Genomic DNA, 72,089 nt, shown 5'->3' with positions numbered 1-72,089 from the left:
TGTGTACAGCTAGTACTGTGAGCTGAGTTCAATTACTAATAAAACTCTGCACAAACTTTTATTTCTTGCCCTTCTATTGCAACGTTGGATTTCATCCTCAGATGCTTTTTCTATATCTGCCTTCTTCAGGAGTTCAGCCATCCATGGATGGAACTTGCGATCCACCACAAATTGTCGTAAATTAGGTTATTAGTAATCTCTTCCATGTTAAAGAAAGCTTTAACAGGAGTGCAGATTAGTTATTTTTCAATAGATTATATCTTGGTATTCTTTGCCACCCTAACTGAAATGGCTATTTGTAAATCCAGACATGATTTTTGGGTTGTTTTCTAGTTTTTATTGAACATGCTTTGGAAATATAGCATTTTTGTGAATCAGAATGTTTGTCATTCAGATTTAACAACAGTAATGAAACAAAACCTGCAAATGTATGGAGAATTGAATACACAAAGTCTGTTGAAGATTAAAGTGGGTCAGGGTTAATGTCAGGCACATGAAATAGCCATAATGAAGAATGATAGGCTAGAGCAGTTAGGTAAAAAATCAATTGACTAAAACATACATTAAGGAAAACATCCCCTGTTGAGTGGAAAACCGAATACGAACTGAGGGATGCATGGTAGGCGTCTCTTTGAGTGTAGAATGCAGAGACTTACAGATAACTCTCTCATTGCCATGGAAAAAAGAAAAAAAAGAATCAAACTCTGAGGAGGAAGTTCTGTCTTTTAAATTGTAGCTTTAAAACAGAACCAAACTGTCTCATTCTAATGCAGGCAGAACTACTGGCAATAGACAGCAAGTATGCAGCACTATAATGGAAAACAAATGACATGAAAAACAAAGACATAGGATTGTGAAGACTACATATTCTTATACTTCTGTTTTTCTTCTTATTGGTTACATGGGGAGCGCTGACATTTGGTCTTCAGTAATCCTCAGTAAACCCGCCACTCCGCAAAAGGAGCAATTTCAATGCTGGGCTCTGAACACCAGGTGAAGAGCTACCTGGGCAGTAGACTTCATAGCTAGGTAAGATTAAGTAAGGGCTGCAATAGCTGAGCAAGCTTCACCAACAGTCACGGACAAACACTGAACTGTGGAGTCATACAATGTGTTAATGCACAAGATATGTTTTCCTGTATACCTGGCTGCTTTTGCCTGCTACCACTTTTTTAGTCCCTTCAAAGTTGAAAACAAGATTAAACCAGCAGCTATCAAGTTTTTCCAGCCAGCAATGTTGATGATGCATGCTCCATTTCATGATAGTTGTGTGATTTTCAAGTAATCTGCTTCCTGCAGAGATAGAAGTGTATCACACACTTGACATCCATTGCATTCTGAGCTGCAGGTTTGTGGCAGGTTAAACTAAATGATAGGCTGGTGTTGGTATGGACTTGGCGAAGGTGCCTGGGATCAAGCTGCCCAATTCCACTTATTGAGAATTTGAACACCATTCACAGTCGCTATTTTTAAATTAAGTACTCTGCTATGGGGAGTCCTGGAAGAAGATGCACTACAAGAGGGTGTTTTTTCAGGGTTTCTAGTGTCCTACATGTGCCTTTTTACACCTGATTAATTCTGCAGTCTGCAACAAGAAGTTTCAAACCTGAACATACTGATCCAGGCAGGAGAAAGGCACCGAGAGCTTATAGCTAAAACCTGTAGATAGTTATTTTGTTGTTTCTTTGGTTGTATAGCATTTTAATAATGTTACTACATATATTCTAACCTCTTATTCTAAAGAGAATAACAGTTGGAGTAGGTATACTGTGCAGCACACAATAACTTTTGTTGATCCTTTGAAGTATTACCTGCTTTCTGAGAATAAACTCTTAATTGTTGTTCATACATCGAGTTCATCAACCCAGAATGGTGATGAGCAGAGTAAAGATCAACAGAACATTTCAGGTCTATTAATCTACTTCAGAACTATAAACCATGGTTTGATGACTTCTGTCCATTCCAAGTAGATGTCATTGATCACAGAATCCACTCTGCGTAGTCCAAGTAGATGACATTCGTCAGGGAATCCACTCAGCAAGCATATGGTAGAAATTTCACCAAATTCGTATTCATTATTCAACATTTCACAGTGAGAAGCCTGGAATGTGCTGGAAAGATGTCGGGAACACAGAGTGTTCGACTGCAACAGACACAATTTTGGAAACTGTGTTGCCAAATTATGCCCCCTCAATATCAAAGCCAGGATATAAAGGTAAATAAATATTGACAGCAAAATATCAAATATAAAATATTGAAAGGTATGTAACTACAGATTTTTGTTAGGCCTGACAGCCTTAGGGTGGTCTTTCCCCCCTGGCTTTTTGCCTTCCGCTTCCACTTTTCTGACCTTGTTTTTGCTGGCTTTAGGACTCTGTGTACTTTACCACTGCTAACCAGTGCTAAAGTGTGGGTGCTCTCTCCCATAACCATGTATACTAGTATAGTGCACTACATGTTCCCGGTGCCTGTTGATTAAATGCTACTTGTAGGCCTGCAGCATTGATCTTGGAAACCACTTTAGTAGTCCCCTAACCATGACTCAGGCCTGGCATGGCAGAACCTGTATGTACAGCTTTACACTGCCATATCAACCTGGCAAAATAACCCTGTCTCCAGGCCCAAACCTTCCCACAAATTCACCCCTGGGTAGGCCCTGGACAACCCAGAGGGCAGGGTGCAATGTAATTATAAGGCAGGGCATATACTTTTAATTTTTACATGTCCTAGTAGTGAAAAACTCCTAAAATCATATTTCACTACAGCAAGGCAATCTCTGTCATGGGATAACATTGGGATTACCTTATTACATCTTATAAGTGTAGACACATTTTTTGAGTTTGATGTCTTTGGAATAACAATTTAAAATCACAACTTATGGTGAAGCCAGATCTTAACTGGTAATTCTGAAAATGCCACTTTTAGAAAGTTGACATTTTCCTACATTAGGCATTTGGTGCCTGCTGCCTGTCTCTAATCACTTGTCTGATGGGTGACAGCTGCGGTTTGTGTGTTGCCCCTAGCCAGCCAAACACAATGGGTTCTAAGTGTGACTCGATGGGCCATCCAGATCCTGATGGGTAACCCTGGACAGGATGGGAGGGAGGAGCTGGGCACAACCTCACACTTACTCCTGAATAGGCTGTGTCCTTTCCCCACACAAAGGGCTGCATAACCCTCTGTAGCAAATCTGGAACAGGGCAGGAAGGCAGGACTTCTGTGCGCTTCAAAGGCTTGTCTTTGAAGTCTACCCCACTTCAAAGGCCAACCTGGATATAAGTACTGGGCCTCTGACACCACCAAGACAGTACACTTCTGGACCTGCAGATACTCTGCCAGGAAGGACAGCTGTGCTGCTACAAGTTTTACTCCTCTTCTGGACTGCTGCTCCTTCTTTGCTGTGGTGACCTGCTGCCTGCTGCCTGCTACTTCTTACCTGGGAGTGAGAAGCATCTCTCCAACGCCAGAACCAGAGTGACTCCAAGGGCCAGCTGACTCATCCTCTAATTGAAGTCTCAAGGACAAAAAATACTTCCAACCCACCTGCAGCTACACCTGAATTCTTCCCTTTGTGCATCTACTCTTTCCTGCCAACTGGTGCCACCCCAGTCCTGGACCCATGGAAGTGGGCTTAAGGTGTTTACTGCAGCTGACACCAGACAGATTTGAACTGGCACTTAGCACAGCCCCTTTGCCTGGGTTGAAATCAATGCATCACTTCTGCTGTGTGCACTGACCTTGCTCTATCGTCTTTGGAACCACTACATCTCGGACCCAACGTTTGCCACTGCTGTGTCAAGAAAATCGAAGCATCTTCACTTATGAGTGGCCTCAAGTATGGCCACTCCAACGGCAACTCCAAAATGTCCAAATGTCCCAAGATGGGTTGGCCCCCCACACATGGGCAGACACCTCTGTTTGCAAGTGTCTAGCATTTGGGGAGGAGATAGTCTCAGTTAGCTTTGGGTCTGTATGATGACATGGTCCATGGTTGCCCAGAAAGGGAGTCAAGGGCATCTGGAACCGGGAACAATGGCCCAGACAGCTGCCAAGGGGAAAGGTAAGGGACATGGGAAACCAGCCCCCTAAAAGTTCCCATGATGGAGGTTGACGGGATTTCTGAGCAGGAGGCTGCTGAGCCAACCAGGGAGGACTTTGCCACCATAGGTGACCTGCCTGAGCTTGCTGGCTGGCAAGTTGAGGATGAGCCCACCAGGGAGGAATTCTGCTAGTGCCCCACTATTTAGTGCCTGAGGCGGCAGGCTTCATCCCAGGCAGCTGGCGATGCCTCTGATGATCACTTAATATACTGGGAGAAAGATCTCCTATATAGAGGGCCTAAGGCTCCTGGTACTAAGCCAGCCCATGTGCTGGTGGTCCCCCAGAGTTACAGGGCCTTCCTACTGGGTTTGATATATCCCTGGTAAGATACTTGGGGCAAGACAAGACATTCGCCAGGCTTGCCACCCACTTCTATTGGCCACAAATTAAGACAGTCTCAGATGCATTTTGCAGGTCCTGTCCCACCTACCAGGCAAGTGGGAAATCAGTGAAAAACCAGAAAACTCCCATGGGTCCCCTACCAGTCACTGGCACCCCTTTGAAAGAGTGAGCATCAACATCATTGGAACCCTAAATCCTAAGACAGGCTTAGGCAACAGGTTTGTCCTGGTCTTGGTGGACTATGCCACCTGCTACCGAGAGGCAATCCTTCTGACCCAGTGACTGCACCTGTGGTATCCATAGCTCTGATGGGGATCTTCACCCATGTAGGGTTCCCACAGGAGGTAATGTCCGACGGAGGCACTAACTTCATGTCCACATACTTGAAGTCCATGTAGGATGAGGTTGGTGTAACCTACAATTTCAACACACACTATTGCCCCCCAAGCCAATGGTCTTGTGGAGAGATGTTAAAGAGCAAGATTATGGGGGTGATTCTAACCCTGGCGGTCGGTGATAAATTTTATATAAAAAATAGACTCTGATATGTATCGGTCAACTATGCAAAATATCCATAACAAAATGATACTATATACACTGCCATGGAGAACCGAGGCAATTAGTCCTCTACATCAAAGTTAAATAGAACAGTCCGTGGGCTACAGTGTAGCGACACAAGGGCAAAGCCCACACAGGAGACCTGAGTCCTTTGGAGAGAACACTGCAGGGGCATCTGATGAAAAAACTACAGGCACCTCAGGGGGAAGGGAAGCGGGAGGCACCACAGCCACATGAGTCCACGACGCCAGATCCACGAAGGGGCCACCATGCCCATTGATGTATCCTGGGGAGTGCAAAGCCACAGTCTCTCAAGTCTCTATAGTGGGTGGGTTGCCCACTTTACCATCCTGGGGAGTGCAAAGCCACAGTCTCTCAAGTCTCTACAGTGGGTGGGTTGCCCACTTTACCATCCTGGGGAGTGCAAAGCCACAGTCTCTCAAGTCTCTACAGTGGGTGGGTTGCCCACTGTGCCATCCTGGGGAGTGCAAAGCCACAGTCTCTCAAGTCTCTACAGTGGGTGGGTTGCCCACTTTACCATCCTGGGGAGTGCAAAGCCACAGTCTCTCAAGTCTCTACAGTGGGTGGGTTGCCCACTTTACCATCTTGGGGAGTGCAAAGCCACAGTCTCTCAAGTCTCTACAGTGGGTGGGTTGCCCACTTTACCATCCTGGGGAGTGCAAAGCCACAGTCCATCAGGTGGATGACAGTCTCCACTGGTCAAGGAGGAGGCATAGTGGGCACAGTGAACCATAAACAGTGCTTGACAGGAAGGGCCCAGCGGAGCGGTGCTTGAGACGGCGGTGCCCAGCGGAGCGGTGCTTGAGACGGCGGTGCCCAGCGGAGCGGTGCTTGAGATGAAGGGCCCACCGGAGCGGTGCTTGAGATGAAGGGCCCAGCGGAGCGGTGCTTGAGACGGCGGGGCCCAGCGGAGCGGTGCTTGAGACGGCGGGGCCCAGCGGAGCGGTGCTTGAGATGAAGGGCCCAGCGGAGCGGTGCTTGAGACGGCGGGGCCCAGCGGAGCGGTGCTTGAGATGAAGGGCCCAGCGGAGCGGTGCTTGAGATGAAGGGCCCAGCGGAGCGGTGCTTGAGATGAAGGGCCCAGCGGAGCGGTGCTTGAGATGAAGGGCCCAGCGGAGCGGTGCTTGAGACGGCAGTGCCCAGCGGAGCGGTCCTCTTCTGCACGGCGGGCCCTGTTCAGCGGTGCCTATCTTCACGGCGGGGCCCTGTCCAGCGGTGCTCTTCTGCACGGCGGGCCCTGTTCAGCGGTGCCTATCTTCACGGCAGGGCCCTGTTCAACGGTGCTCTTCTGCACGGCGGGGCCCTGTTCAGCGGTGCTCTTCTGCACGGCGGGCCCTGTTCAGCGGTGCCTATCTTCACGGCGGGGCCCTGTTCAGCGGTGCTCTTCTGCACGGCGGGCCCTGTTCAGCGGTGCCTATCTTCACGGCGGGGCCCTGTTCAGCGGTGCCTATCTTCACGGCGGGGCCCTGTTCAGCGGTGCTCTTCTGCACGGTGGGCCCTGTTCAGCGGTGCCTATCTTCACGGCGGGGCCCTGTTCAGCGGTGCTCTTCTGCACGGCGGGGCCCTGTTCAGCGGTGCTCTTCTGCACGGCGGGGCCCTGTTCAGCGGTACTCTTCCGCACGGCGGGCCCTGTTCAGTGGTGCTCTTCTGCACGGCGGGCCCTGTTCAGCGGTGCACATCCAGTAGGTCAAGGGAGCCAGACCTGGCCTGGACTCCCTGCTCAGTCGCCCTCCGACCGTGATGTTTCTGGACCCTTCGGGGGCGGAGTCCTGGGCCCTTTGGTGTCCTCCTTTACAGCTGGGATGTGGCATGTGGGGCCCACCTGCTCCGCGATCCTGCTGCCTGACTTCTCCGCCCTGCTGCCCTTACGCTCCTTAGATGGGGCTCTCGGGCCCTTGCCTCCCCTAGATGTTGTGGCTGGTGAAGTGGGCGAACTTTGCTCCTTGGGGGCAGCCGTGTCAGTCCTCGCACGGCGGCCCTTGTGTTTCCTGGTCCTCTTGCCGGGGGGGGGGCTGGATGTGTCCTTGCTGCTGATTGAGGTGTCATTGCTGGACTCCAGAACCCATGCACAACAGTGACACCCAAAGCTGGGCTGGTGGTGGCTGTGGTGCTCTTGGGACTCTTTGCAGATGGAGGGGGTAGGTCATCGGAGGGAAAGAGGTCAAGATTAGCCAGGAAAAGTTTTTTAGGGCCAAGGTAAAGGGTAGGAGAAGTGGTGATGGGAGGGGAGGAAGAGGATGTGGTTGTAGGAGAGTCAGGTGTGCTGTCATTGGGTGAAGGTGCTGGTGCTGTAGGCTGTCGTGAGGTGGATGTCTGTTGGGTGGGTGGCTGCCTGCGTTTGTGTGTCTTGGAAGAGGGGGTGACAGACACAGTGGGAGAGGACACAGGGGACGTGTAAATGGCAGTGGGGGTGGTGACTGCACGTGTGCGGACTGTACAGGAGGGTGTGGTGGTGATGGAAGCACTGGCTGATGTTGGTGTACATGCAGGTGAGGTGAAATATTTAAAAATTAATGGAGTTCGTTTTTTGAAGATACTACATCTACCATGATGCAATGGGGCAGATTAATTGCTGGGATGTCAGGCAGGTGCGCTCCTAACTGTTTGTGACTTTAAAGGCTCCCTTGAGCTACTGGGCTGACGAGCTCTGGAGCAGGCACCAGCATGCCAGGAAAGAGGTACTGAAACCGGGTGATTTATGGCAGCATTCCCAGCACCCCACAAATATGTTCTCTGCTGAAGAAGGGACTAACCCAGAAACACATGTGTCCAGAGATGCACAGTAAAGGCTGTACCTACTTAAAGGTGAAATATTTAAAAATTAATGGAGTTCGTTTTTTGAAGATACTACATCTACCATGATGCAATGGGGCAGATTAATTGCTGGGATGTCAGGCAGGTGCGCTCCTAACTGTTTGTGACTTTAAAGGCTCCCTTGAGCTACTGGGCTGACGAGCTCTGGAGCAGGCACCAGCATGCCAGGAAAGAGGTACTGAAACCGGGTGATTTATGGCAGCATTCCCAGCACCCCACAAATATGTTCTCTGCTGAAGAAGGGACTAACCCAGAAACACATGTGTCCAGAGATGCACAGTAAAGGCTGTACCTACTTAAAGGTGAAATATTTAAAAATTAATGGAGTTCGTTTTTTGAAGATACTACATCTACCATGATGCAATGGGGCAGATTAATTGCTGGGATGTCAGGCAGGTGCGCTCCTAACTGTTTGTGACTTTAAAGGCTCCCTTGAGCTACTGGGCTGACGAGCTCTGGAGCAGGCACCAGCATGCCAGGAAAGAGGTACTGAAACCGGGTGATTTATGGCAGCATTCCCAGCACCCCACAAATATGTTCTCTGCTGAAGAAGGGACTAACCCAGAAACACATGTGTCCAGAGATGCACAGTAAAGGCTGTACCTACTTAAAGGTGAAATATTTAAAAATTAATGGAGTTCGTTTTTTGAAGATACTACATCTACCATGATGCAATGGGGCAGATTAATTGCTGGGATGTCAGGCAGGTGCGCTCCTAACTGTTTGTGACTTTAAAGGCTCCCTTGAGCTACTGGGCTGACGAGCTCTGGAGCAGGCACCAGCATGCCAGGAAAGAGGTACTGAAACCGGGTGATTTATGGCAGCATTCCCAGCACCCCACAAATATGTTCTCTGCTGAAGAAGGGACTAACCCAGAAACACATGTGTCCAGAGATGCACAGTAAAGGCTGTACCTACTTAAAGGTGAAATATTTAAAAATTAATGGAGTTCGTTTTTTGAAGATACTACATCTACCATGATGCAATGGGGCAGATTAATTGCTGGGATGTCAGGCAGGTGCGCTCCTAACTGTTTGTGACTTTAAAGGCTCCCTTGAGCTACTGGGCTGACGAGCTCTGGAGCAGGCACCAGCATGCCAGGAAAGAGGTACTGAAACCGGGTGATTTATGGCAGCATTCCCAGCACCCCACAAATATGTTCTCTGCTGAAGAAGGGACTAACCCAGAAACACATGTGTCCAGAGATGCACAGTAAAGGCTGTACCTACTTAAAGGTGAAATATTTAAAAATTAATGGAGTTCGTTTTTTGAAGATACTACATCTACCATGATGCAATGGGGCAGATTAATTGCTGGGATGTCAGGCAGGTGCGCTCCTAACTGTTTGTGACTTTAAAGGCTCCCTTGAGCTACTGGGCTGACGAGCTCTGGAGCAGGCACCAGCATGCCAGGAAAGAGGTACTGAAACCGGGTGATTTATGGCAGCATTCCCAGCACCCCACAAATATGTTCTCTGCTGAAGAAGGGACTAACCCAGAAACACATGTGTCCAGAGATGCACAGTAAAGGCTGTACCTACTTAAAGGTGAAATATTTAAAAATTAATGGAGTTCGTTTTTTGAAGATACTACATCTACCATGATGCAATGGGGCAGATTAATTGCTGGGATGTCAGGCAGGTGCGCTCCTAACTGTTTGTGACTTTAAAGGCTCCCTTGAGCTACTGGGCTGACGAGCTCTGGAGCAGGCACCAGCATGCCAGGAAAGAGGTACTGAAACCGGGTGATTTATGGCAGCATTCCCAGCACCCCACAAATATGTTCTCTGCTGAAGAAGGGACTAACCCAGAAACACATGTGTCCAGAGATGCACAGTAAAGGCTGTACCTACTTAAAGGTGAAATATTTAAAAATTAATGGAGTTCGTTTTTTGAAGATACTACATCTACCATGATGTAATGGGGCAGATTAATTGCTGGGATGTCAGGCAGGTGCGCTCCTAACTGTTTGTGACTTTAAAGGCTCCCTTGAGCTACTGGGCTGACGAGCTCTGGAGCAGGCACCAGCATGCCAGGAAAGAGGTACTGAAACCGGGTGATTTATGGCAGCATTCCCAGCACCCCACAAATATGTTCTCTGCTGAAGAAGGGACTAACCCAGAAACACATGTGTCCAGAGATGCACAGTAAAGGCTGTACCTACTTAAAGGTGAAATATTTAAAAATTAATGGAGTTCGTTTTTTGAAGATACTACATCTACCATGATGCAATGGGGCAGATTAATTGCTGGGATGTCAGGCAGGTGCGCTCCTAACTGTTTGTGACTTTAAAGGCTCCCTTGAGCTACTGGGCTGACGAGCTCTGGAGCAGGCACCAGCATGCCAGGAAAGAGGTACTGAAACCGGGTGATTTATGGCAGCATTCCCAGCACCCCACAAATATGTTCTCTGCTGAAGAAGGGACTAACCCAGAAACACATGTGTCCAGAGATGCACAGTAAAGGCTGTACCTACTTAAAGGTGAAATATTTAAAAATTAATGGAGTTCGTTTTTTGAAGATACTACATCTACCATGATGCAATGGGGCAGATTAATTGCTGGGATGTCAGGCAGGTGCGCTCCTAACTGTTTGTGACTTTAAAGGCTCCCTTGAGCTACTGGGCTGACGAGCTCTGGAGCAGGCACCAGCATGCCAGGAAAGAGGTACTGAAACCGGGTGATTTATGGCAGCATTCCCAGCACCCCACAAATATGTTCTCTGCTGAAGAAGGGACTAACCCAGAAACACATGTGTCCAGAGATGCACAGTAAAGGCTGTACCTACTTAAAGGTGAAATATTTAAAAATTAATGGAGTTCGTTTTTTGAAGATACTACATCTACCATGATGCAATGGGGCAGATTAATTGCTGGGATGTCAGGCAGGTGCGCTCCTAACTGTTTGTGACTTTAAAGGCTCCCTTGAGCTACTGGGCTGACGAGCTCTGGAGCAGGCACCAGCATGCCAGGAAAGAGGTACTGAAACCGGGTGATTTATGGCAGCATTCCCAGCACCCCACAAATATGTTCTCTGCTGAAGAAGGGACTAACCCAGAAACACATGTGTCCAGAGATGCACAGTAAAGGCTGTACCTACTTAAAGGTGAAATATTTAAAAATTAATGGAGTTCGTTTTTTGAAGATACTACATCTACCATGATGCAATGGGGCAGATTAATTGCTGGGATGTCAGGCAGGTGCGCTCCTAACTGTTTGTGACTTTAAAGGCTCCCTTGAGCTACTGGGCTGACGAGCTCTGGAGCAGGCACCAGCATGCCAGGAAAGAGGTACTGAAACCGGGTGATTTATGGCAGCATTCCCAGCACCCCACAAATATGTTCTCTGCTGAAGAAGGGACTAACCCAGAAACACATGTGTCCAGAGATGCACAGTAAAGGCTGTACCTACTTAAAGGTGAAATATTTAAAAATTAATGGAGTTCGTTTTTTGAAGATACTACATCTACCATGATGCAATGGGGCAGATTAATTGCTGGGATGTCAGGCAGGTGCGCTCCTAACTGTTTGTGACTTTAAAGGCTCCCTTGAGCTACTGGGCTGACGAGCTCTGGAGCAGGCACCAGCATGCCAGGAAAGAGGTACTGAAACCGGGTGATTTATGGCAGCATTCCCAGCACCCCACAAATATGTTCTCTGCTGAAGAAGGGACTAACCCAGAAACACATGTGTCCAGAGATGCACAGTAAAGGCTGTACCTACTTAAAGGTGAAATATTTAAAAATTAATGGAGTTCGTTTTTTGAAGATACTACATCTACCATGATGCAATGGGGCAGATTAATTGCTGGGATGTCAGGCAGGTGCGCTCCTAACTGTTTGTGACTTTAAAGGCTCCCTTGAGCTACTGGGCTGACGAGCTCTGGAGCAGGCACCAGCATGCCAGGAAAGAGGTACTGAAACCGGGTGATTTATGGCAGCATTCCCAGCACCCCACAAATATGTTCTCTGCTGAAGAAGGGACTAACCCAGAAACACATGTGTCCAGAGATGCACAGTAAAGGCTGTACCTACTTAAAGGTGAAATATTTAAAAATTAATGGAGTTCGTTTTTTGAAGATACTACATCTACCATGATGCAATGGGGCAGATTAATTGCTGGGATGTCAGGCAGGTGCGCTCCTAACTGTTTGTCAGTGTAGACGACACAGGGAGGGAGGAGGGAGACGAGGAGGAGGGGGACACAGGGGTGGTAGTGACTGTTGGAATGTCTGCATCTGGGTGTTGCTTGGGTGAGTGTTTGTGGGATCTGTGGTGCTTGTGTCTGGATGAGCTGCCCTTGGGTGTTGAGGTGTGTGCAGGCTGGTCAGATGGTGTGGATGGGATAGGCTGAGGAACAGGAGACAGAGACAGGCTGGAGGCAGTCAGAAGAGGGAGGCTGGAAACAGGGACAATGGCTGCCGTCAGTGCTGAGGCCAGAGCAGTGAACGATCGTTGATGGGCAGCCTGACCCGAATGAATGCCCTCCAGGTAGGCATTGCTCCGATGCACCTCCCTTTCTACCCCCTGGATGGCATTCAAAAGGGTAGTCTGCCCAACAATGAGCGTCCTCACAAGGTCAATGAGCTCCGCACTGAGGGCAGCAGGGGTGACAGGGGCAGGGGCTGAGGTGCCTGGGGCGAAGGAGACGCCCGCCTTCCTGGGCGAGCGGGCACGGAGCGTAGGCTGAGGGGCTGCAGTGAGGGCGGGGCTGGTGCGGCTGTACCTGTAGAGGCGGGGGGCCCGGATGTTGCCGCCACCGCTAGGGAGCACCCATCCGAGGACGTGTCTGTGTCGCTGCTCTCACCACCGGTCCCCGTTGTGGTGCTCCCTCGCCCTCCGGATCACTGGTGCCCTCGGTGTCTGTTCCTGGGCCCACCGGGGCCTTGTGACTTGCAGCTCCCTCGTGCTCTGATGCCAAATCTCCTCCGCCTGATGATGCTAATGCACACATGCACAAGAAGATGAAGAAGAAGGGTGGGGGGAGAAAAAAGAAGACCAGGTTGAGTGCATGCAATGTCAACTCCGTTGGCGGAGAGGACAGACACAGGAGCCTCATGCACTAAGCCGCGCATTCGGGGTACACTACTCAGTACTTCTGACTAAGACAACAGGTCAAGAGACGACAAACGCGCACATGTGTGAGGCTGGACCATCAATAGCTGTACTTGTCCCCCAAAGAGGTGGGGGCCGGGAGCACAGGGCCATGCCTAAGGGAGAGGACTACACTACAGAAAGCGCCCTGGCCTAATGTCACCCACAACCCTCCTCCCCCACCCAGACGCCTCCACTGCGCAGAAAGATAGCAGAATGTGCTGATATTCACCCCCTTGTGTCTGCTGTGATGCTCTCAAGCGCCCATCCAAATCAGGGTAGGCCACCGCCAGGATCCGGGACATCAGGGGGGTCAGGGTACGACTGGCACCCCTCCTAGGTTGGGAGGCCATCCCCAGCAGTGACTCTGCGGTCTTCCTGGTTCTGCGGCGGATGTCCTCCCACCTCTTGCGGCAGTGGGTGCCCCGTCTGACGTGGACCCCCAGGGCCCGGACTTCCTTGGCGATGGCACGCCAAATCTCGACTTTCTGATGGGCGCTGACCTATGTGACATGTACAGGGTGGCAAGGAAACATTCATCAACTTACTGCATGTTAGATGTGATTGGCCCCCCCTCCCTAACCTTGCCATATGGCACATGCTCTCATCTGTCGTGCGTTGCACTCCTCATTCGCCCCCCACCCCACCAACTTACATCCACCCCACTCCACACAGGCATCGCCCATTCCATGTGCACCCGGTGTACTTACCTGTTGGTCTGGAGGACTGTAAAGTAACGCATACTGGGGGAGGACCCCATCCACGAGCTTCTCCAACTCTTCAGACGTGAAGGCAGGGGCCCTTTCCCCAGTCGCAGCAGCCATTGTCACTTCCAGTCCGAGGTCACAGCAGCACTTGCAGTATAGGTCCTCCCCTGTGGATGATCAGGTCTCGAGTGATTAAGCAGATAGAAAATGGCGGTCACGCCCGCGGCGGTGCGTACCGCTACCGCCGGCGCACCTCGTCATTGGCTCCTGAAACCCATAGGCTTCAATGTTAACCAATGCGGCTCCGTACAGCGGTCTTCGACCGCCACGGTGTGCTCCGCCAGCGCATTGACCTCACATCCCATTGTCCCACTTCACAGGTCAGGCAGCCGCCATTTCAAGGGCCCACATGGCATAATTTCTACTGCGACACACAGGCCTAGGCCTTGCATTGCCACACATACACGCCTTTCAAAACATAGATAACCGTGTGCTATGCAAGCTGTGGTGAACGTACCAGTGATTAGCTTGACTCTGTGCTCCATGTTGTCATTCCTAGGCACCGTCCGCTGGGACTTGCGAGGAGAAGGATGAATCCTCGCGTGTACCGACCGCTGGTGGACCTGTCGACAATGGAAGAACGCCACATCATACTACGATACCGACTTGACCGTGCCACTATCCATGAACTGTGTGCCCAGCTGGAGCCAGCCCTGATGTCCCCCATCCGCCAACCCACAGGAATTCCCCCTCTGATGCAGGTGCTGTCAGTCCTCCATTTTCTTGCAAGTGGCTCATTCCAGACAACAGTGGCCATGTCATCTGGAATGTCTCAGCCTATGTTTTCAAAAGTATTGTCTAGAGTGTTGTCTGCCCTGACGAAACACATGCGGAGTTACATTATATTCCCTGAGGAGGTTGATTTGGCCACTGTGAAGGGTGATTTTTATGCCCTTGGACATATTCCCAACATCATTGGTGCCATTGATGGGACCCATGTAGCCTTAGTCCCCCCAAAAGACGATGAGCAGGTGTACAGAAACAGGAAAAGTTACCATTCTATGAACGTCCAGGTGGTCTGTTTGGCTGACCATTACATCTCCCATGTGAATGCCATGTTCCCTGGTTCAGTGCATGACGCGTATGTGATGCGTAATAGCAGCATCCCTTATGTGATGGAACAGCTACAGAGACAACGTGTGTGGCTAATAGGTGACTCTGGTTACCCCAACCTGCCTTGGCTATTGACCCCAGTGAGGAATCCCCGGACCAGGGCAGAGGAACGGTACAATGAGGCCCATGGGCGAACTAGGAGGATCATAGAAAGGACCTTTGGCCTCCTGAAGGCCAGGTTTAGGTGCCTGCATATGACAGGGGGATCCCTGATGTACTCACCAAAGAAGGTGTGCCAGATCATCGTGGCCTGCTGTATGCTTCACAATCTGGCATTGCGACGTCAGGTGCCTTTCCTGCAGGAGGATGGTCCAGATGGTGGTGTTGAAGCAGCTGTGGAGCCTACGGAGAGTGAAGAGGAGGAAGACTCAGAGGACGACACAGACAACAGGGACAGAGTTATCCAACAGTATTTTCAGTAGCACACAGGTAAGAATCACCCACGCCATTTTACTTTTCCTGAAAGCCTCCTGCTTCTCAACTTTGTCTATGACCCCCCAGTTCTTTTAAACTGATGTTTGATTTTCCCTTCCCTTTTCAGTGCTGTATGACCCACTGCGTGACTTCTGCTTGGTTAGCCCAATGGACTAATGCTTATTGATCTCGGTATGTGTTCAGCACAAAGTTAACAGAACATAATTGATCGGTAATGTGTTATACATTTGTAAATAATACAGCCTGACTCCTGATTGATTTCAGTGCATTGAGTGATTTATTTTTTGTGCTAGATAATGGTACATGATATTAACACGGTGATGGGTGGGGGTGGAGTAATGTCCATGGCAGAGTCCAGTTCTCAGTCTCACAGGTGCATTGTCCATATGCCTGTGGAAGGATGGAGCAGGGGCAGTTCAAGGTTGGACAGGGTGGCAATGTGGGACAGTGGGATGACTTCAGGGGGTATCTCATGCTGGCGGGGGTCTTGACATCCTACTCTGTCTATTTTTTGGATCTCAGGCTCCTCTTGCGGGGTGGTTGTTCTTCAGCAGGAGGTGGGGTTCTGGTGGCCTGTCGTTGTGGTGGGGCCTCCTGTCCACTAGCGCCGGCGGAGGTGGTAGGCTGTTCCTGGTCCGGGCTAGTGACAGGGGCCCTGTGTGGTGCCACATGGTCCCGCAACGTGTCTTCTATCCGGTTGAGGGCCTGGACTATGCTCCCCATAGCGGTAGAGATGTTGGTGAGTTGATTGGTGAACCCCATGTAGCATTCCTCCTGCTGTGCCTGGATCTCCTGGAACCTGGCCAGTACCGTCGCCATCGTCTCTTGGGAGTGGTGGTAGGCTGCCATGATGGTGGTGAGGGCCTCTTGGAGAGTGGGTTCCCTTGGCCTCTCCTCCCCCCCCTGTCGCACAGCAGCCCTCCGAGTTGCCCTGTTTCCCCCGGCCTCTGTCCCCTGGACGGTGTGCCCACTACCACTGCCCCCAGGTCCCTGTTGTTGTTGGGGTGGTGGGTTAGCCTGGGTGCCCTGTAGTGGCAGACACACCGCTGATTGACCTGTCCTAGAGACAGAGGCATGGGCCCGCTGGGTGGGAGCTGTGCTGTTGGTCCCAGAGGGGGTTGGGTCTGCTGTGGCCTATGTGTGTGGGGAACCGACTGTCCAAAGGTCCCCGATGGTCCGGGCTGGTCATCAGGTTCCAGGTCGACAGAGCTGCTGTCATCACTGGGGGCCTCTTCCGGGGGGGGATGGACATTTCTGGACCCTCCTGGCCGGTGTGTTGGCGTTCGGGTCCTGCATGGGGTAAGAGAGAATGGTTATTGTTTCTGTGTGTGCTATTGCGTGCCATTTATGGGTGCCCTTGTCCCCCAGTGCTGTCATTCCCTTGGGGGAGGTGTTGTGGGGGTGTTTTGGGGGGGGTATGTGCAGTGGTCATGCTTAGGTGATGGGTGTCCATAGTTTGTGGTGGCATGCAGGGGTTGGTGTTGGGTGGGTTGTGCTGGAGAGACATTCTCAGGGAGGATGTGTGATGGGGGGTTGGGGGTGAGGGTGGTGGTGGGGGTTAGCATGCTGGGGGGGGGGTGAAGTAGTTGAGATTGTACTTACCAGAGTCCATTCCTCCGTGTACTCCAGCGAGGCCATCAGGATGCAGGATGTTTAGTACCTCTTGCTCCCATGCTGTGAATTCGGGTGGAGTGGGTGGGGGTCCCCCGCCAGTCTTCTGCACTGCGATGTTGTGTCGCGAGACCATCGAGTGCACCTTTCCCCGTAAGTCGTTCCAGCGTTTGCGGATGTCGTCTCGATTTCTGGGATGCTGTCTCACCGCGTTGACCCTGTCCACGATCCGCTGCCATAGCTCCGCCTTCCTGGCTATAGTGGTGTGCTGCACCTGTGAGCCGAAGAGCTGGGGTTCAACTCTTATGATTTCCTCCACCATGACCCGGAGTTCTTGGTCCGAAAAGCGTGGGTGCCTTTGGGGTGCCATGGGGTGGTGTGGATGAGGTGTGGGGTGGTGTATATGGTGATGAGTGTGTTGGTGTGTGGTGCTTTGTGCTTCTATGTGGTGTGTGTGATGGTGTAGTGTGCCTCTGTGTGATGTAGCTCTCTATTCTGTGATGTGTCTCTCTCTCCTTCGTCTCTGATCTTCGGTCGTAGGGGTTTCTGGGTGATGTGGGTGTGTGTTTTATAGTTGATTGGATGTGTGGGAGTGTTGTTGGTATGTGTGTCAGGTGTGTGTATTTCAAATTGTCCAATGTGGCAGTGTTTTGGAGCTGTGTGTGTATTTTGACCGCGGCGGTGTGTACCGCCAATGGAATACCGTGGTTGAAAGACTGCCGCGTGGATTCGTGGGTCAGAATGGCATGGGCGTGTTTGTGTTGGCGTGGCGGTGGAGGTTTGGTCATCTCCAGTTTTCCGCTGCCCGCTGATGAGGCGGCCTTCCTTGGATGTCGGGTTTTTGGCGGATTCACAGTTGGTGGTCAGAATGACCGTGGCGGTTTACCGCGGCCGCGGCGGTAGTATGGCGGAGTTCTGACCGGCGGTATAGGCCTTTTACCGCCGAGGTCAGAATGACCCCCTATGTGTCTTCCTGAACCATGAGGTGTAAGTTGGAGGTCCTCTTGCCATGTTTCACACACTAGTGTACCCTATGCAACTTCACTCTACAACACTCTACTACACTGTATGCCACTCTCTAACACTTTACTGCTCTCTATGTACCTTCACTGAACTGTACAACATTCTTCTATACTCTATGCCACTGTACAACACTCACCTCCACTCTACTCTACCATACTCTGCAACTGTAAGCCACTGCACCCCACGTTACTCCACTCTAATCTGACACAGTACTTCACTCAATTCCACTACTCCACTGTATGCCACTCTACTATCAGCCACTCAATGCCATTGCACTCCACAACACTATATAAGAATCTACTGTACCACACTTTACTACACTGTAATGCACTGTACTGTACACCACTCCACGCTATAAACATCGACTATACTGTGTCACTCTACTCTACTGTAGTTAATATCACTTTTCATTACTGTACAAGACCCCACTATATTCTTTTGTACAACTGTATGCTACACCACTCCACTCTACTGCACTCCATGCCACTACAGACCACGACATGCCACTCTACTCTATCACACTTTACTCCACTCTACTCTACCCCACTGCAGATACTCCATTCAACTATACTCCACTATACCCCACTGTACTATACTTAACCCACTACACTCTACTCCACTATATTCCACTCTATGATACTTCAGTGTCCGACACTCTAGACCACTATATGCAACTTCACTCTACAACACTATGCTGCACTCTATGCCACTCTATGACACTCTACTCCAGTCTATGCCCATGTACTCTATGCCACTGTACTACACTGCATGGCACTCAACGACACACCACTAAACTTCTCTCTACATTATGCCACTGCAGTATATGACACACCACTCCACTCTACGATGCTCTCCTCCACTCTACTCTATGACACTCCACTTGATGATACTCCACTCTATGACACTCTACTCACCCTTCTCCACTCTAAAACACTCTATTCCAATCTATGACAGACTATGAAATCCTACTCTATTGTTCAGGATGCCATTCCACTATACAAATCTTCGCTCCAGTCTACAATTCTTGACTCCACTATATGAGATACCATGCCATTACTCTATATAACTTTACAGCACTGTATGATAAGCCACTACACTCTACTCAACTCGATTCCAATGTACAATAGTCTATGACAATAGACTTTCCAACACTCTCCTCCACTATACAACACTCTACATAACAACCCTCCACTTGCTACACTGAACTCTAGGATTTGAAACACATTTTTAATAAAAATGTAAAAAAACTTTGAAATTCAATAAAAAAACGAATGTGTAAAACTTAGTTATAGTTAGGAAAATGTATTTGCCCTATGCAAACCAAGATTAAACAGACTTTTAAGTAGCGGACCTTGTTACACACTCCTTTCAGCTCGCTAACTAGACAACACTAACTATAAATCACCACTCTACCATGCACTGTGTTCTCAGAAATAATGGTACTCCACTGTACATCACTAGACTGTACGAGACTCTCTGCCACTCTATTGCACAACACTACACTCGGCAACACTGAACTACATAAAACTCTACTCCACTGAACTCCACTCTGTGCTACCACACTCTACAACAATCTGTATATCTATTTTCCAGTGGCGGTTGCCACTGGGTAGTTTTAGTTAGGTCTCCGTTTCCAGAGGAAAAGGATTTTTTGATTTGCTGATAAGTTTGGCACCATTTGACAAATCTTCAAGAAACTTCATTAAAAAAAAGTCTCATCACCCTCATCTCCTTCCGGAAAGTGTTAGGGTGATCCATAAAGCAGGTGGCTGAGGATACAGGGGTCCCCAAAAACATTTTCACCATTGTTTTTTTCTGTGGGAAAAGTGAACAGCAATTCAGCAAAAGCTACTGAAAAGACTTTCACTAAATTTGGCAAAAAAACAATAGCTTGTTTCAGAAAACTTAGTTTATGGCATCACTTTTATTAAACATTGTACTGTGTAAATTAAGGAGACATGCATTTGAATATAATTATTGATGACTTTTTTACAAAGACAAACGGTGTGCTTTATATATATGGGCATACCGACCCCTCCCTAAAGCCAATAGGCCCACTTTCTATATCTGGTGCTGTGGCCTATTGACACAGTCAGTATGTCTGTCTTATTGAAAATAAAACTTTTATAATGTAACATCGTAGAGCTAGCTGTGTGCACTAACAGGGGTTTGGGCACCAGGCGCTGTGCACAGCCTCCCACCATGTGCCCAGCCTTAGACTAACTCCTTGCATTAATTTTTACACAAAACCCAGGACATGGGAACAAGTCCTTGAATCATCCATCGGCAGCCACAACATTTTGATCCCAGTGTGGTAATCAGATCTCTCAGTATCCTGGGACTGGTACTGGTCCCGCAGTACTGACAAAGCTGATGGAAAAAAGCTCTGAGTAAACAAAGTTTTTATTACATTTGGTATAATTCTGTTCAGTCATTTCTTTCTGTAATCGCTTCAAAAATTTGCTTTGTACCCTCCCTTTTCTTGTCCCCTGCTAGGCAGATCACCCTGAAACTTTGCAGCATGGGGCTGAGATTGATTAATTTTCACTAAACTTTCCAAAACAGTTCATGCATTTCAGCTCCTTCCTGGAACGCTTTGTGATGATCCATCAAACAGTGGCTTAGAAAAAAGAGCCATCACAAAACCAATTTCTGCATGTATTATCCACAAAGATTATTTTACAGTGCTACAGCTAAAATGGCCGAGTAGAACTTAACACCAAATTTATCAGACAGCTAGGTTGTTATCCAGAAAGCGCGTTTTGTGATTTGGTGTAAATCTTGTAGGAGGCTGGACTGGCTTGTAGTGAGTACCAAGGGGTACTTGCACCTTGCACCAGGCCCAGTTATCCCTTATTAGTGTATAGGGTGTCTAGCAGCTTAGGCTGATAGATAATGGTAGCTTAGCAGAGCAGCTTAGGCTGAACTAGGAGACGTGTGAAGCTACTACAGTACCACTTAGTGTCATATGCACAATATCATAAGAAAACACAATACACAGTTATACTAAAAATAAAGGTACTTTATTTTTATGACAATATGCCAAAGTATCTTAGAGTGTACCCTCAGTAAGAGGATAGGAAATATACACAAGATATATATACACAATAGCAAAAAATATGCAGTATAGTCTTAGAAAACAGTGCAAACAATGTATAATTACAATAGGATGCAATGGGGAAACATAGGGATAGGGGCAACACAAACCATATACTCCAAAAGTGGAATGTGAACCACGAATGGACCCCAAACCTATGTGACCTTGTAGAGGGTCGCTGGGACTATTAGAAAATAGTGAGAGTTAGAAAAATAACCCTCCCCAAGACCCTGAAAAGTGAGTGCAAAGTGCACCAAAGTTCCCCTAAGGACAAAATAGTCGTGTTAAAGGGAAAATGCAAGGAAAACACAAATCAGCAATGCAACAACGATGGATTCCTGTCTGAAGGTACCTGTGGAACAAGGGGACCAAGTCCAAAAGTCACAAGCAGCTCGGAGATGGGCAGATGCCCAAGAAATGCCAGCGGTTGGTGCAAAGAAGCTCTTACTAGGCTGAAGAACTGTGAATACTGCAGGAACGACAAGGGCTAGAGACTTCCCCTTTGGAGGATGGATCCCCCACGCCTTGGAGAGTCGTGCAGAAGTGTTTTCCCGCCGGATGGACGCCAACAAGCCTTGCTACACGCAAATCGTGCGTTTGGCGTTTTTGGACGCTGCTGGGGCCCAGGAGGGACCAGGAGGTCGCAAATTGGACCTGCAGAGAGAGGGGACGTCGAGCAAGACAAGGAGCCCTCACTGAAGCAGGTAGCACCCGGAGAAGTGCCAGAAACAGGCACTACGAGGATGCGTGAAACGGTGCTCGCCGAAGTTGCACAAAGGAGTCCCACGTCGCCGGAGACCAACTTAGAAAGTCGTGCAATGCAGGTTAGAGTGCCGTGGACCCAGGCTTGGCTGTGCACGAAGGATTTCCACCGGAAGTGCACAGGGGCCGGAGAAGCTTGCAAAGTCGCGGTTCCCAGCAATGCAGCCCAGCGAGGTGAGGCAAGGACTTACCTCCACCAAACTTGGGCTGAAGAGTCACTGGACTGTGGGGGTCACTTGGACGGTGTCGCTGGATTCGAGGGACCTCGCTCGTCGTGCTGAGAGGAGACCCAAGGGACCGGAGATGCAGCTTTTTGGTGCCTGCGGTTGCAGGGGGAAGATTCCGTCGACCCACGGGAGATTTCTTCGGAGCTTCTGGTGCAGAGAGGAGGCAGGCTACCCCCACAGCATGCACAAGCAAGAAAACAGTCGAGAAGGCGGCAGGATCAGCGTTACAGAGTTGCAGTAGTCGTCTTTGCTACTATGTTGCAGGTTTGCAGGCTTCCAGCGCGGTCAGCGGTCGATTCCTTATCAGAAGGTGAAGAGGGAGATGCAGAGGAACTCGGCTGAGCTCATGCATTCGTTATCTGAAGTTTCCCCAGAGACAGAGACCCTAAATAGCCAGAAAAGAGGGTTTGGCTACCTAGGAGAGAGGAAAGGCTACTAACACCTGAAGGAGCCTATCACAAGGAGTCTCTGACGTCACCTGGTGGCACTGGCCACTCAGAGCAGTCCAGTGTGCCAGCAGCACCTCTGTTTCCAAGATGGCAGAGGTCTGGAGCACACTGGAGGAGCTCTGGACACCTCCCAGGGGAGGTGCAGGTCAGGGGAGTGGTCACTCCCCTTTCCTTTGTCCAGTTTCGCGCCAGAGCAGGGGCTAAGGGGTCCCTGAACCGGTGTAGACTGGCTTATGCAGAATTGGGCACATCTGTGCCCAACAAAGCATTTCCAGAGGCTGGGGGAGGCTACTCCTCCCCTGCCTTCACACCATTTTCCAAAGGGGGAGGGTGTCACACCCTCTCTCAGAGGAAGTTCTTTGTTCTGCCATCCTGGGCCAGGCCTGGCTGGACCCCAGGAGGGCAGCTGCCTGTCTGAGGGGTTGGCAGCAGCAGCAGCTGCAGTGAAACCCCAGGAAGGGCAGTCTGGCAGTACCAGGGTCTGTGCTAAAGACCACTGGGATCATGGAATTGTACCAACAATGCCAGGATGGCATAGAGGGGGCAATTCCATGATCATAGACATGTTACATGGCCATATTCGGAGTTACCATGGTGAAGCTACATATAGGTAGTGACCTATATGTAGTGCACGCGTGTAATGGTGTCCCCGCACTCACAAAGTTCAGTGAATTGGCTCTGAACAATGTGGGGGCACCTTGGCTAGTGCCAGGGTGCCCTCACACTAAGTAACTTTGCACCTAACCTTTACCAGGTAAAGGTTAGACATATAGGTGACTTATAAGTTACTTAAGTGCAGTGTAAAATGGCTGTGAAATAACGTGGACGTTATTTCACTCAGGCTGCAGTGGCAGACCTGTGTAAGAATTGTCAGAGCTCCCTATGGGTGGCAAAAGAAATGCTGCAGCCCATAGGGATCTCCTGGAACCCCAATACCCTGGGACCTCAGTACCATATACTAGGGAATTATAAGGGTGTTCCAGTAAGCCAATGTAAATTGGTAAAATTGGTCACTAGCCTGTTAGTGACAATTTGAAAGTAATGAGAGAGCATAACCACTGAGGTTCTGGTTAGCAGAGCCTCAGTGAGACAGTTAGGCACCACACAGGGAACATATACATGCACACCTATGAGCACTGGGGCCCTGTGTGACAGGGTCCCAGTGACACATACATATAGGCCACAAACCTATGAGCACTGGGGTCCTGACTAGCAGGATCCCAGTGACACATAACAACCATACTGAAAACATGGTGTTTTCACTATGAGCACTGAGGCCTGGCTATCAGGTTCCCAGTGAGACAGTGAAAACAGTGACAAACACCCTGACATACACTCACAAACAGGCCAAAAGTGGGGGTAACAAGGCTAGAAAGAGGCTACCTTCTCACACAACCCCCCCCCCAAACGAAGGACAATAAGGCTAACCTTGGCCAGTTGAGACTTTATTGTGTAAGTGGTGATAAGTAGAGAGTAGCTCTGCAATAGACTGGTTACTCCCTTTATCATCCACTATATGGTTACTTCCCTGTGGGGATGTAAACCACCCTGTTTGAAGTTTTTTAGCTAAGCAACAATGTGAAGATGTATTTTCAGAGTTTCTATCAGTAAGTTTTAGTTTAGAGCAGTGGGAATTGTCCACTGAACCTATTTGTAGTGATGGAAATGCCAGACAGGGATGCTGTCTCAGAAAAGCCATAGCTGGGCAAAAACTTTGTCCATCTGGCTGGAAGAGAGAACAGGGATGCTGTTTCTCTTGAGTTGGAGCAGGGCAGGGATGCTGTCCTATGAGCTCCACACTAGGGCAGGGATGCTGTCCTAAGTGTTGTGAGGTAGTGCAGGGTTTCTGCACTAAAGTTTCTCTGGAAGGGTTGGAGGGATGCTCCATGTTAACTAAAATGGTGCTGTTTTTCTCACCAATGTTAGTTATCCCACAGAGAGGTACTTCCACCTCAGGGAGTCCAGCTTTGCCAGCTGATGATTCCCTTAGAACAGGTGCCACCCCAGGAGAGGTTTCTCCCACCACAGGAATAGTATCCTGAATGGTAGGGTGGTTAGGGGATACTGTGATACCCTTTTTACCTGTTGATGGAGAGGGATCCTGAGTTTTCAGGCCTTCTCTCCTTTGCTTTTTCATTTCACTTGAAATGAGAGGGAACAATTCCTCAGGGATGCCCAGCATGGCTGCATGGGCATAAAACTCTACATCAGCCCAACCTGAGGCCTCTAGGTCATTACCTAAGAGACAGTCTACAGGTAAGCTAGGTGATACCACCACCTGCTTAGGGCCAGTAACTCCACCCCAACTAAACTGAATTATAGCTAAGGGAAGAAACTTAGTGGAGTTATGGACATCAATAATCTTATACTGTTGTCCAATGATGTGTTGTTCAGGAGGCACTAGGTTTTCAGTCACCAAAGTGAAACTGGCACCTGTGTCCCTGTAGGCCAAGGCCTCAACACCATTTATTGAAACTGTCTGCCTGTACTTATCCATTGTAAGGGGACAAGCAGCCAGTGTGGCAAGGCCAATGCCACTAGGTGTGACAGAAACTGTCTTGGGACTGATTACATCAGTTTCCACTATGGACCCATAAGTGAACCCAACTACACCCTTTGCTTGACTGTTGCCAGCAGTCCCACCACTAGTACCACTACTGCTAGGGGCACTAGAGCTTGATGTATTAGTGGTGGTAGGCTCAGGGGGTTTACCTGGACAGGACTTATCCCCTGGCCTATGGCCTCTGTTTTTACACACAAAGCACCAAGGCTTTTTAATGTGTGCAGGTTGGGAAGAAGAGGAAGAATTTGTTTTATCCCCACCCTCTGAAGAGTGTTTAAGATTTGAAGTGGGATCTTTGGTTTTACCCTTATCCCCATGCTTATCTTGAGATTTTTCACCATCTTTCTTCTTATTGCCATCTTTGTCACCCCCTGTATGAACTTTTCTGTTCACCCTTGTTCTGACCCATTTGTCTGCCTTCTTTCCCAATTCTTGGGGAGAGGTCAGATCAGAGTCTACCAGGTACTGGTGCAACAAATCAGACACACAATTATTAAGTATATGCTCTCTCAGGATTGTGTTATACAGGCTTTCATAATCAGTAACTTTACTGCCATGTAACCACCCCTCCAAGGCCTTCACTGAATGGTCAATGAAATCAACCCAGTCTTGTGAAGACTCCTTTTTGGTCTCTCTGAACTTTATCCTGTACTGTTCAGTGGTTAAGCCATAACCATCCAGGAGTGCATTCTTAAGAACTGTAAAATTATTGGCATCACTTTCTTTCACAGTAAGGAGTCTATCCCTACCCTTTCCACTAAATGATAGCCATAGGATAGCAGCCCACTGCTTTTGAGGGACATCCTGTACAGCACAGGCCCTCTCAAGTGCAGCAAACCACTTGTTAATGTCATCCCCCTCCTTATAAGGGGGAACTATCTTGTGCAGATTCCTGGAATCATGCTCTTTTGCAGGATGACTATGGGGAATACTGCTGCTGCCACCATGGGTATCTAAACCCAACTTCTGTCTTTCCTTCTCTAATTCTAAAGACTGTCTATCCAAATCCAGCTGTTGCTTCTTGAGCTTCAGTCTGGTTTGTTCCACTCTCAATCTATTGAGCTCCCTTTCTAACAATCTGTCATCAGGGTGGGTGGGAGGGACATTTCTAGATACAGAGGTATGATGGGAATGAACAGAAGGAGACCTGTCCCTTACAGAGGGCACCCTAACAGCTTGGCTACCAGTATAATGTGAGAGCACATCATCAGTATGATGTGATTCAACCTCTGTACCAACTATGCTAGACTGTCTAGTAATGGGCAGGCTGAGAATTTTCTTTCCAGAACCTTTTCCTGGGGGATTCCCTGGATCAGATTGAGAACCATTAGCTACTTTTTCTACAGATTGGGCACTTATGGCCTTATCCTGTACTCTAAGCATATTAATTAACAGTTCTAAGGAAGGATTCTTCCCTACACTCAAACCTCTCTCTATGCAGAGACTCCTTGCTCCTTTCCAGCTAAGGTGATCATATGCAAGTTTGGACAGTTCAACTTTTTGGCCTGTGCCAGACATTTTTAGAGAGAGTTAAAGTGATAGACAAAGAGAAAAAAAAAGTTTTCAGAACTTTTTGGAAAGACAGAAAAAACTTTTTAAACTTTTAAGAACTTTTTGAAAGTTTAGAAGTACTTTTCAGCACTTAGAAAAGAGTGAAAAGAGGAAATGCAAAACTTTTTGGCTATGTGTATATACACTGACCTTGTTTTGTATATTTTTCTCTTATGAAAAGTACAATGACAAGAGTGGTAAGTAGTCTCAAAGCACTTATCCCACCACTGCACAACCAATGTAGGAGGCTGGACTGGCTTGTAGTGAGTACCAAGGGGTACTTGCACCTTGCACCAGGCCCAGTTATCCCTTATTAGTGTATAGGGTGTCTAGCAGCTTAGGCTGATAGATAATGGTAGCTTAGCAGAGCAGCTTAGGCTGAACTAGGAGACGTGTGAAGCTACTACAGTACCACTTAGTGTCATATGCACAATATCATAAGAAAACACAATACACAGTTATACTAAAAATAAAGGTACTTTATTTTTATGACAATATGCCAAAGTATCTTAGAGTGTACCCTCAGTAAGAGGATAGGAAATATACACAAGATATATATACACAATAGCAAAAAATATGCAGTATAGTCTTAGAAAACAGTGCAAACAATGTATAATTACAATAGGATGCAATGGGGAAACATAGGGATAGGGGCAACACAAACCATATACTCCAAAAGTGGAATGTGAACCACGAATGGACCCCAAACCTATGTGACCTTGTAGAGGGTCGCTGGGACTATTAGAAAATAGTGAGAGTTAGAAAAATAACCCTCCCCAAGACCCTGAAAAGTGAGTGCAAAGTGCACCAAAGTTCCCCTAAGGACAAAATAGTCGTGTTAAAGGGAAAATGCAAGGAAAACACAAATCAGCAATGCAACAACGATGGATTCCTGTCTGAAGGTACCTGTGGAACAAGGGGACCAAGTCCAAAAGTCACAAGCAGCTCGGAGATGGGCAGATGCCCAAGAAATGCCAGCGGTTGGTGCAAAGAAGCTCTTACTAGGCTGAAGAACTGTGAATACTGCAGGAACGACAAGGGCTAGAGACTTCCCCTTTGGAGGATGGATCCCCCACGCCTTGGAGAGTCGTGCAGAAGTGTTTTCCCGCCGGATGGACGCCAACAAGCCTTGCTACACGCAAATCGTGCGTTTGGCGTTTTTGGACGCTGCTGGGGCCCAGGAGGGACCAGGAGGTCGCAAATTGGACCTGCAGAGAGAGGGGACGTCGAGCAAGACAAGGAGCCCTCACTGAAGCAGGTAGCACCCGGAGAAGTGCCAGAAACAGGCACTACGAGGATGCGTGAAACGGTGCTCGCCGAAGTTGCACAAAGGAGTCCCACGTCGCCGGAGACCAACTTAGAAAGTCGTGCAATGCAGGTTAGAGTGCCGTGGACCCAGGCTTGGCTGTGCACGAAGGATTTCCACCGGAAGTGCACAGGGGCCGGAGAAGCTTGCAAAGTCGCGGTTCCCAGCAATGCAGCCCAGCGAGGTGAGGCAAGGACTTACCTCCACCAAACTTGGGCTGAAGAGTCACTGGACTGTGGGGGTCACTTGGACGGTGTCGCTGGATTCGAGGGACCTCGCTCGTCGTGCTGAGAGGAGACCCAAGGGACCGGAGATGCAGCTTTTTGGTGCCTGCGGTTGCAGGGGGAAGATTCCGTCGACCCACGGGAGATTTCTTCGGAGCTTCTGGTGCAGAGAGGAGGCAGGCTACCCCCACAGCATGCACAAGCAAGAAAACAGTCGAGAAGGCGGCAGGATCAGCGTTACAGAGTTGCAGTAGTCGTCTTTGCTACTATGTTGCAGGTTTGCAGGCTTCCAGCGCGGTCAGCGGTCGATTCCTTATCAGAAGGTGAAGAGGGAGATGCAGAGGAACTCGGCTGAGCTCATGCATTCGTTATCTGAAGTTTCCCCAGAGACAGAGACCCTAAATAGCCAGAAAAGAGGGTTTGGCTACCTAGGAGAGAGGAAAGGCTACTAACACCTGAAGGAGCCTATCACAAGGAGTCTCTGACGTCACCTGGTGGCACTGGCCACTCAGAGCAGTCCAGTGTGCCAGCAGCACCTCTGTTTCCAAGATGGCAGAGGTCTGGAGCACACTGGAGGAGCTCTGGACACCTCCCAGGGGAGGTGCAGGTCAGGGGAGTGGTCACTCCCCTTTCCTTTGTCCAGTTTCGCGCCAGAGCAGGGGCTAAGGGGTCCCTGAACCGGTGTAGACTGGCTTATGCAGAATTGGGCACATCTGTGCCCAACAAAGCATTTCCAGAGGCTGGGGGAGGCTACTCCTCCCCTGCCTTCACACCATTTTCCAAAGGGGGAGGGTGTCACACCCTCTCTCAGAGGAAGTTCTTTGTTCTGCCATCCTGGGCCAGGCCTGGCTGGACCCCAGGAGGGCAGCTGCCTGTCTGAGGGGTTGGCAGCAGCAGCAGCTGCAGTGAAACCCCAGGAAGGGCAGTCTGGCAGTACCAGGGTCTGTGCTAAAGACCACTGGGATCATGGAATTGTACCAACAATGCCAGGATGGCATAGAGGGGGCAATTCCATGATCATAGACATGTTACATGGCCATATTCGGAGTTACCATGGTGAAGCTACATATAGGTAGTGACCTATATGTAGTGCACGCGTGTAATGGTGTCCCCGCACTCACAAAGTTCAGTGAATTGGCTCTGAACAATGTGGGGGCACCTTGGCTAGTGCCAGGGTGCCCTCACACTAAGTAACTTTGCACCTAACCTTTACCAGGTAAAGGTTAGACATATAGGTGACTTATAAGTTACTTAAGTGCAGTGTAAAATGGCTGTGAAATAACGTGGACGTTATTTCACTCAGGCTGCAGTGGCAGACCTGTGTAAGAATTGTCAGAGCTCCCTATGGGTGGCAAAAGAAATGCTGCAGCCCATAGGGATCTCCTGGAACCCCAATACCCTGGGACCTCAGTACCATATACTAGGGAATTATAAGGGTGTTCCAGTAAGCCAATGTAAATTGGTAAAATTGGTCACTAGCCTGTTAGTGACAATTTGAAAGTAATGAGAGAGCATAACCACTGAGGTTCTGGTTAGCAGAGCCTCAGTGAGACAGTTAGGCACCACACAGGGAACATATACATGCACACCTATGAGCACTGGGGCCCTGTGTGACAGGGTCCCAGTGACACATACATATAGGCCACAAACCTATGAGCACTGGGGTCCTGACTAGCAGGATCCCAGTGACACATAACAACCATACTGAAAACATGGTGTTTTCACTATGAGCACTGAGGCCTGGCTATCAGGTTCCCAGTGAGACAGTGAAAACAGTGACAAACACCCTGACATACACTCACAAACAGGCCAAAAGTGGGGGTAACAAGGCTAGAAAGAGGCTACCTTCTCACAAATCTGTTCAGTAATTTTTGAGAATTTAAGGTTCAAAATGTATAAATATTTGCATTACTGAGTTAGCAGGAAGTTTGTGGGAGTCTCATAGGCATATACATTTATAGAATAGAGTGAACCAATCAGCGGAGAAGGATTCTTTTCCTTTCTGTCACCTCACTCCCATGGGAGCAAGAGGTTGCTGTAATTCCTGTGGGAGCTCACTCTCTGATTGGCTGGTCTCGCCATGCACTGCTAATCATCTACACATCATATCACGTGTGTGAGAAAACTTGGCTTATTGCAGAAACACCCTAACTTTTTGCCCCAATTTTTTACTTTTTGCTGGTCTTTTCCTGAATCTGATGGTGCCCTGGGTACTGCTAACCAGTCCCATGGTCTGTGCTCTGTGTAAAATGAGTATACAAATTAGGCTAATTATAATTGTCTATAAGTCTGTAGTATATGGTAGGGCATGTAGGTTTAGGGACCACAGCATAGGTAGTGCACCCATAGGTGCACTCCTGAGGTGCTCATGGTCATTTTAAAGGCAGGCCTGCCTTGCTGGCTGCTTTTAAATTAAGGTTACATGCAAATTCAACTTTGGAATTAAAAGTTCTTCCAGAGTCTTAAACTCCTTATTTTTTTCCATAAGTCACCCTTAAGGTTAGGTGTGCCCTAGGTGCCCCCAGGATTGGGTGCAGTGTAACGAAAAGCAGGGACCTTATAAAATATGTTTTATAAACCCTGGTGAGGAAAAATAGACACATTTGTTTTTCCCTCATTGTAGTCAATAGGCTCCATAGGCTAAAATAGGGAGACTTTATTTTAATTAATAAAGTCTCCAAAGGAGCTGGATATGTCAAGTGTGGTCTCAATCTGATTGTTCTCATAAATTCAACAGCTTTCCATTGTTGGATTTAACCTAACTAATTCAGGGAAAGAGTTTTAGAAAGGTACCTGAAAATTGCCAACTTCAGCTCTGTATTGTCCTTCTCTGATTGGCCAGCCTCTGGCAGCCTGGCCAAGCTGCCTCGATGAGGTGTGAATTGGCCTGGGCTGAACACAAAGGAAGTGCCTGTGGGAGGAGATCTGCCTCAGCAGATGGTGAAACAGGATGGGGGGAGAGCATCCAAACTGGTCTTCAAAGGAGGGAAGGACATTTGGAGCCACTCAGGACCTCCCCATTTCCTGCAAACCTAGACAACTAGGTGCCCTCTTGATTAGATTAGGAGAGGGCAGAAGAAGGGTGTGTTAAAGATTTTTAGCCACACCAGTGGATGGGCTCAGCCAGACCTAAACTCCAAAATTCAGCTTCTCCTATTTTGGATTTTTAAGGAATGTTGCTTCCTGAGACTGATTTTTGCTATACTCCCCAGGAATTAGTCATTCAAGAGGGTAGTGCTCTGCCTGTGATTAGACAGCTGACTGCCCTCTGTGCTTTTCACTACAGGAGCAAGGATAAACTTGGCAGAGCTGCACCCACACCTTAGATCCTACAAGGAACAACATCATAAGAAGAAGGACTGCCCTGCTGGGCTCCTGACCTGCACCTGGACACTGCACTCTGAAGGACTGCACCAGCTGCACATATGGGTTTCACCACAAAAAGGACTTTGTGTGGCTTCAACTGGATCAAGAAGCGACTCCCTGCTTGCTACAGGTAGAAAATAGCTACCAGAGTCCCTTGCATCTCATCTTGAAGAAACTGACCAGCTGACCACTAGTCATTTTGGAGTTTGAACCAGGTGCATTCTGAGTCCTAGCCCTCAAAAAACAACTCTGAGCCTCTGGAACCTTGGAGTAAGCTGTGGACTCCCAAAAGACCTTCAAAGTGCTTCTGGAAGAAGATCCATAAGTTTGGAAAAGATTGGAGAGCTTTTGGTAAAAATCTCCACAAAGGGACCAACCCACCGTCGTGAGTGATGCTGGCTTACATCAACTGCGACACAGCCTGACTCGCAGGTTCATCCCGCTGAAAATCTACAGAGCCCCAGACTTCCAGGATTTTACCGGGGGCTCCTGAAAAGGAAATCTGACTACGTCAACTCAAAATTGGCTTGCTATGGATGGCCGTCCGATGTCGGAGAGAAAAAGCTTCAAAAAAGTGACAGGTTCAGAACATAAAAAGCTGTTGGGACTTCCCGGGCAGCGTATCCGAGGAAGGGTCCAGGGACGGCGAATCAAGATTCAGCTTTGGCCTGGATGAAGACTTTCATCCTGAAAAATCGACTACGTCCAAAGGTAGAATTCTGCACCGAGGACTCCAGCGATGCGTATCCGAAGAGGTCTCCAGGGAGGTTGGATTGGATTGGTGACTTCATTCCACTGAAGAAAATCTTCAAGAAAAAGACTAAGGTCAAAGGTGAACTTTTGACCAAGGCATCCCGCTTGCTGTAGCCGAGCAGGGCTCCATTAATATCGGCTTCAAACTTTGACTTTGCCTTGGTCTAGTGTGACCAGATGATCAGATTGGAGCTTTTAGTTTCTAAGCACTAGAAAACATTAATTCTTTAAAAATCTCCCTTACCTGATCTTAATCATTTTGGTGTCATTTTTAAAGATAAATATATATTCTATTTTTGTAAATTGGTGTTGGATTTTTATTGTGTTTTGTGTTTTATTTGTTTACCATTTTGTGATTTGTAAATGCTTTACACACCTGTCTCCTAAGTTAAGCCTTGTAACTCGTTTCCAGGCTACCAAGGGTTGAGCAGGGATTAATTTATAGAGACCTGACTGAACCTAGTGGGGGTTAGTGGACTAGTGCTAAGTATAGGCACTTACCTGCCCTTACAAAATCCCACTCTCCAACAACTCATGAATTGTTCTGTGACAATAGTGGTAACCTGACTGAAATGGCGTCATCAATGACAACACTTCATGAGGCACAAGTTACTTTAGGGAGCAAGTTATAGTCACTCGAGATAACTATAAATGGTAAATTTCAGTGTTTTTTTGTTTAAAATTGTATTTTTTAACTGAAATTTTCACCTAACTATAACACCCCCTTAAGCTTTAGTATTTTTATTGAATTTCTAATGTTTTTACTTACAATTCCCAACTATAATATTACTTTGACCCTTGCTTTTTTCTGTGCATTTCTATTTTTAAAATAAATGTAAATAGGATGTAGTCCTATATATGTGGTACGGGGTTGGTTGCTCAACCCCACACGGGAGCTCCTCCTGGTGAGGGGTTGCTTGCAAAGGCTGGTCTGTGTCCAGGCATAATCCACCTAGGTAATTAAAGGGTCCCTGCATGTATAAGGAGAGCAGTCTTCAAAGGAAAGTAAGCAACTCAAACAATTAATTACTGCTCCTCCTTCAATATAATTAAGGTATGGATATAACCCAAAGCTGATGCAATTTAGTATAGAAAATGAAGCCAAAGCAGAATACAAACAAATTCATATATCACCTCAATATTGTAGTTTTTAGTGTGTTCTTTTACATTTATCTCATGAAAATATTTACAAATCACAAAAGGCAAAATGCTAGAACAAAATCTAATAGACTTATTGAATCAATGGTCATCAACCCCAGATATCTCACACAAAAGCCCCTCACTCTCACATCAACATTCTTACTATTATACAATCAATAAAGCATTCAACCACAATAAAATGAAACATATGTGCTTTTGTACACTGGAGGAACATCTGTCAATATATAAGAACATTCACATTACCTTGTATAACATTCTAATAGACCACACGTAATATTAATCTTTGAGGAGCATTACATTAATCTACTAAATAGAAAATCACTAATAAACACAAAAATAAGGCAAAGGCCTATTGATGTGATTCCAAAAAAGACATAAGAAATGACCACTATAAGCATCAACATGTGTAATCAAAAATAGCAGCTTGCAGTCCAGTGTTGAGTGCCTGAATCAGAAGTAGTGGCTTGCAGTCCAAAGCACAGTGCTGATGTGCATTTTGGTGGAATGCAGCACTAAGCGGTAACCACCTTTCTCAGGGCTAGTCTGTTAAAAACATCCATGCGGGAACTCAGGGCTTATCACATCATTATTGGGTGATAAGTGTTCATGCACTGCTTTAATTTGAGTTTCAAAAAATTGTGCTCTAGATCCTGTGCACTTCCTTCACTTCGAGTAGCCACAGTACCAAAAGGTAACAACAAAAGATAATGGGATGGACAAGTGAGCACAAGCAGGATTCCCACAGATCTCTGGAGAGTCAATATTCTCTGCCACTGCAAAGCCGATGCAAGCATCCACGGGCAAATGGGTTATATCCATACCTAATTATATTGAAGTAGGAGCAGTTATTAATTGTTTATGTTGCTGTGTTCAGGCATTACACATAACCCACGTCCAGCGCACATGGCTCACTATATGATGTAACAGTATACAGGATGTCACCTTAAGTTAGGCAGACCTACTAGCTTTGTCTAATGTTCAGTGTACCAAAATATGAAAAGCAATGGGTCAACAAATCTATTGGCTTTGTCAAAAAAGTCACCAATAACTTTAATCAAATGTATATTTTCTAAATTCAGACATTGTAATGTTCAATAATAGTGACAGTCGCAAAATATTTTCAATAAAGCATTTATAAATAAAAAAATTATTATGTCTTTAAGTCATTTTTTTACATTTTCAGGCAACAAATTACAGCAACAAAACCAACCCCTAGAGGTCCCTGTGCTCCAGCTGAATAGCATACACCTCCAAAGGAGTGCTTTAAAAAAATATGGTAATTTTCTTGGGATCATGGATTCAATTACCCTGGAAACTTACCTTGTGTTTCAATAAATTATAGGGAATTCTTTCCCTAGAGCAGTGAATAATATTTGAACGGCTAATGTCATCCATATATTATTTGTTTTTGTTTTCATATTTTTATAGGTGACCCAGTGCCCACTGAGACATCCACAACATGTGGTCATATCAGGGCCCACAGAATCAGCCTCAAGGCCCCTCAGCCCGTCCCGGGTACCCAGCCCCCACTGATAGTTGTTCTGGCTGGAGTTGGTCATTTTACTTTTTCTGTTGGTGTCTGGGACCCATCAGGGGCCCCACACCTTTTTTGTGGCCTGGGCGCCACCGGGGGAGCCCCAGGGTCACCCGAGGCCTGTCTGCTCCCTAGCAAGCATCCATCGTGAATGCAGCAGGATATGTCTTCATTTCCTTGCTCCCTCCTGGGCTGGAGTAGTCTATTTTTGTGCTCCAGCCAGCCAGAAGCAAAGTTCTAGGGAATTTGGGAAGGAAAATGTGGCATTTTCTGCTAGCACTCTCCCGGGTAGGGAACCCCAATATCTAGGTGGATGTTGGTCCCTGGGACACAAGTCACCACTTATTGGGGCCTTCTTAAGGTTCTAAGAGGGTGCTGCATGCCCCTCCCCTTAAAAAGTTAGCCTAGGAAGGGGGCTGCATGTCCTACCCCTTTAAAATTAAAACATAGCCCCTGAGATGAGGTCCCCAGGCCCTTCTTAAGGCTCAGAGAGGAGGGGGGAACACCTCCTCCCCTAAACATTAATGAAGAGGTCTAAGGGAAATTTTCATGAAGGGGTCCCCTAGTCCTAAAATGGCTGCCCCATATATATATATATATATATATATATATATATATATATATATATATATATATATATATAAAATACCAATTTCCCCCAAAAAAGGAAAAAGAATCCGGACACCATGGCAATCCAATATTTTTTTATTAACGTGTTTCGGCCGTAGCTTTGTGAACAGGAGTGGATGAATTGATAAATAATCTATAATTATTGCTTGTATAATTTTCTAGTCACGAAGCTATAATAAATTGGTAACAAATTGGTGACAATAAGGAGGAAAGATTGGCCAAACGTATACAAAGAGTGGAATCTATTTTTTGTGTCACAAGGTATGCGCAAAATACTGGTGGGTCCCAAGCCAATGTGGAAACAGCACCTAAGGAAAATATAAAACAATTATAATTACAACTAGAGCATTTCATAAAAAAAGAAATCTCAAAAAGTTGGGAGGTAATTCCATTACAGAAATATATACAAGTGGGGAGAGTTCCAAGAGGATTGAGAATTTTTATCCTGCTGAATCATCCAGACGAGTCCAGAAATGTTGGAAGAATGGGGAATGAACAGTATGGAATGTTCAAAACATATGATGGAGATTATTATAAAATATGCCAAGAAAGATATTGAAAAGTTGAGAAATAATATAAAGGACTTGTAGAACAAGATTCAATTGTTAGATCAGGAAGAGAGGTGTAAGAAAGCAATGAACACATTTCTGGACAAATATGAGAGTCAAGTAGAGGAACGAAAAAAAAGCAAGTTCATAAGGGATGCACAGGATTATGAGACAGGACATATTTTAACCTTCGCCAAAAGATTTGATATCTCGAAACAACAACTCGATTCTGGGAAAATGGATTTAGAACAGGTACAAAATATAGAAACCAGTGGGTCTGAGACGGACCTTAGCGAAGGAGAAGGAACCAGCAGTAATATAAGGAAAACTACTTTTTTAGACAAGATGAAGTTAGTTTACCTGGACCAAGCGACACTAAGAAACAGAGTAAGGGGAGGAAGAGGCAGAGGCCAAGGCTGGGAAAAATCCAAAGAAGCAGGAAGACGAGAAGAGGAAAAAGGAAAAGACGACATGTTACGCAGTCGGAAGAAACAATAAATACTAATATACAATCGGCAGAAACAGAGAACTTGATTGTGAACTTATCAAAATATCAGCTAATGAAAGTAGAGAAAAGTGTCTTGCAGGAAGGCCTCAGTTTCTGCCCAGAAAAACATCAGGAATTTGTTCAAACAAGGATTGATATATACAAATTTGTACGCAAATTAAAATTAGCTAAGTACTTTTCACAAATGGGATCAGTAGAAACATCAAAGAAGGTATCTAATATATATGATTTGAATTTAACTATAGAACAAAGTAATGATTTGAAAACATTATGGGGGTCATTACAACCCTGGCGGTCGGTGTTAAACCGGCGGTAAGACCGCCAACAGGCTGGCGGTCTTACTTTGGGGAATTATGACCATGGCGGTTACCGCCATGGTCAGCCGCCGGTTTTCCGTTCCGCCCGCCAGGGCGGAGACGACCGCTGGGCTGGAGACCTGGGTCTCCAGCCCGGCGGCCGTCACTATACCGCTGGCGGTATTTGGGCCCGGCTTACCGCCGTGGATTTCCAGCGATTTGAACCGCCATGAAATCCACAGCAGTAAGCACTATCAGTGCCAGGGAATTCCTTCCCTGGTACAGATAGGGGTCTCCCCCACCCCGCACCCCCACCCCGACTCACTCCCCTACACCCCCCACCACCCCTGCCACCCCCCAAAGGTGGCAGGGTCCCCCTCCCCACCCCGAACCCTACATCACATCACCCATACCCACATGACACGCACGCAGGCACCACCTACACCCTTACACGCACACACGCCGACATACATGCCAACATCCACACACACAGTCAGACACGCACACCCACATTCAGACATACACGCACACATCCATACAGACATACCCACAGCCATACACGCACTCATTCCCATACACACAACACCCCCGCAAGCATACACGCACTCACACCCCCCTCTACATACACACACGCACACCCCCATGCACCCACACAACATACAACACCCCCCCACCCTCCTCCCCTAACGGACGATCGACTTACCTGTTCCGTCGATCCTCCGGGAGGGGACAGGAGCCATGGGGGCAGCTCCGCCGACACCACACCGTCAACAGAACACCGCCACGGCGAATCACAGGACGTGATTCGCTGGGCGGTGTTCTGTTGCCGTGGCGGTGGAGGTGGAGCAACCTCCACTTCCCTGCCTCCCGCCAGTATGGCTGTTGGCGGCTCACCGTCGGTAAAAGGACGGAGAGCTGCCAACGGTCATAATAGGCCGAGCGGAAAACCGCCACCACTGGCGGTCTTTCACACGGCAGTACCTCGGCGGTCTTCAAAAAAGACCGCCGAGGTTGTAATGACCCCCTATATGATTTGACACATGATCTAGAAGATGACCAGATGACGGAAACACAGATACTAACTACTTTGGGTATTGATATTGGACAAAAAGAAAAAACTAAATTTAAATCTAAATCCAAGTTTTGCCCTGTGTTGTCTCCAGGTAATAAAATTGATGTGTTCCCTGATCTTTTCATTAATGACTTAGAAACAATACAGGCGGACAACAAGGGAAGTAAAGAAAATCTAACTAAAAGTCAACGAGATGCATTAAAAGGTTTGATGGAAAATCAATCAATAATTATCAAACCGGCGGACAAAGGAGGAAATAGAGTGATTTGGGACAGAGATGACTATATGTAGAAGCATGTAGTCAATTAAATGTTGAGTCGAACTACTGTAAATTAACCAAGAATCCTATGAATGAGTTGGTGTTGGACTTAAATGAGAGATTGGAAAAATGGTACTCAGAGGGACTAATAATGTGATGAGAGAACATTTATGATGAATCAAAATCCGATTATGCCAACCATATATTTCTTACCAAAGATTCATAAGACCCTAAAAAAAAAAACAGGTTGACCGATTATTTCCAGCTGTGGATCATTATATGAGGGAGTGTCGAAATATGTGGATCACTTCTTGACACCTATGGTCAAAGACTTGAATTCATATATACAAGACTCAGGGGACTTCCTAAGATTATTGGATGGAATGGCATGGCAATCTGATTATCTTCTAGTTACCAAAGATGTTGTCTCGCTATATACCTCAATCTCCCATGAATTGGGCATGGATGCAGTGACATTTTTTCTAGGCCAAAGAAGTATTCATTATCTAAGACATTCTGAGATGTTATTGGAAATGACAGAGTTACGTTTAAGAAATAATGTATTCATGTTTAATCATCAGATATATAAACAGATGTGTGGGACAGCCATGGGAGTTTCCCTTTCTCCAAGCTATGCGAAACTTATGATGGGTTGCTGGGAGAAATGCATAGCTTGGGGACAGGAAAATGAGAAATACATGGAAAAAGTGGTGATGTGGTTACAGTATATAGAAGACCTATTCCTGATCTGGAATGGAACTGAGGAAGTGTTCAGGGAATTTTTCATAGGCTTAAATATGAATAATGCTGGATTACAATTTACGTGTAAGACAAGTAAGATCTCCATTGAGTTCCTAGATGTATTGGTGTGTATCAACAAGATACCACATTACATAGAAAACCAACAGCAACTAATAGTATCCTACACAGATCAAGTTCTCACCCAAGATCACTTATAGTATTCTATATGGGGAATTTGTCCGAATTAAAATAAATTGCTCAAATGAACAAGATATGAACATGAAATTTAAGGAAACCAAACAGAGATTTTTAAAGAGAGGATATAAATTGAGAGAGCTGAGTCAATGAGAGGCAAAAGCAAGAGCAAAAACACGAGCCCAGGTATTGGTAAAAAACAAAAAAGTGTCAGATGTGACAATGATAGAAACTGATGAGATAAGACTTATTTTGGATTATAGTAAAGAAAATCAACAGATATTGAAGATTCTAAATAGGCATTGACACATGATTAAAAGAGATGGTGATATTGGACAGAAAGTTGGTATTCGTCCATCAGTCACATATAGAAAAGTGCCAGCATTGAAGGACATATTGGTGAGAAGTTAATTGAGACCCCAATGATTTCCAATCGGTTAGTAGATGGAAATAAGGGATTTTATTGCTGTAATAAGTGCAAAGCATGCAAAATTGGTTGTAACAAAAAGGCAGTGATAGACTTTCGGGGTCAGGAGATCCTGATTAGAGACAGGATTACATGTGAAACAACTTTTGTTTTATATGTCATAGAATGCCTATGCGGTCTAAAATACGTTGGCAGTACTATCTTCCTGTTGAAGAAGCGTATCTTGGAACACATTAGGGCAGTACAGAATGATGATAACAACTATGCCATGACCAAGCATTTAAAAAATAATTTAGAATCAAATTGGCTATATATGAGATATTATGGCATTGCAACAATAAAAAACATGAACGTGGAGGGGACAGAGTTCAGAAACTGAGACGGCTAGAATCTAGGTACATCATTAGATTAAAAACTAAGACTCCATTTGGGTTGAATGGTGATGAGGAATTATATTGTCACCTGTAAAGATACATAGGACATAGCAATATAATAAGAGATATTCTCATATAAAGAATTAATTGTATCATTGGTTGTGAAGAGGGTGGTTATTAACCATAATATTGGAGAAATCCATTTGTTCAACACTGATGGGATATTAGACCCACAAATGTAAATCAAAAAATTAGAAAATTAAAATCTGTTTAAAAAGAGCAAAAGTAATATAAATGGTATGTAAACATAATGATGCAAGGCATTAGAATAGCATTACTGTGGATGTATATTTATTGTTTATAGATGGTGTGATATATAAAAATATTGGTTGTGGTTAGAACAAGTAATACGCAGGATTTATTTATCTTTTTGATTTTATTTTGACTTTTTAGTAATATATATATAAGTATGAGGTAGTTGCACAAGAGGTTGGATTATAAATTGGAAATTGTTCTTTTTTGTATTCACTTTTTATTGTCATTAACTACATATCCCAGAATGCCACGTAAAGGCATGTTGAGATAAACTGTATATATAGCTCAAATTGGATTGGTTTGTCACTGTATTCAAGACCTTGTAGGCTGAAACACGTTGGTGATTGTTGGAGGCATCATTTTGCACATTAAAAATAAGAATTGACTATCCTGTGAGTGGCGTGTCGTTGACTAAATGTCAAAGTTGTATGGTGATTAATGCAGGGAATAGGCCCTTCCCTGGCGTGGGCACAGACGGAAAGAGCGCGCCTCAATTGGGCCTTTTGGAAGAAAAAATGTATATTTTGAATCCGGAAAACGTTGCACCTATGAGGAAGGCTGCTCTGTCAGCCGAAATGCGTCTGGGAATTACTTTCGTTTTTTAGTGATGTAAATGGAATAAAAGTGCTCTTCTATGCTGGTTTGCTGGCCTGGTGCATTTCTTCAGGAGGAGTAAGTTTGGGATTTATTGTGAAGGCTCTCCGCCTTCTCAGCACCGAGGCCACCCTACTTTGTGAACTTGGCTCTCAGCGGAGAAATCTTTTGATGGCGTTTTTGTATGAGCTAGGTCTGCCGGATTCCACTATTGAAACACAATAATCAATTAAAGGTACGGGGACGAAACCGACAGAGGAAAATGAAAATATACTGTTTACAAATGTGGAATCAGGAAATGGATGTGATGAAGATATTTATCTAATTCACTGGTTTCAGCATTTGGAGGCACGGAGGTGAAATGAAAGTCATCAATTATCTTTAAAGCAAGTGAGGCCGATAAAAGGGAGCAGCTGTATTGTGTGTACTAAATAATATTCGTATACACGGTTTAAAATACACACAAAGGAATTTGGTGCTGAACAATAAGTAAGTGGACTTTGATTTATAAACAACATTCACGCAATAGCGCAAATTATATTAAGTGCACTCACGTATTGCTGTGAAAAGAGACATTGTGACTTTAAGACTTTGGCATATAATGATGGCGAATTTCACCTCGTGGTTATTTTGAATCCGGAAAACAATGCACCTTTGAGGAAGGTTGCTCTGTCAGCCGAAACGCGTCAGGGAATTACTTTCGTTTTTTAGTGATGTAAATTAAATAAAAGTGCTCTTCTATGCTGGTTTACTGGCCTGGTGCATTTCTTCAGGAGGAGAAAGTTTGGGAAATATATATATATTTCCCAAACTTTCTGATCTTTCCTTCTGTGATCAGAGTTTGGAAAACTGTATTTGGGGAGCCAGTAAGGAGGGCAAGGCGAATGGGACCAACCTAGCCCCGGATTTAACAGGCCCCTGTAACTATGGGTCCTCTCCACCAGCCCAGGCATCCGAATCGACTATGCCATGCCCCGATCTTAACGGGGAAAGCAATATCTTGGGTGACAATGTAGTGGGAAACCCAACTGAGGCCGGTTTAGTTACGATTGAAAAGGGTACAAAACCTCCCCATGGCACTCCATTTGCAAGAGGGAACTCTACGGCTAAAGTTCCCCAAGACAAAATAGATGGTCTAGACACAGGGGGTCATTCCGACCCTGGCGGTCATAGACCGCCAGGGCCGGGGACCGCGGATGCACCGCCAACAGGCTGGCGGTGCATCCAGGCCAATTCTGACCGCGGCGGTAAAGCCGCGGTCAGAAAAGGGAAACCGGCGGTTTCCCGCCGGTTTTCCCCTGGCCTGAGGAATCCTCCATGGCGGCGCTGCTTGCAGCGCCGCCATGGGGATTCCGACCCCCTTCCCGCCAGCCTGGTTCTGGCGGTTTTGACCGCCAGAACCTTGCTGGCAGGAACGGGTGTCGTGGGGCCCCTGGTGGCCCCTGCAGTGCCAATGCCAAAGGCATGGGCACTGCAGGGGCCCCCTAACAGGGCCCCACCAAGATTTTCAGTGTCTGCCAAGCAGACACTGAAAATCGCGACGGGTGCAACTGCACCCGTCGCACCCCTTCCACTCCGCCGGCTCCATTCGGAGCTGGCATCCTCATGGAAGGGGGTTTCCCGCTGGGCTGGCGGGCGGCCTTCTGGCGGTCGCCCGCCAGCCCAGCGGGAAACTCAGAATTACCGCAGCGGTCTTTTGACCGCGCAGCGGTATTCTGACGGCGGGACTTTGGCGGGCGGCCTCCGCCGCCCGCCAAAGTCAGAATGAGGCCCATAGTTCTTAGCTGGAATATTGCAGGGCTGGAGAATAAAATGAGTATCCCTGAATGGGGCAATTTATAGATGAACATAAAATATGCCTTTTTCAAGAAACGTGGGCACTGGAGCCCAAATACAGAATTGGTTTCAAAAGTTATTGGGTCCCAGCAAGTAAGGTAAACTCAGGGAGACCCTCAGGTGGGCTGCTTATATGGCTTAGTTGCTCCCTTAATCCCGGATTGAAATAATTGACATGGGCTGTCCCGATCTGATGGGTTTATCAATACCATCCCTTAATGAGAAATCGCTCCTAATAATTAACATCTATAATAGGAGCTTGGGTAGCAAATATGAGTCAGACGCATTGACTATTTTGGATAGCTTCCTCTCCTGTAAATCATCCTCCCATTTTCTTCTTATCGCAGGGGATTTTAATGTTACTTTTGAACCCTACTAGCCCAGGAACTATACAAAGATGAGGACGCCTATTGGGGTATTCCCCAACTGGTGTCAAGCAAAAGTCCGAGAATGAACAGACTAACACATCAAGTTGTGGATATTACACTGGCACATGGCCTTCGGGCCTGCAACGGTCGTTCCCGCTCAGACCTTGATCTTCATCCTACATTAAGGCGTGGAACACAGAAGAGCTAGATAGACTACATTTTGCTTGATATCCGGCTGTGGGGTCACATGGTTGACATGAACATTGTAGAACACGAGGAAAGTGATCATGAGCCACTGATTTTATCTCTCAGGAGTCTATTACCCCTACTTGAAGCCCCTTGCCCCAAGATTCACGAGCAGCAGCTCGCATTGACCAATAATAGATGAAACGTTAAATGGGAATCTGTGAGCACTGACACAGGCATAATGACATCTGTGTACAGCCAGTTGGCTGATCATATGGAGCGCATACCCCAGCTTTTAGAAGTTAGTGAAGGGCTTATAGCAGCCCACACACAATTATTTAATTCTTTAAAACACCTTTTCACCAAAGAGATTGCCAAAAAAGCCAAAAAGAAGTGTAACGCAAGGTGGTTCAGTGCCGCATGCAGGGAAGCACAGCACAAACTACTGAGAGCTTTAGGAGGGGGCCAGACAGAGCATATAAGGAAAGCAAGGAAAGATTACAAACAGGAACTAAGTAGAGCCCGCAGGAGATGGGATGAATTTAGATGGGCCTCCCTCCTGGAGTCTGCTAAAGCAAATGATACTTCGAAATTCTGGAAACTGGTGGCTGATGCCAGTGAAGAACCTAACCGTTCGCCTGGTGCCTCAATACTCCCTGTAGAGTGGACAGATCACTTTGCCCGATTATACTCTGGGACTTTAGGTGTTACTACCAGGGAATTGAACCATATTATGACCTCTGAGACCCTCCCAACCGTTTTTACCCTGGCAGAAACCAAGGCTGCGATTGCTTCACTGAAATGGGGAAAGGCCCCTGGCCTTGATAAAATTCCAGGTGATTTGTACAAGACAAGCCCAGATATATGGGCCCCATACCTGAATCTGGTCTCCAATGCATTAGCTGCAGGAGCGCCTGTCCCGAGCTCCTGAATGGGAGCAGAGATAGTCCCCATCTTTAAGAAAGGCAGCCCCTCCGACCCTGCCAACTACCGTCCAATCTCCTTACTTGATAATTTCCAAAAACTTTTTGCAAAGCAAATCTTGTCTCGTCTAGAAGAATGGATTCTGGAAACTAATGCTATTTCCGACCTGCAAGCAGGGTTTAGGCCAGCAATCAGTACAATAGACCAGGTTTTAAGATTCCTAACAATCAAATGGAAGACTGTGGAAGCAGGAGGGGGTAACCTATTTGTAGTTTTCATTGATCTTAGAGCCGCATTTGATCTGGTCCCCAGAAACCAGTTATGGTTGACATTAGCCAACATGGGCATCCCAAATGGTCTTTTGAAACTCATGGCCCGATTACACGAGAACACCTACGCACAAATCAGGAGCGGTAAGGATGGCGACCTAACAGATCCAGTGGCTATTGAGAGAGGAGTCAGACAGGGTTGTGTCCTGGCCCCTACCCTTTTTCTCCTATACATAAATAATTGTATTAACTATTTAGCAAATTGTACTAATGACTCCCCAAAGTTGGCCGGGAACAAAGTGCCATGCTTACTTTATGCGGATGACACTATCCTGCTGTCCAAAACATCCATGGGAATCCAAAATCTGGTTAACCAGTTTTGTGCATTTTGTAGAGATTACGGGTTGGATATCAATGCTAAGAAAACCAAACTTATGATATATAGTGCCCCGAACAAGAAGCTCAAAGCAAATATAACGATGGATTCAGTCCTCTTGGAGAGGGTAATGGAATACGATTACCTGGGCATTAGATTATCTGATAAGGGTAGCTGGGACGCAGCCATAAGGAAAGGGGCGCTTACCATCAGCCAAAGATGCGGAGTGCTAGAACGGAAGGCCAGTACTGCAGTAATCCCCCCTTTGACTCTTATTTCTGAAATTTATAAAGTCCAAATCCGTGCTGCTGCCCTGTATGGAGCGGAACTCTGGGGTTCATACAGACAACTGGACACCCTTCAAACCAAAGAAAACAATTTCCTTAGACACATATCTAGAATAGGGATTAGACCTGGGTATAAATAGCATCAAAGATACAGCATACTTAAGGCCACTTCTATATTGGGTTCAACTATGGAAAACGGAAGAACTCGAACCCTTTAGGACAGCAGTCAAAGATCTAATACCACCTTGTCACGGATGGGAAAAAGTTCGCTGGTTGAGGGAGATGAAAGCAGCTTGGGTCAAATTGGGCTTATCCCATTACTGGGAGAATCCTGAGATGATTCCTGCTAATGCCAGATTGTTGATCAAAGATCGATATTGGGGGGAAATCTACGAGGAGTTTGTCAGCTCAAATGGGCCAGGTCGGCTGACAGCAGAGTTTCTGCTGGTCAAGCACGAACCCTGGCCTGAAAATTTCCTGGATCTCCCCATACCAGCACGTGCCCGAACTTTACTACTTCAGTTCAGATACGGAACATTGGCGGTCAACAGCTTTACGGCTCGTTGGCCGTCCAATAGTCCTATGTCTGACAAATGTATAAACTGCCATTTATGCAAGGAAACTCCTGAGCAGGTCCTATTTTTTTGCCCCTTGTATAAATGCCCTAGAGGAAAGTGGATTATTCCCTTGTGTAAAGCACTGCTATTACAAAACCTAATCAGTGCCTATAGATTATGTAAATATGCTACTTCCATGCTGATAGTAAGCTCTGTTTCTAAATATCTGTCAGCAGCATGGATAATCCTCAGTAGGACTATTTCAGATCTTAATCCACTGGCTGAAGAATGGTCTAGCAGTTAGCGGACGTGGATTGTAACAATAGAAAGGGATTTTAAATATAACTACCCGTGCTGATCTATTCACGATATTAGATTGCACCCCGTGTATGTTTTCTAGTGGTTCTCCCTATTTAAATCGGTTTACAGTACCTTAGCATATAGCACTTCGCAAACTGCAAGACCTAATTCCTCTGATCAATTTATTTAAGAGATGAGGCTAATTCTAGGATACCCTTTTCCATTTTTGGTTTTTAATTTTTGTAAGCAGGAACCATTTTATGAATTTTTATGATCAATTTCCATTGTTTGGCTTTTAACTCTTGCAAACAGGAACCATTTTATGAAGTTTTATGATCTATTTTCATGTATAAACCTGTTTTGGAATAGTTTTCATAGGTATTATTAGAAAAGATTTGGTATACTATTTCTTTTAAATCGATTTATATTATTTCAGCACATAGCACTTTGTAAGTGGCAAGATTTAGGTACCATTTTAATAGTCTGGTTTTTAATAATTTATGAAATCCTCTACGAAGTACTACGAACCATTTCTTAAGTATAACTTGCTATAGAATAGTTTTCATAGGCACTTTTTGAAAGGATTTGGCATACTATCAGTTTTTTTTTGTAACTGTCTTGGTAAATGGTACTTCTTTAGCTAGGAAGTACAAACTGAGGAGTTTTATTTAACTTCTGGCCCGTCGGACAAGCAGTGTGCCAACTGTTAATGTTTCTTTCTTTTGTGATGGTTATGATCTCTATTTTTCTGTATGTATGGTTACTTTTATCTTTTGAAATGGTCTAATCTTAGACCGAATAAACTATTGATTGATTGATATATATATATATATATATATATATATATATATATATAAAGCCTACTGACAGTCGCCAGTAGGTAGTTACAGTTAGGAACAAGTTTAGCTTGGAAAAGCATTTTTTGTTTTTCCAATGACTTTGACGCTGTTTGAGAAATCGTCACTAAACTTTAAAAACTAATATATTAGTTGGTCCATTTGCTACCTTGAAAGTTTTGAGGTGATCTGTCAAGCCGGGGCTGAGAAAAAGGGGGGTCCTGAAAGGCATTTTCCCCATGTGATTTCTCATAGATTTTAGACATGACCACAGCCTAAAATGGTGCTGGACGGAATTACACTATAATTGGCAGCAAGCTAGTTATTGGTATAGAAGGTGTGCTTTTTGTGATTTGATGTAAATTGTTTCAGTAGTTTTTGAGATAGAAAAGGAAAAAGAAATATAGATATCTAGGAACTGTGAAGATCAGTGATCCAGCAGTCCCTGTGCTGATATCTGATTGGCTGCCAACACTTCATCCTGGAGGTTTTGGCAGCTCGTCGGAGTATGAGTCCCAAGAAAAAAGGAAAAAGAAAAAAAAGGGGCAGGGTAGGAATAGCCTGACCTCTTAGGTCTGGTCATGGGCTCCTCTAGGGAGACCACTGGGGCAAAAAGCTTTTTGTTTTTTATTTTGTGACAAAAATGCAGAGGATCCACGAATTTGCTGCAAAAATGAAGAAAAAAACAAGCGCTGCATGTTGTTAAATCTATGCAGTTAAAATAAAAGGATAAGAATACACTTCCACAGCAAACTTCAACATTTCACTTTTTCCAAATAGTCTATAGCCCCTTTCTGATCATTTTACACCTTGGCAAAGTCAACGGTTTAATTGGCCACATATTGGGGGCATGAGTCATGATGGAGAAGGGGGAGGGCCCAGGAGTAACTTTACACCATGGGCTTCAACAATGTAATGGGGACTCGAGGGTCGTAAACGTGAAACACAAGGCTCTAAACCATGCAGACAAGGTACCTCCTATTCCAACAGAATGAAAGCAGGCATGGCAGCCCCTGAGGGCAGTGGGGAGCTGAGAACACATAGTGGAGCAGGTGGATGGAGAGGGAAGGAAGCTTCATTACACTGACTGGGCAAAGCTGAGCTCCATTTAAAAAATATTTAATGAATGCTGGCATGTGAAAGTGGGGTAAACAGGTTTTAGTAGGACACAGTTGCATATTTGGTATCCCGATTCATATGCTTCCAGGGACACAGGGCGCTCCTCCAATTTGAATTAACAATCACACAATTTTGGTTAAATTGATGAAATAGGATTAGAAATCGGGTGTTCTGCGTGCAAAGGCAGTCTCAGCCAGCAAACACGTTTTGTGACGCTCCGGTGGTGCTAAACACTGCTCCATATTTACAAGGTGGTGTAATACCACTTTTTATGGCTTTATGCGTCCTTGTAAATATGGCCCCCTTCGATGCAGTTTTCTGCATCAGAGGGGCGTGCAATGGTGTTGCAGTGGGCATTGCACCGCAACACCCATTGTTTTTGACGCTGCACCAGATTTATGAGAAATGGTAAATCTGTGGCAGCGCCAAAAACTAACACCACCCCAGGGGCACCTTCCTGCACATAAACAATCTATCACCTCAATGCAGACACCTTTGCACTATGGTGGAGGGATGCCTTGCGTTGGCGCAGGCAGCTTAATTCAGCGCCAGCACAGAAGAAAACACAGGGGTGCACTGTATTCCTGTAAATAAGGCGCATCTCTGCATTTCAAAAGTGGAGCAGCACAGCGCTGCTATTTTTGGCGCAGTTTAGCATAAATCAGGGCCTAAATGTGCACATCTTGCCCTTCAAAACATACCCTAGGTGAGCTGTCTAGGAGTCCTCTTTGAAAGGATGTAGCTGCCACTGCAGAGTGACATACTATGGTAGGCATTACACCAAGAGGCAACTGACAATGTAAACAAAGATGTATCCTAAACAGGACAGAAAGAAACAAATTCATGGTGCTTACTGAACCGAACAGATTTTGCTAACTGGCTGACTGTCTTACACAGGACCTGTGTTGAGACCCATTTGGACATGTTGCAAACCTTGATTTTAGTTCAGTGCTGGATTTAGTTTCATTATTGACTTTTTATGATCCATCAAAAGCATTGCAGGTGGTATCACATCCCAGTTAGTTTTCAGAGAAGAGGGAGCAGATGTGACCTAATGGCAAAGCTGCCACCCTTGGACCTAAAGAACCAAGTGGGACTCCCAGAGTCAGCTCAACATACTGTGATTCTGGGCAAATCAAAATCTCCCTCTGCCTAGAAAAAATGAATCAGATCTTGTGTAAAGTAATGTGATACACTGGGCCGAGTTCACGTTATGCAAAAGTGCTAAAAAAACAGGACTTGACTCTTTGCTACTTAATTTAATTTAAAGGAAACCTCACACGATGGAGATATGCGAGATGTGCAAGATGTAAAATAGTGTGCAAAGTCTACAATAGGCTGATCAGTGAGGAAACTTCAAGAGAATGTATAGGAAGGCCATCAGGCGGGCGTGACAGAACAAACACAAACTAAAGACAGGAGAAATTACTATTGTTTAAAATCTTCCTTCAGAGGCTCTGGCCAGTAAATAATCATCACTGATCTGGGTCTTAACACATGTTTGTTATTCACTTCAAGGAGATTAAAACCCTTTCTCAGGTTTCCCAGTTTTTGGCAAAGGATGTGCTAAAGTGCTCTGGAGTCCGAGTGTCCATTATGTATGCGTAAAGCAAGTCCAGATCTCATGTAACCCTATTCCAAGAATGGGTGTGGTTTGTGGAGCCCTGTCTATGAAGATCTTAGGATGAGTTATTGTACTCAAAAGTTGAGGGTGCAAAAAGAGTTTTTGAGATATGTCAACATGACCAGAGTCACACAGTATATGAATGGATCGTGGGGACTGGCTACATCTCCCCTCTTGAACAACCTCTATAACTTCGCATCTTGCGTGACAACCTAGGCCTTGTGCGCATGAGCAACAGCGAGGTGGTCTTGTCCCAGAGGATGATTTGCCCTATAAGAGATGCTTATCGGGTAGCGGAATAGCAGCTCCTTGTACCTTGGACAAGAAGGGAAAGGAGCACAGTGTATGTGTGCTGTAGAGCAGAGCAACTGTAAGAAAGGTACCAGGAATGCCACCTGAAGTCTATGGTGCCCTCTATGGCAAGAACCAGCTGTACCAGCTATATTTGACAGTGATGTGGACACTTGATCTGCTGCATTTAGCATTAATAGGTTTCAATTAACTGTATGGCTCTATGCTGGATGCCATGGTTTGCACACTGAGGTGTTCATTCCGACTTTGGCAGTCTTTTCCTTAGACCGCCGAAACCGCGGGTGCCAAAAGACCGCCAGTGTTGGTGGTCTTCTGTCCGCCATAGTACTGAAGGATTTCCGCTACAATTTGGGTGGAAATCTTCCAGTAGTCGTGCTGGTGGTCCGAGACGCAGAGGTGCTCCACAACCTGCCCCACCTCGCCAAAAGGACTCCGCCAGCCGTATTACAACCTATAATACGGCCTGGTGGTGTCCTGATGGTGGGGCGCTGCTGGCAGTGAGAGCGTCGGATCCCATCCCCTCATGGAGGAGCACCTCGTCAGACGAGGTAAGTGTCCTCCGCAAGGGTAGTGGGATGGAGTGTATGAATATATGTGTGTGAGTGTGTGTATGCATGTAATGAATAGGGTGCAGGAGGGAAGTGTTTGTGTGTGCATGTGTGTGTGTAAATGTGGTGATAGTAATGCATGTGTGGGTGAATGTGAATGCTGGGTCTGGGTGCCTGTGTGCATGCATGTAGACAGGGGTGGGTGTTGTGTGTGTATGTATGCTGAGAAAAGGACGGGGTGGGGGATGGAGTGTATGCATGTCAATGGGGTGAATGTAGTGAGTACATGTGTGAGTGGGGGTGTTGTGCGTGTGTGCATGTATGTGTGTATGGATTTGGGGGTATTGGGTGTGTGTGTGCACATGAGTGTAAGAGTGTTGTGAGTGAGAATGAGTGTGTGTCAGGGTGTGCGTGTCTGTGGGTGCATGTGGGCCTGTGTGTGTGTATGCGGGGCAGTGGGGGTTAAGTTTAGGGATCAGGGGGTCATTACTAGGAGTCAGGGGTTAGTGTGGGTTTGGCAAGGTGGGGGGGTGGGAATGTTGTAAGGGAAAGAGGGCGGGGGGCTCTTGGGTAGATGAGGGGACGGGGCAGTCATCTACCGGCGACAGGAATGCAAATTCCTGTCGTCGGTAGCCTTTCCATGCATTCCCTGGCAGAAAGTGGACTTGTGATATCGCCAGCAGTATTGGGTGGAGCGCCGGGACAGAGATGCTCATCTCCAGCCCGGCGGGTCCAACCGCCCTTGCAGTAGGAATGGGTAAGTGGCGGTTTGGCACAGGCCAAACTGCCACACTCATAAACTGGCGGTCTGCACCGCCTGCCCGTCGGTGGTTAAGACCACCACCGTGGCCCTGGCAGTCAAAGACCACCAGGATCAGAAGGACCACCCGAGTTTACAGAAATATAATGCATAAGGCTGGATTACTGGATATGTGTACTATATGGTCAACACCACTATTGAAAAGGTTATATTTATTTCCAACGCAAATGAAAACTATCAAAGGGTAAATGTAAACTTTATTAGTATATATGGATATATCACTGAAAAAAAAGGTTACAGGGACATTATAGTTAAGAAATAGCATTAAAGGCCATAGAAATTCACTGAAAAAATCAAAGTTTGCTGGGACATTACAGTTAAATTCAGATTTTACACACACAAAACCATTGAAAGTCATCAGTTATGGTTATAGTTATTCCGTGCCCTAAGGTAACTATAACTTGTGCACCCATCATGCACAGTTTTCTCATCAATACTTTCACTGCAAATGTTGCAGTGATATTATCAATGATGTCACAGAAGATGTCATGAGTGGTGTAGCATATGGGGTGATTAGCAGTACACAGCCCTCCATCAGTAGAGGTATTCAGACCCCTACTATCACTTCTAAATTTTATTTTCCATGCTGGGAACCAAGTCCAGATGAACAAAATGGCAGCTACAACTTTCATCTCAGGCCGCAGCCAGGCAATCACAGCATTGTTGTTGGCATGTGGATCCACAAATCCAACTGGATGCGCTGAGGATCTACGGTGGATTAATGTCTCTAGATGTACATAAATCTTTTTACTTTAATAACTCCAAAACTACTGAACAGATTTACACCAAATTACAAAAAAGAGTTTTTTTCTAGACCAAGGTATTGCTTTCCATCAAATTTGGTGTAATTCTGTTCAGGAGTTCATGCTGTAGTGGTGTCCAAAATCCCTAGGAGAAATTGCATCGGTAAAATGCATTTTGGGACCCCCCTTTTTCTCAGCCCCGACTTGATGGATCTCCCTGAAACTTTACAGAGAGCAGCTGAAGTGAGTGGCAAACTAGTTTAAAAATTTTTTGAAGACTTGTCAAATGGTCCCAAAGTTAATAGGAAAACAAAACATGATGTTCTGATGAAAACTGGGTCCTAACTATAACTATCCACTGGCGGGCCACAGTAGGTAATATATCTATATATCTACGTGCATATGTGTGTGTGTGTGCACGCCCCCCCATCCTTGAGTCTTTGGATTAGTGTTTCATAACTGCTTTTGTCAAAGGCAGCTAAAATGTCCAAGAGAAGCAGAACAGCAATCACATTCCAGTCTTTTGTGCTTTAAGGTAATCTCAGGTGGATATTAGGGCTGTTTCAGTGCCTCTTTCTGAATGGAAACATGTTTTGAAGTCAGAAGGGGGAGCGTTTTCTTCAATTAATTCTGACATCTTGGCAAAAGCTGCTCTTTCTTTCAGTTTGCCTAGGATTGGTCCCTTTTCTATAGGTCTGTAATAATCAGAGTCTTGAAGGTCTAGGCATGTTTTCCTCAGTAATGGGTGTATGTATGCCTTTTTCAAGTCTTTAGAAACTTGTCCTTGTTTTTAAGTGGTTGTTGATCAGTGTTCTGATTGGAATGGCCTCTGAGGTTGTTAGCAGAATTCTTTTAAAGATTTGTGGCGGACACAGGGCAGTCTTTTCACCTGCTGACATTGACAAGATCAAGAAAGTCAGTTGGTGAAAGTTATTTGAAGGAATACAGAAGCTGTGATAACATTCCACTGGAGGTGGTTGTTGAAAAATTATTAATGCTGTTGGTTTTTTGTGTGTCAGGTATCAATCCAACATGTCTGATTTTGTTGTCTGGTGAGTTGCCAGGTTGTGACAAAATTCCTGTGAAATAGAATGGGTTAGTTCTGTGCATTAAGGATTGTGAAACTTTGTGAGTATTTTAAAAATTTCACTTAAGAGGAACTTAGCTTTCTGGATTCTTCTTAAATATCATGCTTTATATCATTTTTGATAGTTGACTCAAGCCATGTGTTATATTTGTGTAGCTGTAATTTGTCTTGAGGACTGTTTGTTTTGAGCCAGGTGTGTTGAATCTTAGAGATTTATTTTGTTAGTTTTTTTTTAATGGACATTCATTCAAAAAGCTTGTTTTTGTTATATACTTGTTTTCTTTATGTTTTGTAATAACTACAATTATTTATGATCTTACATAACTACAACATTATCAAGGTATGAGAAAGAAAAAGTGACGACCTCACTTTGCACCACAGTTTGCCTTGAATGGGGCATCAGGTAATGAAGGTTAGCTTCACTGATTCAACTCATTCATAAATTAATTCCATTCACCGTATATTGACTACAGTGGCTACATTTATTATTGTAGTTAGTTTCTTGGCAGAAAGTGTGTAAGACTAAAGTGACTTCTCTTTTGTGTTGACTATGAAATGGAGCAGTTCATACTAGAAAACAAGAAATTGGGGAACCACGTGAAGCCTTCAAAACCTTACAGCTAACTGTGACTTTGAAAATATTAATTTATCTTCAAGGGCTCAGACATCAAATTAGCTATGCAAACTTATAGTAAGAAAGTGCAGGAGAAGATATAGTTGCAGTCAGATTTCACATTAAGTGCTGCTATCAATAAAATGAAAGGCATGGAAAAATTAGAGAACTCAGTGGAGGAACTTAAGGGTCTGCAGAACTCTAGCAAAATCATTGGTAATAAAGACTGTGGACAGAGACCAATGAGAAAGAGTATTGTGACTGATAATACAGACAAGAACTTCTAGATGCTTGTCACAGGTATGTAATTGAAACACTTGTTCTGTGTATGACTAGCCTTGCAATGGGGGGGGTCAACATTGTTTCTGGCAAGATAGAAAGATAGAAAATGAGACTTTAGGTTTAGAAAGAATGTGGGTTTGAGTGCGGATGCAGAACACAAATCTAGAGGTTCACATAAATGTAACATTTAATAACGATAGCATAAAAGTGTAAGGTACTTTAGAACTGTGTGCATGGTTTACAATTCAGGGGTGGTAGGGGCAATTCATGCTTGAAAATATGGGAAGCTAGGAAATTGCTAACTTCTCTCATTATCCCTGGGAGGTATAGCAGTCACAAGATAAACAGCTTTGGTTGTTTTAGGGAAAATATGGATTTAAGAGGTGCAAGATGTATACTAAAGATGTGGCTGACAAATATGAATCTATTGAGGTTAGCCACACTAGGAGGAGATGGGCAAATCCTCTAGCAGACTCACAGTTGTACTTCATAGATTTTGTTGATACCAATTACGTTAGGAGGGTTTGGGTGATAATGTCAAACATAGGGAGTATTTTAGAAGGCTGGAAAAGAAATTTGTTTACGTTTTTAGTGACAGTCTGGGGAGATATGTTCACTTTGAGCACTGTGTAGTCTTGAAGAAAGAGGCAATCCCGCTGGTATTTCAGACACACAGGGCCTCATTACGAGTTTAGCAGATGGTTTTCACCGTCCGCCGAAAGTCCATTCTGGCTACCTCTCCACCGGCCCCATTAAGAGTTTCCCACTAGGTCAGCGGGCGGAAACTTCAGTTTCCGCCCATAGGCCTAGCAGGAAACATCCTACATCATTGTCTCCAGCTCATAAACAAGCCGACTGCAATGCTGTAAAGTGCATGGTGCACCAGCAATCCTCACAATGTTCACTGTACGCAAAGCAGAAAGTGAACATTGTGAGGTTTATGGCTGGGGGGCGTTGCAATGTCCATACCAAGTGCACAGGCAGTGCAGGCCCCCCGTACCCCTACACCCATTCTCTGCCAGCCTTTTCATGGCAATGCTACTGCTATGAAATCGCTTTCGGAGAATGAGGTCGTAATCTCCAGGGCAGAGCTTCTCGCAGCACTGCCCTGGCAGATTAGGGCCACTGCAACCGCCAGGCCGCCAGGATCCCTGATCCTGCCAGAGCTGGCGGTCCCACTGCAGCCCGACCCCCATGGTTATAGTATGGTGCTCGGACCACTGCATTGGCAGTGGTTACCCTCCATTGCAAATCTGGCGTTCTAGTAAAGGCCAGACTTGTAATGGGGCCCAAAATGTTTCTTTGTCATACAGAGTTAAATTTGAGAAGGACTGTTGAGACTGACCCTGTCATCAACAAAGTAAGGGTGTCCATGTTCAATGGCTAAACAGATTAAAAGAAAGCAGAGGAAGAGATAAAGGGGGTCATTATGACCCCGGCGGTCGGTGTTATAGTGGCGGTAGTACCGCCAACAGGCTGTCAGTACCACCTCAATATGATGACATTGGCAGTTTGACAAAAGCCAAACCGCCAATGTACAACACCGACCACCACGGCGGTAACGACTGCCGGGCTGGAGATTACAGTATCCAGCCCAGCGGCCATCACTAGGCCGCCCACGGGAATATGACACCGCCCACCGCCATAGTTTCCCTGGCTTTTTCACTGCCACAAAAACCAGGGCAGTAGGAACTATCAGTGCCAGGGAATTCCTTCCCTGGCATTGATAGGGGTCTCCCCCTCCCCCTCCCCCTCTCCAGAATCCTCTCCCACCCTCCCCCTTCCAACTGCCCCGACATACACACAACTACACACACAGACATACACATGCATACACACACGCATACCCAGATTCACCCATGCATGCATACATGCATGCACACACACATCCACACACACTGACATACATACAAGCACACATGCATTCACACATCACAACATACACGCACACTCACATCAATTCATGCACACACGCATTCCACACACCCCACACCTGCCTGCACGCACACAGAAACATACACACACACACACCTACGCACACACACACAACACCCACCACCCCTTTCCCCTTTCGGAGCACCCGACTTACCTGCTTGCAGAGGGTCCTCCAGCAGGAGACGGGACGCAGCGCTGCTGCCAGCAGCAGCGTCTGCCAGCAGAACACCGCCAGGCCATATCATGAACCATGATATGGTCAGCGGCGGTCTACTGGCGTGGTGCTGCTGCTGGCAGCAGCGCCACCTTACTCCCGTCTGATGCCATGACCATAGCCGGAATTCCAACAGCCTTCTGGCGGAATTCTGACTACGGTCATAATATGGCGGTTGGCTGGTAGCCACGGCGACGGTCTTTAGGCGGCCGTCGCCATGGCAGTAAGTGGCATTTACCGCATATGTCATAATGAGGGCCAAAGTATTTTGCTTTGATACACAGTCAGTTATTCTTGGAGAAAGATACAGTCAAGAAAGGAGGCAAGATAACACTACCTTTTAGTCTAAGGTATAAATGTGTAGGGTAGAGTCATGAGGGATGTTTAGGGATGAGTTGTACCATTGGAAGAATTCTAGAATATTTTTGGTGTCAGAGTTTAGATGATTTAGTTGATAGATGGCTTGGCTATGTGGCCTTTGCAACAGGAGTGACAAAACACTTAACCTTGTGTAGTGAATCCTGTGTCTTTAGGATAGACCTTGAATTTTGTGGATAGGCATTATAGGTCCTTTACAAAACTATAATAACAGGGTGGGATTTGCATGGTTGTAATTGATCATCACACCAACTGACCAAAATTGTAGGTAGTGTAGAGTGTTATATTTGACACTGAGTTCTTTTCTATGGAGGATATTCTCTCTAGAGAGGGCCTTCCAGAGTGGTTGGTCTCTGATAAAGGTCCTCCATTTTCAAGTGCAAAGTTTTCACAATATTGTTAAGGAATTAAAGAGGTGGAGTTTACCATCCATGGGCCAACAGACACGTAGATCATTTTAACCATTTAAATAGGTAATTAAGAAGGCCTTCAAATAAAAGTTAATGGCTTTTTAATTATCCAGTTAAACAGTGCCATTAGTTAGAGTTAAGCTTTACATGCAGCACAATTGAAATACTGGACTGCTGTCAACTCTGTGAAAGCGATTTACTGTTTGAACTGTTGAGAGGGTGGAAATCTGGTCTATGTGCTACCCCATGCTGGTTGGAGGAAAGAATTGGGGCCTCTAAGATCACGGAAACCATAGGAGAGCAGGTTCATCTTTCAGTGAAGTGAAGAGTTGAGGAGTGCAAGAAGAAGATGAATGATTACATGATATGTACAAAAGGAAAAGGAAATGTTTCACAGACGTTTCTCAATATAGGAGACTTGGTTTGTGTCCAATTCCCAACTAATCAGAGAAATTTACATTCAATGTAGTCAGGATCGTTTTGGGTCTGAGAAGTCTTTAAATGAGCAATCTTAATTGAAGGAGGTGCAGTTTGGAATTTGAACAGTATTTCTACTTATCCCAAAGTGAGAGTTGGTTTCAGAAAAACAAAACCAATGACCTTCATATCCTAAGAGTTTTCATCCAGGGTGTGGTGGTAATTTTTCTTTTTTTCTGTTCTTCACTGCCAGCTTTATCCTGGCAGTGGTGGACCAGACAAAAAGACATTACATCATCCCTCCTATAAAAGGGGGTGTTGTAATGTACTTCCTCTGAGGGCCTGTTGGAGTAGTTTTCCATTGACAGGGGTTCCGTCAAAGGAAAACTTAGAGGTCTGCCTCTCTCTAAATGAGCCAGGCAGTCCAAGGGTTTGGGAGACACAGCACTCTGTCACCTTTGTAACAGAGTACTCTGTCCACCAAACTCTAAATCGGGCCCAGCTAACACCTCCTTGAAGCAGGCTTTAATAAGAAAAGCATAAATGTGTTTACTTCTCCAAAAAACTTGCATTGCATATGTGCAACAGTATAAAGCACACATTCAATGAATGAGATTCTTCTGAGTTTAAGTGGCAGAGCAATTCGTTCTGGTAGGATTGAAAATCTACAGCCCAGATTATAAGGAATGTTTAATATGGCTATGCTTTAGTGCAAAGCGACATAAAGTGACACAAAGTCTAATAAGTGCATTTATTATCCAGTGCAAAGGGTACTTAAGCTTTTGTATCTAGTTTTTTGTCAGTGCAAAAACACTTTTGCACTGCTTTGCGTTGCTTGGGGCCAAGAGGGCGTTACCAGGGCAGCTCACTGCAAATACCAATAGGGTATGACACAGAGCCTAATCTACTAAAATAGCCCAATCAAAAGCTAACACCTCCTTGAAGCATTCCTTAATAAGCAAAGCATAAATGTGTTTACTTCTCAAAAAAACATGCATTGCATTTGTGCAACAGTATAGAGCACACATTCAATGAATGAGATTCTTCTGAGTTTAACTAACAGAGCAATTCGTTCTGGAATGATATGCTTCTAGAGCAAATCCAATAAATGTCCTAAGATTAACAGCCCATACTCCCTTCTGCACCTTGTTGTGAGGCTGTGTTTGTGTAAGACTGCCTGGTAGTGCACCAGTGGAGGGGATTACTCCAGCAGCTGGTCTTAGTAGATATGGCTCTGCGCTGTATTTTTCACTTTGAACAACACAGTGCAGGAAATTTGGTTGCTGATTTGCATGGCGTGAATTAGTAATCTGGCTTGATGATTTATTCTCTTCTTTTTATCTTGGCTAGAGTTTGGTCATTCTTTTTGCCTTTTTGCCTCTTTCTGTTCATTTCATTTGTTCATGGGTTCATGAGATCCCCTGTCAGATGATTCACTTTCTATCCCATTTTCTATGGGAGGAAGATGTGTAACGTGTGTATGTTGAGCTGCTTGAGAATACTGCAGATCTAGAACTGGTGATGTGGAAGTCACCACAAATCTTCCAACATAAATTAACTCACTACGGAATGTACTGTCCTTAGTTGTATATGTTGAGTAGAACAGCAAGCTTGGATTGTGGAGTACAGAAACCCCTCATAACCTGAAGACTATTTCAGTAGATCCCAACTTTAGGCTCAATTAGGTACCTCTTCTTCTCGGCTCCATTAAAATCACTATGTGGTCACTTCTAGGGTGACTTACACTCTGGCTCAAGGGAGAAATACATAAGCTGCACAGTTTCCTCTCATTTTTACAATGGAGCCTAGTAGTAGATGAGTGTGACCACCAGTCACTCTTGTTTGCACCAGAAATTACCACCAGGCCATACATGGTTATAATTTCCTATGCAGAACTATGCATCGAGTTTAATACTATAAATACAATTATGGAAAATACTGTTTGAGAGGCTTATGACCCATTTTATTATGAATAAATATTATTAATGTTTGATAGTATTACTGCTTAGGACTTTCCTTTCTTTTTCTCTGTATATGACATAATGCAAGAGAGAGATGTTGTTATACCTTCGGTAGATTACCCTTAATTTCTCTCTTTATTGATTTAGGGGCCCTGTTTTCTACTTGGTCTCCATTTTATTGTCAAACCACACCCAATACTCAGCGCAGGGACACTCACTCTAGTCAGGGTAAAAGAGAATCACCCCCAGCTAACCCCTGCTCACCCCCTTGGTAGCTTGGCACCCGCAGGCAGGCTTAACTTCAGAGTTCTGGGTGTAAAGTATTTGTACCAACACACACAATAACTTAATGAAAACACTACAAAGTGACACAACACAGGTTTAGAAAAATAGAAACTATTTATCTAAACAAAACAAGACCAAAACAACAAAAATCCAACATCCACAAGTCAAGCTATTAATTTTAAAAGCAAAACAGGTAAAACACTGTTAGCATTGAAAAGTACCTGGGTAGTGTCAAAATAACATGCACAGACGAGTGTGCGTCGAAAAAGGTAAGCAGTGCGTTGATTTCTCACCCGCAAGCGAGATTGTGCGTTGTTTCTCCTTCTCAGGTCAGGTCGGTGTGTGTCGGTTTTCCTCTTCAGCAGGAGAGTGATGCGTCGATCCGGGCAGCACTCTGGTCCGGGCCGGTGTTGCGTCGCTTTTTCCATGCCAAGCAAGGTTTGTGTCAAAAATCCTGCTACACGGTGTTAGCAAAACTGCGCTGTGTGGGTTGCGATGTTACCAGCCTCCGTTAGCGATGCAGAGTGTCGTTTCTCGAGGCGCGAGTGTTGATCTTCCAGCCACACTGCAGGCGGTGCATCGATTTCAGCCACGCAGCCAGCGGCGCGCCGTTTCTTCAGCCACGTCTCGGAGGTTGCGTCCGAAATTTCCCCACACGGGGTCTGTGCGTGGATTTTCCATCTTGGTCTGCCAGCTTCACTTGTCAAGGCCCCAGGAACTGGATAGGGCACCACTTGGCAGGGCAGGAGTCTCAGCAGAGAGTCAAGGTGCTGGCAGGGGAAGTCTTTGATGGTCCTGAGACTTCAATAGGAGGCAAGCTCAGGACAAGCCCTTGGAGATTTCTTCACAAGCAGGAATGCACAACAAAGTACAGTATTTGTTCCATTTCACCAGTCTGAAGCAGCAACTGCAGGATAGCTCCACAAAGCACAGGAAGGTCAAAACTTCTCCTCAGCTCTTCAGCTCTTCTCAGGCAGAGGTTCCTCTTGATGTCCAGAAGTGATCTAAACTCTGTGGTTTTGGGTGCCCTTCTTATACCCATTGTTGGCCTTTGAAGTAGGCTTACTTCAAAGGAAAGTCCCTCTTGTTGTGAAATCCTGCCTTGCCCAGGCCAGGCCACAGATACACACCAGGGGGTTGGAGACTACATTGTGTAAGGGCAGGCACAGCCCTTTCGGGTGTGACTGACCACTCCTCCCCTCCCTTGTAGTACAGATGGCTCATCAGAATATGCAGGCCACACCCCAGCTCCCTTTGTGTCACTGTCTACAGAGAGGTGCAAATAGCCCAATTGTCAAACTGACCCAGACAGGGAATCCACAAACAGGCAGAGTCAAAGAACGGTTTAATCTAGAAAATGCTCACTTTCTAAAAGTGCCATTTTCAAATACACAATCTTAAAATCAATTTTACTAAAAGATGTATTTTTAAATGATAAGCTCAGAGACCCCAAACTCCACATGTCTATCCACTCCCAAAGGGAATCTACGCTTTAATTATATTTAAAGGCACCCCCCCATGTTAACCTATGAGAGGGATAGGCCTTGTAAAAGTGAAAAACAAATTTGGCAGTATTTCACTGTTAGAGCATATAAAACACATTAGTATATGTCCTACCTTAAACATACACTACACCTTGCCCATGGTGCTACCTAGGGCCTACCTTAGGGGTGCCTTACATGTAAGAAAAGGGAAGGTTTAGGCCTGGCACATGGGTACACTTGCCAAGTTGAATTGGCAGTTGAAAACTGCAAACACAGACACTGAAGTATCAGGTCTGAGACATGTTTACAGAGCTACTATTGTGGGTGGCACAACCAGTGCTGCAGGCCCACTAGCAGCATTTGACTTACAGGCCCTGTGCACCTCTAGTGCACTGTACTAGGGACTTACCAGTAAATCAAATATGCTAATCATGGCGATCCAATTACATACACATTTTATATAGGAGCACTTGCACTTTAGCGCTGGTTAGCAGTGGTAAAGTTCCCAGAGTAACAAAAACAGCAAAAACAGAGTCCATAACACATCAACAACCTGGGGAACAAAGGCAAAAGGTTAGGGGAGACTACGCCAAGAATTCCAAGTCTAACAAGGTCTACATGACCCTGTTATTAGTCTATTTTCCAAGATTACATTTCCCTTAGAATCAAACCTTCTGATTTTCATCACAATGGTTTGCTCATAGATCAGTTTTGCAGTAAATGCTTACATCACCGTTTTTTGCTTTTCTCCATTTTTATTTACCAACCTTTTTGTAATGTTTTGTTAATAATCAGATTTTGTTTAGACTTTAATTGCCCATTCTCCAAACACTGATTCAATTTGATTGTTGCCCCATGGATTGTTTAGGGATTTATGAGGTACAGACCCACTCACAACAAATTCCTGCCACAAATATGGACAGTGGCAGAGTTGCCTTCTAATAGGAGAGGCAGTCAAGCCATGGCTGAAAAATGCTGGGAAGCCAGCACATTAGTAAAGCCTGCTGAAATATTTGTCAAACGTAGAGACCCTGAAGTACTGAAACTGATCTGGGGTTGCTTGTGGTCTCTACAGGAGGTGGCCTCGCCTGGTAGTTCCGGGTGGGCTTTTCCCATGAGGCCCTGGGTCAGTACTAATCTTTGAAGAGCATGCCCTTATCTGAAGTGGCACTGTGGGCAGAAAATTATCAGTTGAAAGTTGCCCCAAGCAATTGCCAGTTGTTAGACTGTTTGCAAGAACTCCTATTACCTTTTGTGTTTTTATGTAGCTCCCTTAGTGGTCAAGGGTATGTCCAGATGTTGGCCCCTTGCTCGCTGTGCTATAGGACCCAAGTTATACCTCACTGATGAGGTCTAGTAAGGCTGAATCTGGTCTGGACTGTTTGTGGTCTCTTCCCAAAAGGGCCTGGCAGTTTGGGATGGACTGTCGCCATAAGGACCTGGGTCAGTACTGATTTGTAGAAGGGAGGCTTTTTCTAGTGCAGCATAAAGGGTGAAATATGATGGGCTGGAATGCTACCCTGAGCAAATGCTAGTGGTTATACTAATTGCAGCAATCGTCCTATCATTTTTTTGTGTGTATTATGTAAGACACTGTAGTGCTGCCTGTCAGGACAGGCGCATCTTGGATATTTTGATCTATGAAGAATCCTCTTTGGTCTGCTCAAAGCATAAGGACTTCAGTTAACTGTGACCTTGAGTGGAAGCACCGCAATATTTCTCTGTGTTTGGGTGTGTCTGCATGTGTTTATATGTGTGCATGTGCATCTACTTGTGTGCGTTTGAGCAAGTGAATGTGTGCTTGCATGTGCGTGTTTGAGATATTGTACCTACATCAAGGTTGAAAATATCGACCTACAGCAATATCGTATACACCACATTGCCTCCCATCACATTTAAAGGTAAGTTTATAATTACTACTCTCACTTCCAGCTCTACTTACCCTATGATGTGGTCGTGTTTATGTAGTGTATGCGCTATTACTATCATGCAATATAACATAGGCGACAGGTGTTTGTGTGTGCATGTGTTTGGGTGTGTTCCTGCCTGTGTGTGCCTGCGTTTGTGTATGAGTGTGCTTCTCTGTTTGTCTGTATCTATAGTATTCCATGCCACAAAATGTCAGGGTGTACAATGACTAATATTCCTCTGAGTGACTGAGCACAATGGTGTAACGCCATTATCTATTCCATGTGAATAATAAGAAATCAAATAATTAATGTTTCGCTGATTTTTCGAAACTATGCAGCTTGACCTGCGCTGTGGTCATTTCTTAAACATGTCAACAATTGTCGATCGCTTTTTTCGTTAAAAAATAACATTTGGAGCAAAATCACCCTCCTGCTCCATTTGCTTAACTGAGGTAAATTGTGCTATTTTTGTACACCGCACTGATCGTTCTTCAAGTAACCAAAACCACTGGCATGCGTTATTAGATCGTTAAGTTACAGTGCCGTATGGTGACTTCCTCCCTGCGCAGCAATTTAAAATACCGACTTTCAGTTTAGAGCACTGCATGCTCAATCGGCAAAGAACTGTTAAACTCCTCCAGAGGGAACAAGGCTAAAAGACAGACCAAAGAGAGCATTAAACTATTGAGTGCTTGATCAAAGGAAAGCCATAGGAAATCTGTTTGAACTTTCCCCACTGAGAAACAAATTATACCACAGGATGGAGCCTCCAGCTCCGCGTTAGGGTAAGGAACCGAAATACCACAAAATTTCGATTCATTGACTTCCATCCGCTATCTTTACTCATTCAACTTTTTGCGACTTTGCTCCCGTTACCTTGAGGTTAAGAAACGTTTCTAATATTTTGCAACACAATATAAATCGCGCTGCTTCCAATGTCTGCCCACGGACAAGAATGTCCTATTCTTAAATGTGGACTACAAGCCATATTTACTTGACCGTTTAAAAAAATATCCACATAGCATTGCCTTGAGAGATATGTGGTCCCTAACTCAAAGGAGCCCCATCATAACTTTATTGTATAACTAAAGCGATTTATAATAAACTCAGGAGAATACATTAATGGTTTGAATATCACCAATCAGCCTTTGAAGAAAGAGAAACTGTTAGCTACTTTTAAGCCCATAAGTGCATGTTGGCAGCTGTCAGCTGACACTTGATATTTGAAAACAACCATCTCGTTATGTCGGAGAAGGTACTGAAGTAAAGTTTGGGTAAATAAGGAGGGAACCCCACCCTTCTGGGCCCCCCATCGTGGTGAAGGCCTATGAATATCTGGGGGATATGGGAGTCTCAAAGGGGCATCACCACATTCTGCGGTGGTGGGGTGCGGGCATAATTTTGAATTATACCATCGACTGTAGTTCTTTTTGTCAGAGAAGCTCCCTGTGATCAATGGCTTCAACGTGGAAGCTGATTGGATGGATACGTCACGATCACCTTAAGGTAATCATAGAAAAGGTATTCCAAGTTCACTATATCATACATATTAACATTTAAAAAAAGATACGAGGGAGATTTCTAAAAAATAAAGGGGAGGTGTATTTCCCCCATCGACGTCTATTGAAGCAAAGACAATTTCAGGCAGGAGATAGCTCCAAAAAAATAGGAGTATCTCGCCTGAATCGGGTCTATTGGCATGTATGCTCTGTACTCTCAAAAAGAATGGTATCAAATCTTGAACACTAATTCACTGACCCCATGATAATCCAATGGTAGCATCATACCCTAACAATAGCATTATTAACAATGATCTGTTTTAGGCAGTTCATGTTGCCCTAATAGAAAGGCCCACCCCTTGTGTCAGCGTTAAAGTGCTGAAACTGAAGGTTGTGTCAGCCTTCAATCCTTCGCCCTCTTGGTTGGCTGCGTGGATTTGGTAAGCAAGCACTTAAGACATCAGAGCTGGCTTACTAGTCAGCCTCATACTGGTTTCAACCAAACTGCTAAATTGCTACAAGTTATGCATGGAAAACGTGTTTTTGTCTATAGGTAATGTTGATGAAGCAGAAAATGAAGGTTTTGATTTATTAACGCATAAACGTAGTGTGAAATAATCATGTGTGACATTAACCGAACTAATAAAGATTGTACGGGGACAAAATGTGCCCTCAGAGTAGTTTGCCAACATTATACGCGTGCTTTATATAACGTGGTGTATTAGAATTGAACTAATCTGACCTAATCATAAACGTGTGCTTCGATTTGCTTGTTTGAACTACGTTAGCTTAGCATTACTTTAGAGGAGGCTTTGGCCTAGTGGCCTGGTCTCACGGTTTAGATGTTCGTATTTTTCCAATGTGCTATTAAATGTGTATTTCTGCTTGAAGCTGTACTTTTCCACAGAAACTGTTCTCATGCTTGTCTTAAAGTTTCGTGCCAGCCTGGCATATTTTCTCTTTAATTCAAGGTCGACTTGCAGGTGCGGACAATGGAGGCTCTGAAAGTGAGCTAATTGGGAGACAATGTTGCGATTTGCGTACCCATCTCCAAGGATAATGTATGCTTAAGTAAAAGCTTGAGAACTGTCGTTTTTGATTGGACAATTTGAAGCTAACCTATGAACCCTCCAATGGAGACCCTACTGGATTCGAACTGTTGTCTATAAAAACCAGGTGCACGAGAAGAAATTTAGCCATTATCAGCTCGATACCCGCCATTTTGCAGACTTCGTAGCTATTATGGCCCACTTTGCTGCGACGCCATTTTGAGAGACTTTGATGCTTTCTCTAATCGAGAGAACGAGACTTTAAAGATTCTTGCCCTAGAGACTTTAACTTTGATTTGTCCCTTTGCATGAAGTAGTAGTCTTAACTTGCCGCCGTGAGGCGATTGCCCCGTTCACCCCTGCCCCTTTGTCCCGTCCCATGCTGATCGAGAAACGGTACCTGTGAGACGAAGACTTCCTTGTATGCTGATCGTAATTGGTAAATATGAAAGGAAATTGTAAAATTGCATTGTGTTCCTTTTAGGTAACCAACTGCTGATTTTTGATAAGATCCCTAGATAGGAGTTTTCTAAATTTATGTTGCTAAATTGTTTTTGCATGAAGTCCCACATGCCGATTCTAATTTGAGGTTAGATGAGGATTCCACATGTTGCACGATGCAATTTGAGATCTTGTTATGCTGACTAAATGTACGCAATTAGCCCATTACAGATTATCGTATTAGTGCTTTGCATTGCCATTATCGAATGCCTTGTGATTCAAATGCTACATAGATTACACTTGTTTCGAAGATATGGACAGCTATTAATGTTCATTTATGTTTATCATTTGGTGTTGAGACACATCTATATCGTGCTAGCTTTGTTAATATAGGGAAATAAATTCACTAACTTTGCAATAAACTGGTGTGGTTATTCCTGACTGAAAGGTCAGGGTTCGCCGAAATGTATTCTGGATGAATCATTAAGTGTTATGTTGATCAAGGTATTGCTTATGTACGTTATTGATTATTGATCTGATGCGACGGATCGATTAAGAGTACAGAGAGTTCCCACTTAGTCAAAAGATTCATCGGCCTAAAGAGCGTCCGAACACAGGTAAATTGTTACTACGGTTCGCTCTATCAATGTACAAATATTACATACTTTGTCCGTTTATATTTACATACATTTTTTCTATGTTACCGTATTTAAGTCTGCTTTCTCCTTTTACTAATTCTTAATTTTATAATTCTGAAGTTAAAGCTTTGTTGCAACATGATAATAAACCATTAAAATCCTTTTCCAAAATATGCACTGGTTACTAAATAGAGTAAACACAATGCTAAACGTGTTCTCTCTTTCCCTCCCTCTCTTATCAAAGGTTTGTGGCTTTCGCTTACACAACTGCAGTGCAGCAATAGGGAATACAGTCGGGTATGTGGATAGTGGTGATGGTTGTTGAGACTGTGGTAGGCTGTGAGTTCAGATGTCTTGATGGAGCATGAGAAGAGTTTCGGTGGTCGAGGGATCAGACTGTCAACCAAGGGGCCTATTTTCTTGCTTGCCCTGGAGCCCATGACAACCTTGCTACACCACTGGGTTGCACACCTTATCACATCTACAGCCCCTGAACAAACAGCACTAGCTGGTCACATATCTTGTGTAGCAGAGGCTGCAGAATGTTTTTACAAAACAGAACAAGAGGATTCATTGTATAAAATCCAAGGCATGGACATTGAGTAACCGCAAGTGATGAAACCATTATGGTCAGTTGAGTATTAGTTAAGGAGGACTGTAGCTAAAACATATACCTTATTCTACTACTTTTCGCAGAATTATCTTAGTTATTGCAAAAAGTTCCCAGACAATATAGTCAGCCAGTTGGTAATGTATATTAGCTAGTCCAAAGTAGACCTCCCAATCCTCTGAATGCCTTGAAAAAGCCAAAGAGCAAACAAAACAGCACCAAACCTCACAAGTAGATGACATAGCAACATCCATTGTTCATTTTCTTTTTTAAACCCTTTTTAAGTTGGTGTTACTGTTTAAAGGACCTGATTTAGAGTTTGGTGGATGGGTTACTCCATTACGTGACCGATATCACGTCCCCGGTATTACAAGTGCCATAGGATATAAAGCATGTGTAATATGGTTGACTGGGTATATGTCACGCTCATGACCAGCTAATCTGTCCTCTTTAGATCCTCTTCAAAGTCTCATATAAGTACAGACTGTACTACTTCTTTTGACTATCACCGACATTAAAAATGGAGAGGCGAAGTGGCCTAGTGACTATAGATGCTGATTTTGGAACATAGGGAGCCAGTTTCGAATATTGGCAGCAGCTCAACATACTGTGATTATAGGCAAATAGCTTTATCTTTCTATGTCTAAAAAGGAAAAAAAGATGCATAGAATAACATTATTGTGTTGCATATTGCTGAAATGCTCTTGGACCACGGCTACACTATGAAATATACAGTCAACGCGAGTGATTTAACCAGTAACATTAAATTGTCGATGTTTTTCACATATGATGTTAATGTTAAGTTTATCCTTAGTTTTAGATGTTTAAGGTAGCAGTTTCATTGATGCTGATGACTGCTTAATAATGTAATTCCAAAACAAATGAGCAAACAATCTAGGCAAATGTTTAGGAATTCTTTGTAAAATAAGATAAAATCAATTATTCGTAGGAAATTTCCAATGGCTCAACTGTGGCTTACTCATGGACAAGTGCCCCTTTCATATTTCATTCGTTAAAAGTGAATAGCAATTTGCAAATCGGTCATGTTACCGTGAAAATCGGGATCAATTGACTGGCTAGCACCAAAATTTCATGAGGCATTCATTGTCCTCTTCTTTTGGCAATCAAACCACACGTCAAAATACCGGAGTCACCTTACAGAGTGCTTCGAGGCACACTCACATTACGAGTTTGCTCAACTCAGAAAGAGGGACACCAGTTGGTGTCAGGTTAATTGGCTTTTTGCAAAGGGTTTGCATTAAAAAAGCGATGCAAAACAGCACAAAACATTTCTTTTGAATTGACTTACCAGTACATAATTTGCTTTAGGCTGGAAGGTTGCCTGAAAGTAACACAAAGCACCAGTTTCTACAAAACGGGTTAAGAGCAAGGTTTCTAAAACTCAGCCTGTTCCAAGACTCACAAATCCTTAGGAGGAATGAAACAACTTGGAAACATTTGGCCTCATCTTTGGGTTTTCTTCTGCAGCCCAACAATGTGGTAAGGACCTTGGGTGTGTTAACTGATTTCGAGATGTCATATTGCTGCCATCACAAATATGTGTTATACATTTTTTTTGTTTTTAGTCATATAGGACCATTTCTGAGATTTTCACAAAAACCATAGGGCTTATTTATGGCAAAGTGCACAGTGCCGTGCAGCAAGACACCTTGCTGTGCTGTACTGCATCACAGGAAAAGGGCAGGAATGCATCGTATTTAAGGCATATAATGCATTAATGTCCTTTCCTCTGATGACGCAGAAATGAAAGTTTTACATTTATTAGCGCATAAACGTAGTGCTGCAATAATTAAGTGTGACTTTAACCGAACTAATAAAGATTGTACGGGGACAAATGTGCCCTCAGAGTAGTTCGCCAACATTTATAAGCGTGCTTTATATAACGTGATGTACTAGAATTGTACTAATCTGACATAACCGTAAACGTGTGCTATGATTTGCTTGTTTGAAATGTTTTAACTTAGCTTAACTTTAGTGGAGGCTTTGGCCTAGTTGCCTTGTCTCACGGTTTAGATGCTCGTGTTTTTCCAATGTGCTAATAAACGTGTATTCTTGCTTGAAGCTGTACTTTTCCAGTGAGATCGGTTCACATGCTTATCTTTAAGGTTTCGTGCCAGCCTGGCATCTTCTTCTTTGCTCCAAGGTCAATCTGCAGGTGCAGACAATGGACGCTCTGAAAGTGAGTTAATTGGTAAAATATGTTGCAACTTACGTTCCCGACTCCAAGGATAATGTATGCCTAGGTAGAAGCTTGTGAACTGTTGTTTTTGATTGGACAATTTGAAGCCAACCTATGAACCCTCCAATGGAAGACCCTACTGGATTTGAACTGTTGATTATTTAAACCCGGTGCACAAGAAGAAAGCAGCCATTTGCCATTGTAGCCATTTTTGCTATTACGGACATTTTTCATCGGATATTGCCCATTAGACATTTGCCATTACCCGCCATTTTGCAGGACATTGCGGCCATTATGGCCCATCTTGCCGACCTCGTCATTTTGCCATCTTCTACGATCTCAATTGATGTTCGATGAGACTTTGATGCTTTCTCTAATCGAGAGAAAGAGACTTTAAGTAATTCTCGCCCTAGAGACTTTAACTTCGATTTGCCCCTTTGCATGAAGTAGTAGTTTTGTCCTTTTATCTTGCCGCTGTGAGGCAATTGCCCCGTCCACCTTGCCCCTTTGCCCCCGTCCCATGCTGATCGAAACCGGTACCTGTGAGACGAAGACTTCCTTGAATGCTGATTGAATTTGGTAAATAAGAAAGGAAAATGTACAATTGCATTGTGTTTCTTTTTAGGTAACCAACTGCTGATTTTTGACAAGTGCCCTAGTTAGGAGTTTTCCAAATTAATGTTGCTAAATTGTTTTCGCATGAAGACCCACATGCAGATGCTAATTTGAGGTTAGATGAGGATTCATTTGTTGCACGATGCAATTTGAGACCTTGTTATGCTGACTAATGTATGCAATTAGCCCATTACAGATTGTAGTTTTAGTGGTTTGCGTTGCTATTATCGAATGCATTGTTATTCAAATGCTGCATAGATTGCATCTTTTTCGCCGTTATGGACAGCTATTAATGTTCATTTACATATATCATTTGGTGTTGAGACACATTTATATCGTGCTAGCTTTGTTAATATAGGGAAATAAATGCATTAACTTTGAATAAACTGGTGTGGTTATTCATGGCCGAAAGGTCGTGGTTTCGCCGAAATGTTTTCTGGATTAATTGTGAAGTGTTATGTTGATCAGGGCATTGCTTATGTTCGTTATTGATTATTGATTTGATTAAATTGATTACTCTCGGGTGAAGAGAGCCCCACTTGGTCAAAAGATTCATCGACCCAAGAGCGTCCAGATCCAGGTAATTTATTAGGTTGGAACGCTCTATCAGTAGATGGTAGCAGAGGACGGTTTCGCCCTTTGGGACTCCGCTCGAGAAGTATATGGTGTTGAATTAGATTTTTCTTGGGTAAAACAGATTGAGAGAATGATGATGCCCTAAGTCCCCCGCGACTTTCCCGGGATCTTGGAGCTTGCGAATGGAGAGAATGGAGGTGTGAAATCGGCGTTGGCGGTACTAGTGACGGTATGAGTGAAGTCAGGGTTTTGCGCTTGCACAGCTTATTGCCGCAGATTGTTTGAAAAGGTTGCGAGGATTTTAGAGAATAGCGGAGGTGCGACTCCGAGTGTGAGAGTAGGGAAGTCGTCGAACTTCATGTGCATGTGGCGCTTTGTGCAGAAAAAGGTCCACGTGGTTGTTGTTGTTGAGACTGGCCCTGCGAGGTCAAGAGACTCCGGAGTATGTTGAAAAGTGTATGAGACACTTGTTTTATGTTGTGGTCTGGTCGGTTTAATAGGTTGACCGGGCGTGGTCAACGAGTCGGTACGTGTGTTAAGGGAGTGAAAGAAAACTTCGACTTCGGGCTTTGACAAATTCTAAGTGCACTAGAATAGATCACTGACAAGTTGAGAGCAGAGTCTGCGGGTCAGATTTGCTTGCGAAAGTGGGGACCGAGAAAGATGGAATAACTGCCGAGGCTAGTGAAAAATCCCTAAGGTCCTGAAGCGATTGTGTTACCCTTCCTGTAGTAAACCGACAGATCTGTTTTATTATTATTTGGTTGCTTGCGATACATGCCAGAAGTTGTTACGAGAGGAGCTGAGTGAAGGAGGACAAGCCGCAAGGCTTTGTCAGCCGCAGTGTGTGTGAGTGTGACGTCACTAGGAGCCGCGCTGGGATAGGTTGGTTGCAGAGAAGGGTCGCGCACGGATTGGACGCAGTCCGTGGGGCTCGATTGGAAGGGGAAAGGCAAGCAAAGAGTATTCCGGGAATTAAAGTCACTTATTGATTACAAACTTTGTGAAATAAAAGACGAGAAAATGAAATTTTTTAAAGCATTAAAGAGTGCGATGAAGGGGGAGTCTTACATTAAAGCGAGCGTAGGAGAGGACACGCCACCCGAAGGTACACCAGCTTACATTGTAATGGAGGAAAGGGGGGTAGCTCCGTGCCTTTGGCTAAAGCAATGGCACAAGCTGACAGAGAAACATGGGAGCGTAGCGTTCCCGATCCATGGGACATTCAATATAAGGATCCTAGAGAATTTGAGATTCGCGATGTACGACATGAAGGTACCTCCAAGGCCAGCACAGTTTGAGGCTCTAGCGGTTTGGGAACTAATGGCTAGACAGCAACAGCAAAAGAAGTTCGAGGCCAGGATAAGAAAGGTAGAAAAGACACTAGCGGACGCTAGGTGGGATAATGCACAGAAGGTGTGGAGGTCAGATATATTGCAGGGGATAAAATTGTTTCCCGCAATTGCTAAGGAAGAAGAGGCGACAGGCAAGAAAGCTACCTGTAAGACAAACAGGAGGTGTTCCAAAGATAGAGAGGACGAGGAAAATTTAAGGAG

The sequence above is a fragment of the Pleurodeles waltl genome, chromosome 10 (assembly GCF_031143425.1).
Source record: "Pleurodeles waltl isolate 20211129_DDA chromosome 10, aPleWal1.hap1.20221129, whole genome shotgun sequence".
Classification (NCBI taxonomy): domain Eukaryota; kingdom Metazoa; phylum Chordata; class Amphibia; order Caudata; family Salamandridae; genus Pleurodeles; species Pleurodeles waltl.
This window is presented reverse-complemented; position numbering follows the sequence as displayed.